The 72,089-nt window shown below is 40.5% G+C and overlaps 1 protein-coding gene, 1 long non-coding RNA gene and 1 pseudogene across 2 annotated transcripts in view; 2 read left to right on the top strand and 1 right to left on the bottom strand.

Moving 5' to 3' along the window:
- Nucleotides 1-5,046: 5,046 nt before the first annotated feature.
- On the bottom strand, nt 5,047-53,885 carry LOC133071219 (uncharacterized). The gene is made up of 5 exons (XR_009696385.1): nt 53,395-53,885; nt 51,641-51,705; nt 8,500-8,585; nt 7,165-7,291; nt 5,047-6,433 (listed from the first exon to the last, which is right to left on the bottom strand). It is a non-coding gene; the product is annotated as an uncharacterized LOC133071219 (long non-coding RNA).
- Nucleotides 23,343-23,447, top strand: LOC133071474 (small nucleolar RNA SNORA70; annotated as a pseudogene).
- A 17,797-nt stretch (nt 53,886-71,682) lies between the features above and the next one.
- Nucleotides 71,683-72,089, top strand: part of GAS1 (growth arrest specific 1) — a 2,494-nt gene continuing 2,087 nt past the window's right edge. Inside the window, exon 1 of the mRNA XM_061163709.1 lies at nt 71,683-72,089. This exon is cut by the window's right edge and continues 2,087 nt beyond it. Coding sequence (XP_061019692.1) covers nt 71,822-72,089 — 268 coding nt within the window. The 5' untranslated portion in view covers nt 71,683-71,821.

The following is a 72,089-nucleotide window of genomic DNA, read 5'->3' on the forward strand; positions in this document are numbered from 1 at the left end:
ATGCAGAGTTCCAAAGAATAGCAAGTACAGATAAGACAGCCTTCCTAAGTGAACAATGCAAAGAAATAGAGGAAAACAATAGAATGGGAAAGACTATAGATCTCTTCAAGAAAATTGGAGATATCAAGGGAACATTTCATGCAAAGATGGGCTCAGTAAAGAATAGAAATGGCAAGGACTTAACAGAAGCAGAAGATATTAAGAAGAGGTGGCAAGAATATATAGAACTATACGAGAAAGATCCTAATGACCCGGATAACCATGGGGATGGTGTGGTGACTCTGGTCACCTAGAGCCAGACATCCTGGAGTGTGAAGTCAGTGGACCTTAGGAAACATTACAACAAATAAAGCTAATGGAGGTGATGGAATTCCAGCTAAGCTATTTCAAATCCTAAAGGATGACTCTGTTAAAGTTCTGCACTCAATATGCCAACAAATTTGGAAAACTCAGCAGTGGCCACAGGACTGGAAAAAGTCAGCTTTCATTCCAATCCCATTCTTTGAGAATGTTCAAACTAACATACAATTGCACTCATTTCACATGCTAACAAGTTTATGCTCAAAATCCTTCAAGTAGTACATGAACCAAGGACTTCCAGATGTACAAGCTGGGTTGCAAAGAGGCAGAGGAACTAGAGATAAAATTGCCAACATTCATAGGATCATGGAGAAAGCAACGGAGTTCCAGAAAAATATCTACCTCTGCTTCATTGACTACTCTAAAGCCTTTGACTGTATGGATCACAACAAACTGTGGAAAATTCTTAAAGAAATGGGAATACCAGACCACCTTACTTATTTCCTGAGAAACCTGCATGCAGATCAAGAAGCAACAGTTAGAACCTTACATGAAACAACGGACTGTTGCAAAATGGAAAAGGAGTACAACAAGGCTGTACATTGTCACCCTGCTTATTTAGTTTACATGCAGAATGCATTATGCAAAATGCAAAGCTTGATGAATCACAAGCTAGCATCAAGATTGCCAGAAGAAATATCAACAACCTCAGATAAGCAGATGGTACCACTCTAATGGTAGAAAGTGAAGAAGAACTAAAGAACTTCTTGATGAGAGTGAAAGAGGAGACTGAAAAAGCTGGCTTGAAACTCAGCATTCAATAAGTAAGATTCATGGCATCCAGTCCCATCACTTCATGGCAAATAGAAGTGGAAAAAGTGGAAGCAGTCACAGATTTTTTTTGAAAATCATTGTGGAATGTGACTGCAGCCATGAAATTAAAAGATGCTTCCTTCTTGGAAGGAAAGCTATGAGAAGCATAGACTGTATTGAAAAACAGAAATATCACTTTGCTGACACAAGGTCCATATAATCAAATCTATGATTTTTCTTGTAGTTGTGTACGGATGTGAGAGTTGGACCATGAAGAAGGCTGACTGCCAAAGAATTGATGCTTTTGAACTGTGTTGCTGAAGAAGACTCTTGAGTGTCCCTTGGAATGCAAGATCAAACCAGTCAATCCTAAAGGAAATAAACCCTGAATATTCATTGGAAGGACTGGTGCTGAAGCTGACGTTCCAATACTTTGACCACCTGATGAGAAGAGCCGATTCATTGGAAAAGATCCTGATCCTGGGAAAGACTGAAGGCAAAAGGAGAAGGGGCCAGCAGAGGATGAGATAGTTAGATGGCATCACTGAGTCAAAGGACATGAATTCAAGCAAATTCTAGGAGATAGTGGAGGACAGAGGAGCCTGTCCATGAGGTCACAAAGTCAGACCTGACTTAGTGATATAACAACAAAAATAACAAATGACGTTTACAAGACACTGGTCCCTGTCTTCCAGAAGTTTACCATTGAGTCTCTGAAACAGAGAAACACAAACTCACTGGAAGGCAGCCCCCTCTTTCACATTGCTGAGCCGGCGAGTCCTTGGAAAACCTTGTTTTTCTCCTGTCTTCCCCTCACACCTGCCTCCCATCCATTAGCAAGCCCTGTTAGCTCCACCTGGATAACAGGGTCAGTCTGACCATTTCCCATTGCTTCCTCTGCCACCAATCTGGTCTAAGCAGCTGCATCATAAGCACTCTGACTGCTTCTTATCTGGTCTCCCTTCTCCTAAGCTTGCCAACTTCAATCCAGCCTCAATACTGCAGCCAGGGTGATCCCTGGAAGTCAGGTCAAGTCCCCCTCTAAAATTCTGCAATGGCTCCCATTTGAAAGGAAGAGTCAAGATCTCCATGGTGGCCCAGGAGCCCCTACATAATCTCTAAGCCCTCCCCATGCACGCTCTGACGTCACCCTCCATAGCAACACCCCTCCCCCCTCTCTCTCCAGTTTCACTGCCGTCCTGCGACCAGCCCCTTCTCCCTTTCTCCTCCCTTCTCAGGACTCTTGCACCATTTATTCTGCCTGCCTGGATCACCCCCTTCTTTTGACTAACCTGCTCCCCTTTGCAAGTCTTTACCTAAAAGTCACCCTCTTAATGAGATTGACCCAGATCCCCACTCCCCTTGCCCCATCTAAAGTTGCTGTTTTCTCCTCATCTCCCCTCTGCTATTCTGTTTTTTCCATAGAACCTATCATACTATATATTTTACTTATGTATTATGTTTATTCTACACTGACTAGAATTTAAGCTCCATAGTGACAGTTTTGTTTGTTTTATTTTCTGATGTAATCCAGAAAGGTTAGAATGAATGAATGAATGAATGACTAAAATGGTCATTAACAAAGACTGTTTATTAAATCTTGAAGCATAGATTAGTGTTTAAAAATTAACAAAATGGGGATCTCATGTTTTCTTAAATAAATGTATATCAACAAGGTACAAGAGGACTTAATTTGGGGATCATTTCGGCCCTTTCAGGCTGAATTCAGACAGTTCAAGGACAAATGTGTGCAATTTAAAGACTGAGCTCTTCAAAATAAAAGACAACACTCAACTTTCTGACCTTCTCCTGAACTTTGGCATTTGTTTATCCAAGCAATCAATCGGCTCTTAAGTATTTTGAGTTCCACTTCAGTAATTCATAAATGCTTTTGATTACTGTGGTGATTATTTAAGGACAAGAAAATAAAATGCCAAAAAAAAAAAGAAAATTAAATAGGTATTAAGTACTTTTGAACAGTGGATTCACATGCTGTCAGATCTAATGCATGTCAAGTCATGCATTTTCCAGCTGTTTTAAGTCTCAGAGCAGAGCTAACTCTGTCCTGAAAACTGTTCTTACAAAGAAGATAATGAGCACCAATTGGGAATACTCAGGTTGGCTCCAAACTGGCTAATCTCAGAGCTGCTGCTCCAGGAAAGATTTTTCCCATAATTACAGGAGATTGCAACCATGGAAAAATAAAAGGCAGGAGAAGTGGAGAAATAGATATTCTGGAAATATAATCTTGGTTAAAGAGAGAGAAACAACTGTCACAGCAGGAAACAAAGTTATCATGTCTCATCCACAAACACAGTTCAGTCCTGCTAGTCTATTCTGTAAATATCTGAAAATGATAATAGCTCACATCTTTAATTTGAATTAAATTATCTTTTGTGATTTCTGACAACCTTGATTTGTTTGGGATTTTTGTACATAAGCACATACTTAAAGTATTTTACTGTGTTCAGGTTTTGGGTGCCTATTTTAACATTATTTATTTTTAGTGGTTTTTAAAATACATGCTTGTTGTAGAGAATTTTGCAAAGAGTAAAAGGAGATCACCTGAAATTTCACTATACAGTTAACTTTTCCACCTTATTTCTCTTCAGTCTTTTTTTCTGTGCCTGTTTAGTAACTCCAGCTATCCAATCAAACTGTTAAGAGGTTGTCTCTCTCCTCTTTCCAGAGAACTCCAAACCTTCTTGACATGAGCAAGAGGTCAGGCCCCTTTCATTGTCCCTTGAGGGACAGAAAACCAGGAATTTAAACCATTGACTAAAAGGCTCCTTTTGGGGGACTGTTGCTTTTGTTGTAGCCAGATTCAGGAAGTCTGGAGCCAGGCCAGTGTAATGCAGAGACCCTGCAGGGAGAGAAGTGGGGGCCTCAATCAGGTAAGTGTGTCTGATGTTCTAGACCATCCACCAGCAAAGGAAACATGCATCTCTCTACCATGGTCACTGCCATTCTGTTGGAAGCTTCTCTGGAGGAGAGCTCAGAAGCAAAGGAAGCCTCCTTCATTGGTATTACTCAGGCCATGCAATTGCCGCCTGGAGTCCCCTAAAGTCATGTCAACCTTTCCATTGACACCCACACCCCTACCCCCACCCCACGAGATACACTGTGTTTCTGTAGAGGCTCATCCATATGCAGCAGCGTTTGGTCAGGAAGAAGCAAATATCAGCCACACACTGTGTCTGCTACCGGCCTTTCTCATCCACGATTTTACAACTCTGCTACTGGGCTCAGTCTCAAACATCCAATCTAAACACAGTCTTGCTTGCTCCAAACAGCTTATCAGTGGAACCCTGCAGTGGGAGTGACAGAGGGCTGCCCCACCACATCCCTAAAAATCATGCGGTGAGATATTACAACACTGGAAATAAAGAAGGATGCCTTCCCCACTTGCCTTGTAAATATCACTGACTCCTAGTTTTGAGAGAACTATAGAGACAATTCATCTCTTCTGCTCTCTGTCTATTTATCTGAGATGATTCACCCCAAATTGCTGAAATCCAGTTACTATAAATTGTTTTTCACTTATTAAAAACAGTATCAAAGATCATATTATAATTGAAGGCAGTTTTTAAAAGAACCAAAAAAGCAGGCAATGAACACCATTGTCAGCAACAATGGTTCGTTATCAAATGCAGTTTTAGCTATGGGTTATTCGTGATGGTGTGGTGTCTACTTGGTGACTGTGCACTGGAGCAGAAAAACATTTTGAACATCAACAAATTATACTTACAAAAACCACTGAACAAAAATACTTGAGTGTTTTGAAATATATACTATATATATATATATATATATATATATATATATAGAGAGAGAGAGAGAGAGAGAGAGAGAGAGAGAGATTCATTTTGAAAACTACTTGCTAAAGAGTATACTTTCTACCCTTAAATAGGTTACAACTGAACATGGGCATTATTGACACAAAAAAAGAGAATATTTCTACAGAGAACATCTAAGCCATGGATGCAAACAACAACCAATACCTATGAATAAATAATAAACACACAAATAAAGTATGCACACAGTTTATGTACAACATTTGATTTCATATCTGGAGGCTCTATAGAAGAAAAACAATAAGGAGAAAAAAAGCTTTTATTATTCAGGGAAATCATGGTGCTTCAAGAAACATGTGAAAGAAGGAGCGGAAGTGCTGGACAAAGCATTGCTGGGATCAAATTCCTGACATGAGAGAGGGTGGGTGCAGACTTGGTCTTGTGAGTGAAAAACCACATGGAAGTCTAATGCAGACACCAGATGGCCTGAGGTGGGGAGAGTGAGTTCATGGGTTCTAGGGAGAGAAAGGACATTTGCAGGATACTTACAGCCCATCTTATTTCTAGATTATTGAGGAAAACAAAAGCCAAGTCTCAATCGATATTTACTCTTTATAGAGATCCTTCAAGTTATACTGCCTCAGACTAATTCTCCCAGAAGGAATAAATGCAAATTTGCTGCCCAGTAAAGTTAACTGTATTCCCATCAGTGACTTCCTTGCTTTGAGAGGAATAATTATCTTGGGAGTTAAAGAGCACAGCACCGTGGTATGTGAGACATTAGTAATTTTGCGGAAAACTTGAGTTTTCACAATAGGGATAGGCAGCGTCAGGAGGGACCTTTTAAAATAGTTGGGAGCAAAGCTGGGAATTCCAAATCAAATTTTACTATGCTAAACTTATGAATCTTTCTTCTCAGTGTTAATTGCTCTCTATCTTTGATCACCACTGAAGATGTTCATCCCATTATCATAAAACGTTCTTGAAAATTATTCCTGGCGACATCACTCCTCCTCCATGGCTCTACCCATTCCCTTTCCCTCTTCATGAGAGTCCAACCAGCATGGTGACCTGCAATGGGGTTTATTGGCCCTCCAGAGGGCTCTGCAGGAAGGGCACAATTCCACTGATACACACTAGCTCCATCAAACTTCTGGAACTTTTCCCAAAATGTCTCCACTATAGGCATCTGGAGCACATTGACTTTCTCTCTTCAAATGTTTAAGTTTTCTTCTGCTTGATGACTTCTTTCTCCTCCTCATTTCCTGTCTTAGGTCAAGATAAATGAATTTTTCACTGGGAAAGCCATTTGGATCTCTGAGGCTTTAACTCCTAATTCATGTTATCTAGTCCATTGCCTTTAGGTTTTCGCCAGCTCATTTTACCCTTGTCTTGACTGTTGTCTTCTGCAGTTCTGTATCCGCACAAGGTAGGAGTCTTCTGAAAGCCCCTCCTATGTGAATAGCTGCCTTGTTGTACCTCTTCGATATTCACTCCACAGATAGAGGATCAAACGGTAGGAATTTCTGACCAAGCAAAGAGCAGAATAGATTATATGGGAATTAATTATGTACTTATTTATTTTATTCTATAGAACATGCTTTCTGATATTAAGCCACTCTGCCCCATCATCCATGCAAAGGAAGGATCTTTCAAAGGCACTGTAGGAAAGTTTTTAATCCTCGGTCCTGGTTTAGATATAAGAATATGACAGAGTGATCTGAGCAATCAGTTTCCAATATGATATGGTCTGTGGGTTTGAAGAGGTCTTGTTTATCTCTCCTAGTCCTTAGAATAGTGTCAATAAAGATTTATCCTTTTGGATTAACTTTATCATGATAATATATTTGAAACCTAAAACTGGGTTTCGAATGACACACAGGGACAGAATAGATTATGTGCAAACAGATGAAATTCTCAAAGAAATGTATGTCCTTATTCTGTAAGTATGAACAAATTACTTGAAGTGGTATTCCTCAAAATGCTATCAGTCATTCTTACCTTTCTGTGAATTAATCTTATTATGAAATTACTTTACTACTTTCAACTACCCACAATAAAGGGAAGAGCATTTTTTTAAAATGAAGATAATCATGAAATATGGAGTTTTGTCCCCCAGTAGACTTACCTTGGCAGAGAATATAGACACCTGGGTAGATAATGGTTAGGAAGTCAGGAGGAAGGCTCTACCAAAATAGGCAAACAGTGCCTTCACTCCTGTAGAAGAAAACCTCCAAAAAGCAGGAGAGCTAATCACCTTGTTGTTTCTTCCCAAAGGAAGTGCTCAGGGTATAGCCTTGTATCCACTTCATCCATAGTCTTGGTCAAGAGCATCAACTTCTGAAGAGTACTTCCTGTTTCAAGTTACTATTGCAGACAAAAAGCTGAAAACAAATAACATGGAAACAAATAAAAGGGGCCACTGACTCAGGGATCAAAACACTAGCCAGCTCCCCCAAGAAACCAATGGTAGGTTAATAGACTTCTTAAAAATCACTTCTTTATGGGGTTTATTTATTTATTTATTTATTTATTTTTATGGGGTTTATTTAATAAAGATGAAAACACAGTACACTTTTGCAAGGCATTTTTCTTCAATTGTGTTGTTTACTGTGTTGCATAAGTGGCAAACTCTTTTATACTCTTGCCAAAAAGAAAAGTAGGGGGAGGACTAAGAAAGAATGTTCTCCAGAGGAGAATCCAAAAGGAAAGTATTGGCAAAGTGTTCTGAAATAATGGCAGATAGTTCTGCTGGTCCCATATTGGACTTTATCTTGAAAAGATCATGTATTAAATTATATAGGGCTCTTAAAAATTCAAAGAACTCTTACTTTGACAAAACATTTTTCTATCATCTGGTTAGAATTCTTGGACCAGTTAGCTCAGATCTGCTATTTCCTCCCCATGTGTTTTGCAAACCATGGGAAGAGGGGGTCATTTTTTTTTTTTTTTTTTTTTTTTGCAGGAGTCAGGAATGAGACGCAATTATGGGGGCCTGTGTACAGGATGGATGATATTGTCCCCCAAGCCAGCCAACATAGAAGACCACTTGTCTGCATCCAGGCACTGCTGATTGAATTTGACCTGATGTATCTTACAAAGGGCCTTATCGGCCAGCTGTCCTCCTCTGTTTATTTAGAAAGAAACCATTGTGTGATGTGGTTATTCTAACAAGGACTGCAGAGCAAGTACTGCTTTTGACATGATGAATCTTCAGAGTGCACGTGTGTATGCACATGCATGTGCACACACACACACACACACACACACACACACACACACACAGTCCCAGAGGCTCTCCTGCCTGGTATGTATGGAAAAGCCTCAGATTGGAGCTTATATATCTGAAGTTCCAGCAGACAGATTTGCAGTCAGCCAGAGGATTTGCTATCCTCAGTCTTAACCAACAATATTTTGGGGGGGCAGTTTATATTCAGAAATCCTGTGTATTGGAATGCTGGAATAACAGCAATTTTTGGTAATTTGCCTGGGTTTGCATTTGTATTTTCTTTGGCCTAATCTGCTTAATTAAGACCTGAACTCTGGCTGGCTGCCAGCATTCACAGAGCATGTAGGCACCAGATTGACTTACCTCTATTTCTGTTGACTGAAAAATGACATTCCTCTTGCTTTGTGAGCCTCTCGCCCTGGGGAAAGGCATATATTGAATCCACTTGCCTGAAAATAAAACTTTAAGTAAATAAAGATACAAAGTGAATGTACCCATTTTCCCATTTATTCCTCATCCTCTAAAAATCAAGATGTGTTAATAAGGACTCCATCTCAAAGGGAAACCAGTAGTGAGCACAAATTAGTTCTTACTGAACAGATGAGGGTTCACTCGGAAAGAAACATTCAGGCATATGCTGACATGTCTGCTGAGCAGTCCCCATGTTCAAGCACCGATGGGAAGTCTAGACAAAGGTCCCCCAATCTTGCTTAATTCCAGAAAGGGACAAAGACGTGTTAACAGCAAGCTCTCACATGAGCCAGCATGGAAGAAAGTCTGTTTTGGAGATGCAAGCAATGTGCCCAGAAAGGGACTTTGTTTTGTTCTGGGAGGTGGGGTTCCTGTAGAGGCCTCATCTGAACTGAAACTCTTTCCCATCAGTAGCAGTCACATACATAAGCCCTGACATGGAACAGCACAAAATGAAACACACTTTCCTTCCCAGTGAATTGGAACATCCATATGTGTATGTATGCCTGTACATATGTGTTTATAGGTGTGTATGTGTGTGTGTGCTTGTGTATTAGTCACTCAGTCATGTCCAACTTTTTGTGACCCATTGGACTGTAGTCCGCCAGGCTCCTCTGTCCATGGAATTCTCCAAAAAGAATACTGGAGTGGGTAGCCATTCCCTTCTCCAGAGGATCTTCCCAACCCAGGGATTGAAATCTGGTCTCCTGCATTGCAGGTGTATTCTTTACCATCTGAGCCACAGTGATAAATTAAGGAGAAGAAAAATAGTTGATAATTTTTTCTGATATATATATTACTGTGTCTTCCCAGACGGTGAAGTGGTAAAGAATCTGCCTGCCAATCCAGGAGACACAGAAGATGTGTATTTGATTATTAGGTTAAGAAGATCCCTTGGAGTGGGAAATGGCAACCTACTTCAGTATTCTTGCCTGGAAAATTCCATGGACAGAAAAGCCTGGTGGGCTACAGTTCATGGGGTTGCAAAGAGTCAGACATGACCGAGCTTGTATGAATGCACAAATATTGCCTTAACTATTTTTCTATATTCTAAATTCAGTTCAGTTCAGTTCCATTGCTCAGTCATGTCCGACTCTTTGCAACCCCGTGGACTGCAGCACGCCAGGCCTCCCTGTCCATCACCAACTCCCGGAGTTTACCCAAACTCAAGTCCATTGAGTTGATGATGCCATCCAGCCATCTGATGGCATCTGGCGTCCCCTTCTCCTCCCACCTTCAATCTTTCCCAGCATGAGGGTCCTTTCCAATGAGTCAGTTCTTCGCATCAGGTGGCCAAAGTATTGGAGTTTCAGCTTCAACATCAGTCCTTCCCATGAACACACAGGACTGATTTCCTTTAGGGTGCACTGGCTGGATCTCCTTGCAGTCCAAAGAACTCTCAAGAGTCTTCTCCAATACCACAGTTCAAAAGCATCAATTCTTCAGCACTCAGCTTTCTTTATAGTCCAGTTCTCACAACCATAAATGGCTACTGGAAAAGCCATAGCTTTGACTAAACAGACCTTTGCTGGCAAAGTAATGTCTCTGCTTTTTAATATGCTATCTAGGTAGGTCATAACTTTCCTTCCAAGGAGTAAGAGTCTTTTAATTTCATGGCTGCAATCACCATCTGCAGTGATTTTGGAGCCCCCCAAAATAAAGTCTGACACTGTTTCCACTGTTTCTCCATCTATTTGCCATGAAGTGATGGGACTGGATGCCATGATCTTAGTTTTCTGAATGTTGAGCTTTAAGCCAACTTTTTCACTCTCCTCTTTCACTTTCATCAAGAGGCTCTTTAGTTCTTCTTCACTTTCTGCCATAAGGGTGGTGTCATCTGCATATCTGAAGTTGTTGATATTTCTCCTGGCAATCTTGATTCCAGCTTGTGCTTCATTCAGCCCAGCATTTCTCATGATGTACTCTGCATGTAAGTTAAATAAGCAGGGCGACAATATACAACCTTGACGTACTCCTTTTCTTATTTGGAACCAGTCTGTTGTTCCATGTCCAGTTCTAACTGTTGTTTCCTGATCTACATACAGATTTCTCAAGAGGCAGGTCAGGTGGTCTGGTATTCCCATCTCTTTCAGAACTTTCCACAGTTTATTGTGATCCACACAATCAAAGGCTTTGGCATAGTCAGTAAAGCAGAAATAGATGTTTTTCTGGAATTCTCTTGCTTTTTCAATGATCCAGCAGATGTTGGCAATTTGATCTCTGGCTCCTCTGCCTTTTCTAAATCCAGTTTGAACATCTGGAAGTTCACTATTCATGTATTGCTGAAGCCTGGCTTGGAGAATTTTGAACATTACTTTACTAGCGTGTGAGATGAGTGCAATTGTGCAGTAGTTTGAGCCTTCACTGGCATTACCTTTCTTTGGGATTCGAATGAAAACTGACCTTTTCCAGTACTGGGGCCACTGCTGCTGGGTTTTCCAAATTTGCTGGCATATTGAGTGCAGCTCTTTCACAGCATCCTCATTTAGGATTTGAAATAGCTCGACTGGAATTCCATCACATCCACTAGCTTTGTTCATAGTGATGCTTCCTAAAGCAAACTTGACTTCACATTCCAGGATGTCTGGTTCTAGGTGAGTGATCACACCATCATGATTATCTGGGTCATGAAGATCTTTTTTGTACATTTCTTCTGTGTGTTCTTGCCACCTCTTCTTAATATCTTCTGCTTCTGCTAGGTCCATACCATTTCTGTCCTTTTGAGCCCATCTTTGCATGAAATATTCTCTTGGTATCTCTAATTTTCTTGAAGAGATCAGTAGTCTTTCCCATTCTGTTGTTTTCCTCTATTTCTTTGCAGTGATCACTGAGGAGGTTTTCTTATCTCTCCTTGCTATTCTTTGGAACTCTGCATTTAACTGTACATATATCACATATATGGTGGTGCTAGTGGTGCTAAGTCGCTTCAGTCATGTCTGACTTTTTGGAACCCTATGGAATGTAGCCTGCCAGGCTCCTCTATCCCTGGGATTCTCCAGGAAAGAATACTACAGTGGGTTACCATGCCCTTCCCCAGGGGATCTTCCCAACCCAGGGATCGAATCTGCATCTCTTATGTCTCCTATATTGGCAGGTGGGTTCTTTACCATTGGTACCACCTGGGAAGTGGGAGCCTGGCGGGCTATAGTCCATGGGGTTTCAAACAGCTGGACATGACTAAGTAACTAAGCATACACACACATATATATATACACTATAAGTTTACACAAACATATATAAGCATATATATACGCCATTATTGGCTAAGTTCCTATCTTTTTACATATCTAAATTAACTATTTTATTCAAGAATAATTGACAAACAATAGTATGTTAGCTCTAGGTGCATATAAAGTGAGTCAGTATTTCTTTACATCACAAAGTGATCATACACGGCAGTTACATGGCAAGCTCAGTGCAATCAATCATAATGGAGTCTAACTTTTCTTGTTCAAATCCTGGCTCACCCCATCCACCATGTCTAATTGTGAAGTTACTTAAAAGTATTAATATTCTCCTCTATAAAATAAGGATGATGACCATACCCGTGTCATGGGATTGTTACAAATCTTTAGTGAGACAATATATACAAGACACTTAGCATATTCTTTGGTACAAAGTGAGCATTCAATAATGTCATAGATCACTATATACAAATGAAATAAATACACACCATGCAACTTAGACAATAGAATTGGTTTCCTTATAATTAGTTTACTGTATTTCACTAACTGTATAATAATTGAATTATTAAAATACCATAGACTAAGCAATAGGCCAACACTTTCTTTTCTACTTGTATTGATTTTTCTTTCCAGATCAGCCATAATTCAAGTCATGTCCATGTAAATGCAAGGGCATTTGTAAAGGTCAATAAAGGTGGTGACTCCCAGTTGTTATAACTCATCAAGACAGACTTAACATCAATGAGAACTGTATTTTGAGATTCCTGTTATCCATCGTGCCTCTGTGTGATGAATCACCACAGATAGGTCCTCATAACTATAAAAGGCATTCATGTAAATGCAACAAAAACAGGTCATTGCGAGATATTTTGGTTTGTAACTCTTCCTCACAAGATTTTATGACCTTTCTAAAGATGGCCACATTTATCACAGCCTCTCCCACAGCAAATGGCAGCACATTTGGTTTATTTAGAACGGTTGCTGGGCTTCCCAGGTGGCACAGTGGTAAAAAAATGTACCTACCAATGCAGGAGATGCAAGAGACACAGGTTCCATTCCTGGGTCAAGAAGATTCCCCTAAAGTAGGAAATAGCAACCCACTCCAGTATTCTTGCCTAGAAAACTCCATGGACAGAGCCTGGCAGGTTACAGTTCATGGGGTTGCCAAGAATGGGACATGACTGAGCAACTGAGCACACATACAGAGGACTGTTGGCATGAATAGGGAAGAAACAAGCACCTCCTTATTTCTGAATGTAGGGCATATGACATGTGACTTGATCAATTTGATTTAACAGCACAAAACTTCGTGGCCTTTGCCTGATTACAAATCTTCAAAGACTATCTCTAACCAAAGAGTCACATTCAAAATTTTAATCCATGTAAGAAATGGAAGATATATGCAGTTTTTCTGTAAGAAAGTATGTTAGGTTCTGAGAAACACAAATAGTAGCTACTCAATACTTGTGTAAGGGAACAGTGTCTGTGCCACAGGGCTTAGGAATGTTATCTTATAGAAATTTGTGAGAAAATATCCAGAACTTTAGAAAAAATAAAAAGCATAGACACTTAGGCCAGTGATGATAGGGACCATCTTCTTGAGAAGTGCTCAAAAAGAAATTGAAGTATTCATTTAATAAAATTTCCATTCAATACTAGTTTCAAGACATTCCCATTTACATAATGAAGATTTTCTTGATCACCCTGGCCACTGATGAACCAGTTCTCCACCTTCTAAATTTCTAGAGCAATGGCTGTTTGTGTGCACCTCCTGCCATAGGACATAGAGTATAGAGTTCATTATATTTTCTGTGAAAATTCACCAGCTCCCAGTCTTGATTCTAAGCTGAGTCCAACCCTGAGCTCTACTCCCCTGTGACTGATCATGATTTAAGTAACACCTTGCCATCACACAATTCCTTGCCAAGTGAATACTTCATCCACAGTAAGATGCTTGCAGATTAGAATCCTTGATATGTGGAGTTTTCATGTTTCTTCACTTCTTCAGGAGACACTGGACTTTATTGCTATGCAAGAAATTCCCTCACTGTAGGTGAGTCTACATATGCTGTATGCCAGACAAGAGCCACTTGAGTTACTTGAGCTGAGTTACCATCTGCCCAGGGGTTAATCTGGGTGGGAGTGTTTCCAGTTTATGTTGTATGTCTGTGTAAAGATACTGGGCCAATCAGAAAGTAGATAATAAAAATAAGTGAAATTAGTAACATAAATATATAAATAACATATTATGAATAAACAAATATACCATAAGGAGATTTCAGAAAGACAAATGTGGGTTATTTGAAAATACTAAGAAAATTAACAAACCTCTGGTAAGATTAAACAAGAAGTTTGTTTAAAAAAAAAAAGAAGATTTTTCATACTTCCATTCCCAGCCTAGATGGAGTATAAGGAATAGGATCTACAAAACCACCTGAAAAAAAACAAACACAATAGAAAAAATATTTGAAACAATGGTTTTCAACACTTTGGACATCAGAGACAAAAGACCATGACCCCTAAGAGGCACAGAAAAAATAAGATAAGGCCTAGGATTGTTTCATATTTATACCTTGCGAGAGATTCTAAGCCACAGTATGGGAATGGAGAGATCAGGCAGGTCCCCGAATCGAAGAGCTGAAGATAAACATTTGGATAGGGTAAGGTGGCTGGAGTTCACAGGGCAGCATACAAAGAGGGTAGCTGCATAGACAGAGAACTCCAGAGACAGCTAGAGGTTTTCCTTTATGTATGCAATATAGTGAGCAGGGCATATATGTGAGGAGACTACTCAAGTCTGGGGAAAGATCTTCCCCAAAGACTCAGATACAACAGTACCTGGCATGCACACAAGATGGTCAGCAGTGTCTGTTACCATCAGGAAAACAATACAATTCATCTAACATTGAATAGAATATTCAGAAATGGGGATAATTAGCACTAGACTAAACACTACCCTGGTCCCAACTGATAAATACTAAAATCAATCTGCCTCCAAGTAACTCAACAGCATCCTATAGAAAAAAATAAAGAATATTTAGAAGAATGCAAGAACATCCAGCATGTTTGGCATCCAATCAAAAACTACCAGGCATACGAAGAAGCAAGAAAATGCAAGCCACAATGATGAGAAAAAAATCAATCAAAAGATTATACATTGCAGAAGGAAAGAACAGTTGACGTGAGAACATAGCAAGAGACATCATCTAAAGTCGGATACAAAGGGGAAAGTTTCTCAAAACGAAAACAAGAAACAGAGCTTCACTAAGCTGTGAGACTACATCAAGTGACCTAATATGCACAAAATTAAAGTCTTCAAAAGGAAGGGTGCTGGAGAAGACTCTTGAGAGTCCCTTGGACAGCAAGGAGATCAAATCATTTAATCCTAAAGGAAATCAACCCTGAATATTCACTGAAAGGATTGATGATGAAGCTCCAGTACTTCAACCACCTGAGGCAAACAGCCAACTCATTGGAAGAGACCCTAATGTTGGGAAAGATTGAAGCCAAAAGGAGAAGGGGGAGGAGAGGATGAGTGGTTAGATAGCGTCACTGGGTCAATGGACATGAATTTGAGCAAACTCCGGGAGATAGTAGAGGACAAAGGAGACTGGAGTGCTGCAATCCATGGGGTCAGAAAAAGCTGGACATGACTTAGTGACAGAACAACAACAACAGAGACCCTAGCCAACATGTTGACTTCTTAAGTAGACCATCAGGAGTAAGAGATCCACAGTTAAAAAAGTAGAGAATATGGGAATCACACCCAAACTTCACCCAGTACCTGGCACAAAGTATATGTTAGTGCCTGGCATTATTATTCTATTATTATTCTTATTCCCAGCCATCCTAAATCTTAGTAGCAATTCTCCTCAAAAAATTCTTCCAGCTGTACACTCTGCTTCATCTCTGTAGATGGGACCAGTGTTTTCTCTGTGAAAGGATTGTCCCCAGGTCATCACCAGGACCTTTAGAACATGTTTGAATGGTATCTGAACTGGGCTCAGTTTGTGGCTTCACCATGTAGTAAACATGTCACCTTGGACAAATTACTTAAATTCTCTGGCTTCAGTTTCTTCATCTGTAAAATAAAAATGGTATTTATCTCAGGGTTGTAATGAGGATTAAATTAGATAGTATGTGTAAAATGCTTAGAACAGTGCTTACCACATGGCAAACTATAAATTTTTGTTATCATTACCATCAACAATTTAAGATTATTCTATTAACATCCAAAACTTTAATATTGCTTCTTGTCATTGTAGAGACTGTCTCCCTTAGAGCTGAAAAATTATATGATACAGTTATTTCTTATCTATTATATAACTGGATTTCTAAAATCCAAAGATATAACCTAGTGTAGTTGATTTGCATTTCATTTTCATGTGTTTTACTTTTCTCACTGCCCCCTTCATTTCTTATTTTTCTATTATTGCTCACTACAAGTATGATAAAAATTAACCACATCTGTTATTTATCTTTTCATCCTGGGGCAAGGCAAATGTGTATAGTTCCCTCAGCATAACAGGAACCATATGGAGCCCATGGAATTATATGTATTATCAGTTTACAAATTCAAACTTTTCCAAAGATTGTCCACTAGCAGCCCAGGGTTCTTGGGTGCAAGAGTTTGCACTGCGATGTTTATACTCCGCAAACATGTTGGTATAAAACATGCTTGCAGCTGGCGCCTCATCAGAATGATGGGGCTTAAAAGTGGTTTCCAGTGGTTCTCAGACTCTGCTATACATTAGAATTGCTTCAGGGGCTTTAAAATTCCCTGTTCTCAGGCCACACCTCATACCAGTTAAATTAAAATATGTTGGGTAGAACAGATTGGCAATGGCATCAGTATTTTTTTTTTCTTTTTAATTTTTAAGTTGATTCCAACCTGCAAGCAATTTTGAGAAGCAGCAAGAGCTTTTTTTAAAAAAAAAAAGAAAGACTAAATTATTTGGTCACTATAAGGGGAAAGATCAAAACACACTTTAGCTTAATGCCATTTGTTGCCATCCTCCTTAGGTGATGCACATGTCAGGGTAAAAATTTTATCTCAAATCCCAATTAGTATCCCTGAAGAGCAGCACCTCATGAATATCCTTCTCAAACAGCGAGCACTGATTGACTAGGCCCAGAGGATACAATCTTGCTCTATTAAAAATAAGAGAGAAAGAGAGAGACGAAGAGAAGAAACTTAATCCATTTGTCCAATTTTCAAGTCAATTGCTCTTCACTCAACAAGTTACATCCGGGGCTTAACACAAGTTCTGTGTCTGTTATGCTTAATCACATACAGCTGGCCTTCAGACGGAGATCAGAAGGTGACATACAAGGTACGTTCCAGGCACCAGCTGGCTCCAATTCAGTGTCCTGGAAAGAGCTATGCTGAACAGTGGGTCACTTTTCAGAGGATGGCCCACTGGACGCCTCTTAGAAGACAATCTGCTTTGATCTTGAAGGGCATGTTCACTCTCATGAAAATCTCTGGGTCCCACAGTCCCTACAATGAGCTCAGTGTCTACAGAATCCTTTCCCAAGTCGTCGTCTTGTTGCAGAGAAACAATGAGGCACTTGAATTTTCTATGAAAAGCTGTGTTGCCATCAAGAACTGGATCCCTCATCTTGATTTCTTTTTTTTTAAATAGAAATAAAATTTCAAACAATAACTCTCCTTTGATATGTAAAGATGTCTTGCTCCGTAGAACTGACCTCTGATTGGTTTGGGTTAGAGATTTTAGTGATTACAGATTATCTGTAAAATGAGAGACTAGGCTCTGAAATGATATAATCTCTGAGACTACTTCTGATTCTTAAGTTTAAGGTTATCTGATTCTGACCATCTAGAGGTAGCTTCGTATAGTTAAAATTAGACAGAGGTTAAAGTACCAATTTTACTATTTATTTTAGGCAAATTACTTATTTTTTCTGGACCTAAACTTTTGCACTTCTGAAAGGTGATTTTCATTATACTTGCCCACTCCCCCCAGATCTAGAGTCAGATGGCTAAAAGCACGTATCTGAGAATCAAACAGCACACTCTGTATCCCAGCCAAGCAGACTCAGCTATGTCATTTTGAATAAGTTATTTAACATCCCCATGCTTTACTTCCTTTCCTTATAAAATTGGAATGTTTACAATTGATATTTCATAAGGTGATCACAGGGGTTAAATATGCTAATGTGTGTTAAACCTAGCACAAAATCTGACAAATAATAAACAATTAAACATAAAAGCCATTGCTATCATCATCATATCATCAGTGTAAAATGACACTGTATGAATAGCATAATTATAGATACAGAAGACATGTACATTCTCATCCCCCTTGTCCTCCCTTATTTCCAAGAATCCTCAGTTCTGAAAGCTTTCTTAACACCTGAGACCACAACTGTCAGAGCCTCAGTCTCAGTTGAGGAAAGAGGGACAAACAGAAAAGAAACTCTTCATATTTCTGTTTCTAATTCCTTTCTTATTTCTTCCTATTTCTCAGAAACTCTGTATTAGCAAAATGACTTAGGGAAAATCTAATCTTTTCCTTTCTTTACTTAAACCACTCAATGCCTAATAAAACATTCCTCAGTTTTCCAGAGGTAAAATATAAATTTCCTCTGCAGGGATGAACAAATGGAAATAAATTACCAGATTTTTAATTAACATATAGTTGATTTACAAAATTATATTAGTTTCAGGTGTGATTTGATATTTTTAGAGATTATACTCCATTTAAAGTTGTTACAGAATAATGACTATATTTCCCTAGCTGTACAATATACCCTGGTTGGTTATTTATTCTACATAGTAGCTTGTATCTCTTAATTCCATACTCTGATCTCCTCCATTCCCATTTCCCTCTTCCTACTGGTAACCACTCGTTTGCTCTCTATATCTGTAAATCAGTTTGTGTTTTGTTATATACATTCATTTGTTTTATTTTTTAGATTCCAAATATAATTGAAAACATTAAGTATTTACTGTTTTCAGTCTGACCTATTTCACTAAGCATAATACCCTCTAGGTCCATTTACATTGTTGCAAATGGCAGAAGTTCATCTATTATGATGATGAAGTAACACTCTAAGAGAGTTTTACCAAGAGAAGGCACTGGTCATAGCAAACATCCTCTTCCAAGAACACAAGAGATGACTATACACATAGACATCACCAGATGGTCAATACCAAAATCAGATTTACTATATTCTTTGCAGTTGAAGATGGAGAAGCTCTAGACAGTCAGCAAAAACAAGAGTGGGAGCTAACAGTGGTTCAGGTGCTTTTGCAAAATTAAGACTCAAATTGAAGAAAGTAGGGGGAAAGACTAGGCCATTCAGGTATGATCTAAATCAAACATATTATGATTATACAGTGTAGGTGACCAAGAGATTCAAGGGATTGGATCTGGTAGACAAATTGCCTGAAGAACTATGGACAGAAGTTTGTAACATTGTACAGGAAGTGATGACCAAAACCATCCCCAAGAAAAAGAATGCAAGAAGGCAAAGTGGTTGTCTGAGGAGGCCTTACAAATACCTGAGAATAGAATAGAAGTGAACGGCAAAGGAGAAAGGGAAAGATATATCCATCTGAATGCAGAGTTCCAAAGAATAGCAAGGAGAGATAAGAAAGCCTTCCTCAGTGATCAGTACAAAGAAATAGAGGAAAACAATAGAATGGGAAACACTAGAGATCTCCTCAAGAAAATTGGAGATACCAAGAGAACATTGCATGCAAAGATGGGCTCAATAAAGGACATAAACCACAAGGATCTGATAGAGGAAGAAGAGATCAAGGAGAGGTGGCAAGAAGACACAGAAGAATTGTACAAAAAAGAAATTAATGACCCAGATGACCACAATGATGTGGTCACTCTCCTAGAACCATCCTAGAATGTGAGGTCAAGTGGGCTTTAGGGAGCATTACTATGAACAAATAAAGAGGAGGTGATGGAATTCCAGCTGAACTATTTCAAATCCTAAAAGATGATTCTGTTAAAGTGTTGCACTCAATATACCAGCAAATTTGGAAAACTCAGCAGTGGCCACAGGACTGGAAAAGTTCAATTTTCTTTCCAATCCCAAAGAAGGGCAATGTCAAAAACTGTTCAAACTACTGTACAATTGCGCTCATTTCCCATGCTAGCTAGGTAGTGCTCAAAATCCTTCAAGTTAGGCTTCAACAATATGTGAACCAACAAATTCCAGATGTACAAGCTGGATTTAGAAAAGGCAGAGGAACCAGAGGTCAAATTGTGAACATTCAATGGATCATAGAAAAAGAAAGGGAATTCCAAAAAAAATAAAATCTACTTCTGCTGCATTGACTATATTAAAACCTTTGACTGTGGATCACAAAAAACTGTGGGAAATTCTTAAAGATATGGGAATACCAGACCACCTTACCTGTCTCCTGAGAAATCTGTATGCAGGTCGAGAAGCAACAGTTAGAACCAGACCTGGAGTAACTGATTGGTTCAAAATTGGAAAAGGAGTACAACAAGGCTGTATATTGTTCCCCTGCTAATTTGATTTATATACAGAGTACATCATGTGAAGTGCCTGGCTGGATGAAGCACAAGTTGGAATCAATATTGCCAGGAGAAATATCAACAACCTCAGATATGCAAATAACACCACCCTTATGGCAGAAAGCAAAGAAGAACCAAAGAGCTTCTTGATGAGAGTGAAAGAGGAGAGTGAAAAAGCTGCCTTAAAACTCAACATTCAAAAAACTAAGATCATGGCATCCGGTCCCATGACTTTATGGCAAATAAGTGGGGAAAAAGTGGAAACAGTGACAGATTTTATTTTCTCAGGCTCCAAAATTACTGCAGATGGTGACCACAGCCACGAAATCAAAAGAGGCTTGTTCCTTGGAAAGAAAGCTATGACAAACCGAAACAGCATATAAAAAATCAGAGATATCACTTTGCCTACAAAGGTCCATACAGTCAAAGCTTTGGCTTTTCTAATAGCTATGTACGGATGTGAGAGTTGGACCATACAGAAGACTGAGCACTAAGGCTTTTGAACTGTGGTGCTGGAGAAGACTCTTGAGAGTCCCTTGGACAGCAAGGAGATCAAACCAGTCAACCCTAAAAGAAATTAACACTGAATATTCATTGGAAGGGCTGATGCTGAAGCTGAAGCTCAGGTACATTGGCGCCTGATGCGAAGAGCCAACTCATTGAAAAAGGCCCTGATGTTGGGAAAGACTGGGGGCGACAGAGGATGGGCTGGTTGGATGGCATCACTGACTCAACGGACATGAGTTTGAGCAAACTCAGAGGCATAGTGAATGACAGGGAAGCCTGGCATGTTGCGGTTAATGGGGTCGCAAAGATTTGGACATGATTTAGCAACTGAAGAAGAGCAACAACAACATTCTATTGTTTCTGTGATTCTTCCACATCTTCTTTCTCATCTGTTAATGAGTACTCAGGTTGCTTCTATACATGGGCTATGGTAATGCTGCTATGAACACTGGAGTGCATGTAACATTTTCAAATTAGGGTTTTCATTTTCTTCAGATATATATCCAGCAGTGGAATTTCTGTGTCATTGCTGTAGTTCTTTTAGTTTTTGAGGAACCTCCAAAATGTTTTGTGGCTGCACCACATAATGGTTGCACCAGTTCACAACACCATCAGTGTACTAGGGTTTCCTTTTCTCCACATTCTCGCCAACATTGCTATATGTAGCCTTTTTTGAGGTTAGTAATCATTTTGACATTGTAGCTTTGATTTTACATTTCTCTGATGATTGTTGTTGTTCAGTCACTTAGTCATGTCTGACTCTTTGCGAAAGTTTTATTTATCATTCGTAAGTGAAAGTAACTGAAAGTCATCTTCAGGAATGAAAGGCTTCAGAAAACATTTAATACGTATACTCTTTCTTTAAAAATTGCTCAAAGAATGCTGCAACATATTCAAGAATGGAGAAGCGATAATATTTTCTTCAAATACTAGTGAACAATGAAATTAAAAAATCCACAATTTAGACTAGAAAGTTAATGCATGTGAGGCATAACACGAATGTCAACAGTATGTCTAAAAATAGAAAACTATTGCTGTATTGTAAAAAAAAATGGCAATCTTTACCTTAATTCCTAAACAATATCAGTTAAAATGAGAAAGAAGAAGTCTAGAGAGGAAAGAAAAGTATATCAAATGTGTAGTCTTTCAGAGAGGAAAGTAAGAGCTCTTATTTTGGTTTTCACACTTTTTTGAGATAAAATTTACATAACTTGAAATTATCCATATTGAAGCAACAATGTAGTGACATTTGGTACATTCACAGTATTGTGCAGCTACCACCTCTTAGTTCCAAAGCATCTTCATCATCTCAAAAGGGGAATGGGAGCAACTGATTAATGGCTATGAAGTTTCCTATGTGTATGGAGTTGCCTATTCTGGATATTTCACATAAATGGAATAATATCACACTTTAACTTTTGAAGCTTGTTTTGAAATTTGAAATATAAAAGACGCACCTAAAACAATATGATTTATAAGTTAACAATGAAGAGATGGACCAAAATGTCCTAGGCAGAGAAATTCTGTTTTGTTCTCTTAAGCTACCAAATTGCCTATGTAACATTTGCTAGACTACCAGGGAACCATCATCTGTTAAGTAGTTTTATTTGGGGAAACCATAGGAAGAATTAAAATTAGCCTCTCATTTCTATGTCTACCTGATGTCCAAAAACCTGGACCGACTGAAAAATCTGATAATTACTTCATGGAAAATTATGGCACCACTCAAGTCAAGGTTTATGCAAAAGAATAGCATCAGATATGACTAAAAGAATTTCTTGGTCTTGGATGTCTGGTTAGGAAAACTGCCTTACAAGGGATATCAAAAGTATCCAAGTTCCCTGTCTCTTTCACATGCTAAACAAGTAAGTTCAGACATCTCCCCTTTTCGTTGAGTGTTTATAGTGTTTCTGTGGTCTAATGTAGACAATCACAATAATTTGTACACATAGAAAACCTTTTATTCATGAAATTTCAAGTACTTGAGCAGAACAAGCAATCCCAGGTCCCTGAAGTCCCAATTACATTGGAGGTTTGCAGTTTTTCAGGGGTTTTGGGCCTATTCAGATACCTTTCTGCCTCCATCCTTTTTTTTTTTTCCTCTCACATTAGAAAATATGCTATAGGACCATGTACCCCACATATTTGCTTCTGAGAAGTCTTTTTCTACAAAGGAAATGTCCACAGGGGGTCACCTCTTGTTTGAAGCCTTTTCTTATCCTTCCTCCCTCCCCTGCCCCAACATGACTCAGCACTGGCAGCAGAATTAATTACTTTTTGCATTTCAATCTGCATTTTGGGCTTCCGTGGTGGCTCAGACAGTAAATAATCTGCCTGCAATGCAGGAGACCCGGGTTCACTGTTTATACCTCTACCATGGTTTAATAAGGTCTATGAGCTTCATGATTTAAGAAGTCCTAGATGTGAATTCTAGCTCCTTCCACTAACTAGTTGTGTATATTTGGGTCTCCGTGTGCTCATCTCTAAATTGGACACAACAGCCAGAATGATCAGAAAGAATCTTTATGCAAATCAGAGCAGATAGGCTGCAAACAGCAGCCTCCTTAGGTAAGTGTATGCGGCCTCTTGCCTGTACAGGTCGCTGTAAGGGACCTTGGAAACAGCCCTTTATAGTGAACATTCATGATTGGCCTGCTGTCCTCAGCCTAGGCTCCAGACAGGTATGCGAGGTAGCTTTGGAGAGTCCCAGGGCACAGTGGCCAGGGTCTACATTGGCCAAGTTATAAGGCCCATTTGCACCAAACCGCAGAACAAGGAGCATGTGATTGAGGCCCTCTGCAAGGCCAAGTTCCCTGGTCACCAGAAGATGCACATCTCCAAGAAGTGGGGATTTACTAAGTTTAAGGTGGATGAGTTTGAAAACATGGTTGCAGAAACGTGTCTCATCCCAGATGGCTATGGGGTCAAATACATCCTTAATTGTGGCCCTCTGAACAAATAGTGGGCCCTGAACTCATAAGAGCCTTACCTTCCTTACACCCACCGATAAATCCTACTTTCCTGTCAAAAACAAAAAAAGAAACAGTGCAGATAAAGAACTTAAGACAAACCTGGTGCATAGGAAATGCTCAGTCACAGGTAGCAATGAGTAGCAGTGATCCCAGTAGTCATCCTGGTTTCAACATCACTGTATAACTACAATTTGGGCCATATCAATAGATTTTTTTCCATATACTTGCTCACATGTCTTTCCTACTAGGTTGTCTAATCCCAGAATGACAGGCCCCTGGCTCGTTTGACCTTGTTTTCCCAGTACCAAGCACAGGAGCTTCATAAAAGTTGATTGAATTTGTGAATGAATTACTTTTGCCCACGATTACCATTTTTAGTCTTTTTTTTTTTTTTTTTTAACTTTCTAGACATGTTGACTTATAATCCTCAAACTGTCAACAAATGGCAGTTTAGACTTATTTTCAACTGTCCTTCCCTTGCAAGCTATTTATCCAGTCAGTAACACTTACAGATTTGAAATCCCCCTCTGGCTAAAAAGATAAGCCAAATGAGCTCATTGGGAGGAGAAAAGAAGTGCTTGGAAGAAGAGCTTTACTTATGATTAAGTAAACTCACCCAATCCTTAGAAATGAGAAGGGTTTGTTTAATATTGTTTCTTCTTATCTGACTTACAACACTTCAAATTCAGTTAATTTTAAAATTTTATTTGTGCCTATTGATAATATCTCATGGAATCTCAAGGTGATGGGCTGGAGACCCTTAATAGGTTTGATGGAATGTATGAATTTTGTCTGTTACACTAACACATGCTTAAAGGAAGCTTCCATTTGTCGAGGACCCCAGGGCTCCCCTAGAAAGCCTATATATTAACAACTATAACAAATGTAAGCTATATGATTGCCAGTTGTTTACTAAGTGACAGACACTTTCTAGATGATTTACCTATGTTGCTCATAATTCTCAGATTAGTTTTGAGAAGCAGACATCAGAGAATCAGTAACACTTTTAGTTGCAGATGAGAAAATATTTGACTTAGTTTAAGCATTAATGATCCCATACAACAACAAATATGAAGATGGATGGCCAAAGACTCATTCAGCAATTCCATAATGTTACCAAGAGTCCTTCAAGCTCTTTCCAGCAATTCCTCCCACCATTTTCAGCACACTGGTTTCATCCTTGTGACCTCATGGATTCAAGATGGCTGCCAGTTCTCCAGGCATCACGCCCACCAGTGACCACCCCAAGTGGGAAAGAAGGAACAAATTCCTGTTTCCTCTTGAGGCTCTGACTTAAGAATTTCCTTACTACTTCTTTAGGTAGAAGTTTAAGTTATTTTTGCTCATCCTAAAAGCACTCACTGGTGAAGTATGGGGTTTTCATTGCTGTCTTCTATCAGAATTTATCTACTGGGACTGCATCTTCCCTGAGTTTGAGAGATCTCTGCCAGTTATCTGAACCCAAAATCTAGGTTCCATTGAAACCAATCCCAAATGGAATAGAAGAGTGGAGACTTCTGACAAAATGTGATCCACTGGAGGAGGAAATGACAAACCACTCCAGTATTCTTGCTGTGAAAACCCCATGAACTGGATAAAAAGGCAGTCTTCAACACCACCACCAAATTAAGAATATTTGAGGTTTGCAAAAAAATAAATAAATAAAAAATCCTTAGGACAAAGGCATTTCTGAAAAAGCAAATAAGGAGAAGAGTAAAGAGAAATAGCATTTTTTTTTTTTAAATAACTACTATAAGCCAGTAATTGTGTTATTTACTTTGTCTCAATAAGATTTAGAACAATTGATTTTTCAGAGAAGGGTCCAGCGAGGCTAGGTAATTAGCCCAAGATCACACAGTATTTCAATGTGATACAGTAATTTGAAACCAGGTATTCTAATTCCACAGCCCATGACCTTTGCACATAACTGCCCTGATCTTTTGTATAAACACACAAAATGAGATGTCTGGAATAAAAATGTATACCAGGAGGTAGAAAGTCTGAAATCAAGCAAAGGTTTGCTGGGGGAAGGGAAGTAGAGAGTAGGTGGTTGCCCAAGAAGCCCTTCATTCCTCTAATTGCCTGGGCTTATGCTTTCAGATTGCATCAGTTGTCTTACTGCCCACTGATTGGTCCCTCAGAATCATCTCTGCTTCTGACAGTTTCCCATAAATCTGCCCAGATCCAAATTCTTTCTTATTTAAAAGGAGCCACACATTTACAGCCACGTGAACAACTTGATGGCCATGGGATGTGTGGGTTCTGGTAGAATAACTGAGGTCACCTAACATTCTGTGTAATTACCTACCCTCATCTTCTCATCTGACAGTCTCCTTCTGAGATGTCATCTGGATTTGAAAGTGGAAATTAATTTTGAGCTGAGGTATGTTACAAATGAATTCTGCAAAGCTCTTACTGCCATTTGTAATTCTCTGCATGGGAATTCTCTAATACTAGGGATAATATAAGTGATAAAAAGTTCCGAAGAGCAAGCATCAAAGTATCTTTTAAGAAGTTTCAATGGGGATTAAGAATGAGGAGAGACCCATTACTTGTCAAAGCTGTGTAGATAAGTAAAGCTTCAGAGGCAGGCAACTTTGGTTTGCCAGCTCTGCCACTCACTGGCTTAATTAAGATCATCGACTTATTTATCTGACTTCCTTAATTGTCTAAACGAGACTGACAAAATTGACCTCTCAAGTGTTTGTGACCATAAGTGAGGCAAAATTCAGCACACTGCCTGGAACACGACAGGCCCACACAGTTGTCCCCTTCCCAGTTTCCCTTCTGAATTGGCACATTTCTGCCCACTCAGACCAGGACTAAAAAGCCAGCCTGCCCCAAGGCTGAGAATCAGATGAAGAAAAATCAGTAAAACCAAAGCCCCTTTCAGCATTTGGTAGTCATCAATTAGGAGCCCCTCAAGTCATAGGTCAGAGTTTGACATTATGGCTAAGGGAAGCCAGTTGGCCTAGAAGTGGGAAAACTGTCTAGCAATTAGGAAAATTTATAGATATTTCTCAAAACTCCTTGAGTCCTGAGCTGGGGAAAAGTGTAGTGGTATGTGTTTTATCAAAGGCTCAAATAAACCCAAGTCCTATCAGAATCACTGCTTAAGAGATGTAAGAAGACAGGGAGAGAATGAAAAGCAATGAAAAGACAACGAAAAGAAATATTTCGCAAGTTTTATTAGCTGGGATAGCGGGCAGTCACGCACTCTATTTTTCTGTCTGCTCAGGCAAGCCTCTGCACACCAGAGGGAGAGTCATCCTCCCCTTGTTTGTTTTATCCACAGCCTCCAAAGGAAAAGATTTTAGAGATCTTGCTTTTTCACAGACGTGTATACTGTCTCACTCTGTAATCCAGAAAGCAGATGTTTTCAACTCCCCCTTGGAAATGAGAAGTGAATGCCATTTCTTTTTTCTTTTCTTTCTCTCTTTCTTCATACAGAAATTTTTGCACAATTTAAATATACTCTATGCAGAGAGTATTTCAATTCAGAGCTTCATTTTGGCTTTTTCTTTCTTTGCATAGATTTCCAATTTAGTGTGGATACTGTAATGCTTTAGCACAAATAGAAAAAAAGAAAAAAGTTCTTTTCCAGGACAGAATTGTTTGCATTTTGCCTTGACGGTGCCACCTGATCCCCCTGGGAAGGGTTGGATTTCTGTATATCCATCACACCCACAGAGGCCATGTCAAAGCCCAGCCCAACCTCTCCTTTGCACATGTATGGCTGGTTATTCACTACATGTAGGCTGAAGATGAGAACCTGAGGTGGAAAAAGTGGATTCCTGCCCAGCCACTCAGGACACTGACCCTTTTGTGGGCCAACTCTCCTCTCTTGTTCCTGTAACTGTGACATTCCATCACTGTTCAGAGCTGTTTCAAGTGTGAGCTTGTAAGGTATCACTTCTCCAAAAATTCTATCCCATAACCACTAGCTTTCAGATATGAGGAAAAAGATAAGTGTGTAATAAAGCCAAACATAACAATTAATGCATCAGGATTCCTAAGTGCATTTTGCAATAGCAGATTGTGTTGCAGCTGATGTCAGAGCTGACGTGTTGTTAATCCAATAAAAGTGCACAGGGATTTCTCTAAACCTTGGCTGGGCACACATGAAAATGCTATCAGACCATTTGACATTTTGTTTGAGTTCATTGTCTATCATCTTGAAAGTACTCCAGCTTGATTTATACATATATCCTTTAGAAAATTTTTCCCTTATCTGTTGAAGTCAGTTTTCTATAAATTCTTCAAGGAGCAAAGGTTTAGCTGATCAGAATGAGAATCATAAGTAGGTCTGGAAATTCCCTGTGAGGCACCAATGCCAGTGTTTCTTGGTATTGCTTAGGCTAAGAACTTGGATGGAATGAAGGGATGAACCAAACTATTGGGATTCTTTGTCTCTGAAATCAGTGAAGGCATTCTTTGCTATCATATATGACAAAAGCATTGAAAGTGGCTAGATTCCCTCTGGTACCTTTCCCTAATCAAGCCAGTTCTGAAATGAGTATTGCACACAAGCAGAGTCCCAGGGATTGCACACTGGTCCCTCGGGGCCATGTGTTATGGTGACCGGGAGAGGGTGTGAGACGGTAGAGCAGAGCGTATGGAGCTGACAGTGTGAATGTGCTGTCTGAAGGGCAGCCATGACTCCACTCCCATGGGATTCAAGTGTGGCAACATTTTCTGATTAATTTTTTCCAAGAAAAGTCAGAAATCCTGATGCTTAAGTGGCAAGGTTAGGGGAAACACTGAAACCATTTGCGCCATACCCAGGCAAGATAGTAGCCACTTGCATGAGGTGTCTTAACCACAGGAGGTCCTGGTTAAGGATCATGGGACTAACAAGCTACCACGAGCCAACAGAATTCAGGAAATGTCAAAAGGAGACTGGAGACGCTAATCCATGCATCCTACTGACCTCCCAGAATCCTCCTTGATGGAATCTGTCTTGGCTGAGCAATGCATGAACCAGCAGGAAGGACCTTGTGTTAGAATGATTGTCCATAAATCTCAAGACTGTGAGCCAAGTGGCAGAGGAGTCCTCCTGGGTTCCCTTAGCCTGTTACTCTCCACCCAGGCACCCCTTCTCGATAAAGTCACCTGCTGTGTCAGTACGCGTGTCTCCTCAGACAATTCATTTCTGAGTGTTAGACAAGAGCCCACTCTCTTGCCCTAGAAGGAGTCCCTCTTTCTGCAAGAAAACCTTTAAATGTTGGAAACCAATTCACATTTAAAAAAAAATTCTATGTATGAATAAAAGCATCTGAGTGCTGACCTCAGCTTGTATGATATCAGTTTTAACCTCTGCAGTGATTAGGACTTGGGCTTTTGTCCCATACAGCCCAGCAGTCTGGGGCTCCACAGCTTGGGAGTGACAATGACCTTTCCCCCACGACTTCCCGGAGTCCATCAGTCAGCCTTCTGCATGGAGCATGAGCCAATCAGAGGGCTGCTTTCCCACAATGCATCTTGCTGGACGTCCACCACAGACAACAGGACATTGACTAATCATATAATGGTTTGTTTCCTGTGAGTGTTGTAGCAAGTTACCACAAACTGAGTATGTTGAGACAACACAAATGAAGTCTGACACGGTTCTCACTGGGCTAAATTCAAGACAGGGCTGTGTCCCTTTCTGGAGGCTCTTGAGGAGAATGTGTTTCCCTGCCTCTTCCAGTTGCTTGAGGCCCCCACGTTCTTTGACTCATGGCCCTTTCATCCATCCTCAAAACCAACAATGACGAGCGGAGTCCTCAGGTCATATCACTCTGAGTTTGCTTGCCTCGTCACATCTTCTCTGACTCTTAACCCTTGGCCTTGGGCCCACCTTGCGTGCATGCATGCTCAGTTGCTCCATCATGCCTGCCTCTTTGCGACTCCATGGGCTGTAGCCTGCCAAGCTCCTCTGTCCATGGGATTATCTAGGCAAGAATACTGGAGTGAGTTACTATTTCCTCCTCCGGGAGATCTTCCTGACCCAGAGGTCAAACCTGTGTTTCCTATGGGTCCTGCATTGGCAGGTGCATTCTTTACCACTGAACCATAATCTTCCTATTTTAAGGTCAACTGACTGGCAATTTTAATGCCCTGAAGGATAAATATGGAGCCAAATGTTCTCAATGTCTGCTTTAAATGTTTGGTTTTTCAGAATGTGTACAACAGCCCTACTCAGCTTTCACAACTCCTATACAGTGAGTCCCCTACATCTGAACAAATTGAGTGATTTCTGTTCTAACGGCAGTCGTAAGTCCAATTTGTTTATTAACACAACAAAGTTAGCCTAGGTATTCAACTAGCACAATCAGCTATATAGTACTGTGCTGTAATAGGTTTACAATACTTTTCATACAAATAGTACAGAAAAAGCAAACAAAAAATAAAACATTTTTCATCTTACAGTACAGTACTTTAAAAAGTATAGTAGTACAATACAATAGCTGGCACACAGGGACTGGGATCGAGTGAACAGGCAAGAAGAGTTACTGCCTGGAAGAGGGAGAGGAGGAGGGAGATGGTAGAACTTAATGATCCTCAGCAATGAGAGACGGAGGGCAAGTTGCAATTTCACTTACTCCTGTTGTCGATGGAACGCAAGTTCTAATCTTTGAACATTCTCAACGTGAGGGTTAGTTCCCCGATGGTTCAGCGATAAAGAATCTGCCTGCAATGCAGGAGACAGAGGAGATACAGTTTCATCCCTGGGTCAGGAAGATTCCCTGGAAGAAGAAATGGCAACCCACTCCTGTCTTTTGGCCAGAAAACCCCACAGAGGATTTTGGCAGGCTACAGTCCATAGGGTTGAAAAAGAGTTGGACTAGACACAACAACTGAAACCACACACTCACACCTACACACGTTGGCATGAAGGGGACTTACTGTAACCCACAGGGCATTTCAGGATGACATTTATTCAGTTACTTTGCATTTGAATCACAGGAAATTTTCTTCAATTGTATTTGTTTTCCCTAATCTTTTGAGGCTCATACCTCACCACTTAGCCACTTGCTTTCTCCTTTGCATGAAAAAGACAAAAGTTTCAGGTAGTAAATGCCATTTCCTGTCTGCTCACTTTAAATTCCTAAAACCAATAAAAGACTTAGTTTTAATATTTTTGCCTTTTTAAAAAAAATAATTTACTAAACCTTTATTGAATGACTTCACTATGTGTAACACTGTTAGGTCTGGTATGGGCAGACTAAGAGTATAATCCAAAATGAATAAAATGCCCTCCAGTCTTCAATTCCCTTATCAAATATATCAGTTGAGTGGTAGAGGTGACAAACCAGGAAGACTGGCTATTGGGAGAACAGAGAGTGCTCCACAGGAGACACAAACGAGACTGAGTTTCAAAGTGCCAAATGGAATGTTGCTCTTATTAACTGATTTTCTGCCTTACAATACCAAATTCAGTGCTAATATGGAAAGGAGAGAATATTTCAAGTTGAGTGGCAAGTTGAAGCAGGATGGGAGGTCAGAGTCAGCACTGCAGATGAGGACAAGGGGACAACCAAGGATGGGGCTCCCTTAGATTTCATCTCATTTTGCCCTGCTTTTGGCCAATGCATGCATGCATTTCAGTGGTCCTCAAAACTTTTAGCATGATCCTGTGTGCATGTGTGCATGCTAGGTCACTTCAGTCCGGCTTTTTGCAACCTTATGGATCATAGCCTGCCAGGCTCCTTTGTCCATGGAGATTCTCCAGGCAAGAATACTAGAGTGGGTTGCCATGCCCTTCTCCAGGGGATCTGCACCGAGGGATCAAACCCATGTCTCTAATGTCTCCTGCATTGGCAGGCAGGTTCTTTACCACTATTGCCACCTGAGAAGCCCCTATCATGGTCCTAAATAAAATACAACTTGCAAAGTTCAAGAGACAAATATAGCCTATCAAAATAAAACCACAAAATTATTACTGTTGGTTGTCACTTTGCAAATAGCTTATTGTATTAAAATTATTCAAAAAGAAGTCTGTCTTCTCCTCTAGGAGAGACTTTGAGAAAGAAATTGATTCTGATTTAACTTGTGTTTCCAAACTTGAGTCACACTAAGCAACTTAGCACCTGTTTAATATGGACATGATTTGAATTCTACTCTGTACCCCTTTGCTTAATATCATAAAAACACGTTACTAGGTAAGACTTGGCTCCCATGAATTCCACCACCTTGACTTCTGCCTGTGATTGTGTGATTATGTATAAAATTAAACTTGATAATCAGTGGACCTTAAGATAAAGGAGAGTATCCTGGATTACCCAGGTAAACCCAAGGTAATCTGGCCCCTAAGGGCAGAGGGGAAGACAGAAATGTTAGGGGAAGCACACTGATTGAAACCGCCCACCCTGGCCAGGCACCATAGTAACCATTTGCATGAGTTGTTTTATGACAGGAGATCCTGATAAGGAATATGGAACTAATAAGCCACCACCAACCGGAAGAGTTCGGGAAAGGTCAAAAGGAAACACCGCGTGTCTATCCACTTCCCAGAATCCCTCTTGCTAGCATCCATCTTGGCTGAGCGATGCGTGCGCCACCAGGAAAGACTCTGAATTAGAATGATTGGCCAAAGACTACCCGGAAACGAATCCCATCACCATAAAACCCAAGACTGAGAGCCACGCGGCAGAGCAGTTCTCCTGGGTTCCCTTACCTACTGCTCTCCACCCGGGTGCCCTTTCCCAATAAAATCTCTTGCTTTGTCAGCATGTGTCTCCTCGGACAATTCATTTCAGAGTGTTAGACAAGAGCCCAGTTTCGGGCCCTGGAAGGAGTCCCCCTTCCTGCAACAGAAAGATAAAGCAAAAGAGACAGAGGAAGAAGAAATGGGTAGCCTGAGAAGATTGATGCCATTCCTGGTTCTGAAGTTTAGGGATCATGTGTAAGAAATGGAGAGAGGCTTTTAGAATCTAAAGGTAGCCCCAGCCAGCAGGCAGGAAGGAAATGGGGACCTCAGTCCTACCACCACATAGTACTGATCTTTGTCAATGATGTACATGAGCTTAAAAGTAGATTCCTCTCCAAAGCTTCCAAAAGAAACACAACCCTGCTAACATTTCGATTTTAGTCCAGTGAGATCAGTGTCAGACTTCTGATTTACAGAACTTGAAGGTAATAAATTTGTCTTATTTTAAGTCACTAAGTTTATGGTACTTTTTAATGGCAGCAATAAATAACTAAAGCAAACACCAGTTGTAGCTTCCTCAAAATCCTCTCATAACCATTACACTCTTGGTCTTTCCAAAGAGAATTGCTCTTTCCCTTATCTTAGCAATGGAGCAGCTATTGCTCTTTCCCCTCATCCTGCACTCATAACATGAGATTCATAATAATATTAGCCCTGTTTCCTTGTCAACATCTTATCTGAAGCAGTTGATTTTAAGTTCCTTGAAAGTAGGGAACAGGTATTAGCCATCTTTATCTCTTGTTTCATAAGGCTTAGGAGAAGTTGTTTATTTCTACCAAAGAGATATCTGAAACTCATTTGAGGGAGAGGGGGAAATAGGCCCAATCAGAGGAGATGCTTTTCAGTCTGGGATCTACAGTGGCAAGTCTGACAGTCAAGTGGGAGTGCTGAGCTCCAATCCACTTAACCCAAAGGAGAACAACCACTATAGGAATGTAGAACAACAACTATAGGAAGTTAGACAGCTGGATTCAGGGGGTGAAGATAAGAACAAACATGTTGGGAGCAGTGCAAGAGAGATTACCTAAAATATCTGCTGGTGGGAGATTCACCTATTGAGCCCTCTGGGATGTGATTGGCCTGACTTGAAGGATCCAGGGCAGTGTGGGTGATACGTGTTCAGAGAATGATGCTTCCCTAGCTGACAAGTGATATACATCTCTGGACCACTATTGAGATACAGCTTCCAGACAAGGTATGATCTCTGGAGTTCTAGAGATTTAACTCCACCTACAAAGAATTCTCTTAGAGAAGGGCATGGCAACCCACTCTGGTATTCTTGCCTGGACAGAGGACAGAGGAGCCTGGAGGGCTACAGCCCATGTGATCGCAAAAAGTCAGACACAACTAAGCAACTTAGCACACACACAAAGAATTCTGACTTCCCTGGTGGCTTAGATGGTAAAGTACCTGCCTACAGTGCAGGAGAACTGGGTTCAATCCCTGGGTCGGGAAGATCTACTGGAGAAGGAAATGGCAACCCACTCCAGTATTCTTGCCTGAAAAATCCCACGGACCAGAGAAGCCTGGTAGGATACAGTCCACGGGGTCGCAAAGAGTCGGACACGACTGAGCGACTTCACTTCACTTCACAAAGAATTCTAGGGCCAGATTTATAGTGGGCCTTGCATTACCTTACTTTCCATGATCTAAGTCTAAAACTTCAAAAAATAATGTGTCCTACCCCCTTCAACCCCCCCCAACTTCCTCACTCACCCTACCACCACCACCACCACCACACATGAACACTTGATTTTACCTTGGAAAATTCTATTGTAGTGCCCACCTTCCTTTTGGATCTCAGCTAATTCCAAGACACCTTCTGGTTCTCTCTCAGAAATGCAGATCGCCACCTAATCAAACTTTTCATCTCACCAGTTCCAAGTTAGCCTCTCCAGCCAAGTTACCCATGGAAACGTATTTTAAACTCTTTTTAGCAGAGGAAAATATTTGGATTTTTGCCTACTTTGCAAAGGCTGAGAATCAAATTACAGGCCCAGAGCTTCTGATATTTTAATATTATGTGTCTGTATTATTTAAACATACATGGAAAATAGTATTTTTCCCTGACAAACTAAAGCTTGCTGGCACCAACACTGCACTGGCGACTGTGACCATTGTGTGGGTCGTGTCACCGGGATGCAGTCAGAGGCCTCGGTGAAATAGTCTGAGTCCACGGAGTGGAGCCAGATTGGGACATGGAATGTGGGCCTTCCTTTTGCTTTTCTGGAAAGGGATAATTACTGACTATACAGATTTTCCATTAATTATGCAAATGTTGCATCCTGTGTCTCAGTGCAGGTCATGGTAGGCTCTCAGATACTGAAATGTTATTCTCCTTATATTGGTGGAGATTCTTTTCAATTAAAGGACTTTTCCTTCCTCTAATGTTTTGTTTTTAATTTTAAAAAACATTCTTAGCTCATGTATCTAAGCCATGTAAGCACATGTGTTTTGTGATGTTCCATATTTCAAAAGGAAAAGAGTGAGATCCTTTGAACATATTTTCCAAGCATCTCAACTGAGCAATAACCTATTTTATCTTCCATGTCTGTGAATAGTTTGCAAATGAAGGAGTCTGTTACCCCTAAATTTCTTATAGCGTCATTAGCATAGACTTCACTTGGGAGTTGGTTAACATTTGAACAGCGGCTGAACTGGTTTACAGTTCCACAGTTCAGAGAGGAAAAGTTAGCTAAATAAATTAATAATGTTAAAAAAAAAAAAGAAAAAATCAGAGCCTTTTTAAAACCAGTTAAGAAAACAAGCTATTCACAATCACTTTAGATGAATCATTAACATTCTAAATTCTAATAACAAATCCATTCATTTGCTTCATTAAGCCAGTCATTTCAATTTTCCCTGCTAGGAAGCTCCTTATTAACATAGTTCAAGTTACTATGTTTACCTGAGTTAAGTAAAATTATATATCTTAAATATTTCACCTCACTAATGATGCTTGACTCCATCTTTTTTCTATTTTTGTTGTTTAGTTGCTCAGTCACGTCCAACTCTTTGCGATCCCATGGGCTGCAGCACACCAGGATTCCTTGTCCCTCACTATCTCCTGGAATTTTCTTTTTTAATTTGAAGTATAATTGACATATAACATTATATCAGTTGCAGGTGTATAACACAATGATTCAATATTTGTGCATGCTGAAATGATCACCACAATAAGTCTAGTTACCATCTGCCACTATACAAAGTTAGAATTTTGTGTATGTGTGAATAACGAAAACTTTTAAGATACACTCTTTCAGTTATTTTCAAATATGCACTGCAATATTATCATAATGTACACTATGCTATACATTACATCCCCATGACTTACGTATTTTATAACTGGAAGTTTGTACCTCTTTACCTCCTTTACCCATTTTGTTCCCCACCAAAACCTGCCCCTCTGGCAAGCATCAATCCATTCTACAAGTCTGACTTTGTTCTGTTTGTTTGGTTTGGTTTTTAGATTCTACATAAGTGAAGTCATACAGTATTTGTCTTTCTCTGCTTTATTTCCTTAGCATAATATTCTAGGTCCATCCATCCATGTTTCCATAAGTGGCAAGGCTTCATTTTTTATGGCTTGGTAATATTCCATTGTGTGTATATAATATTTTATATGTATATAAACATAGGGGTGTATATATGTTTATGCAAAACATAAACATATTAGTGTTTTTCTTTTCTTTGGATTCCACCCAGAAGAGGAATTGCTGGATTGCCTGGTAGTTCTCCTTTTAACTTTTTTGAGGAACCTCCATACTGTTTCCCATAGTGACTGTACCAGTATGCATTCCCACTAACAATGCACAAGTGTTCCCTTTTCTCCACATCCTCACCAACACTTGTTATTTCTTACCTTGTCAATCTTAGTCATTCTAACACTTGTGCGGTGATGTCTCTCTGTGATTTTGAATTGCATATCCATGGTGATTAGTGATGTTGAACATTTTTAAATGACCTATTGACCATCTGTATGTCATCTTTGAAAAATGTCTATTCAGGTTCTCTGCCCATTTTGTAATCAAATTGTTTTGTTTTCACTTTGAATTTTATGAGTTCTTTATATATTTTAGATAATAACCACTTATCAGATAAAGGATTTACAAATATTTTCTTCCATTCAGCAGGTTTTCTTTTTATTTTGTTGATAGTTTGCTGTGCAGAAGGTTTTTGGTTTGATGTAGTTCCATTTACTTATTTTTGCCTTTGCTTCTGGAATCAGATATGAAGAATCTTTGCCAAGAACAATGTCAAGGAGTTTGCTGCTAATATTTTCTTTCAGGAGTTTTATGATTTCTGGTTTTATATTTAAGTTCTTAATCCATTTTGAGTTAATTTTGCAAATGGCATAGGATAGTAGTCCAGTTGGATTCTTTTGCCTGGTCTGTCATGGTTTGCAGAACATAATCTATTGAAGAGACTCTTTTCCCAACTTTGTATTCTTGGCTCCTTTGGCTATGTATTTGGCCATATAAGTGGGGATTTATTTGTGTCCTCTCTATTCTTTTCCATGGAGCTATATGTCTGTTTTTATGAAAATACCATACTGTTTCAATTACTATAGATTTATAATATAGTCTAAAATCAGGAAGCAATGATGCCTCCAGCTTTGTTAATCTCTCTCAATGTTGATTTGGCTAATTGGAGTCTTCTGTGGTTCTATTCAAAATTTGGCATCTGTTTCTCTGAGAAATACCATTGGATTTTGATCAGCATTGCACTGAATGTGCAGATTGCTTTGGGTAATATGGACATTGTAACAATATTGATTCTTCCAATCCATGTTCATGGAATATCTTTCTATTTATTTGTGTGTTCTTCAATCTTTTATAATTTTCAATGTACAGGTTAAATTTATTCCCATATATTTTAGTCTTTTTGATAAAATTGTAAATGGGATTTCTTTCTTAATTTCTCTCTCTGAGTTTGCTGGAAGTGAATATGAGAGATCTTTGTATATTGATTTTGTACCCTGAAACTGTATTTAATTTGCTTATTAGTTCAAACAATGTTTTGGTATAGTCTTTAGGGATTCCTATGTATAAAATCCCATAGTCCACAGAAAGTTTCACTTTGGCTTTTTTTTTCTCCCAATCTTGATGGAAACTTTTTCTTTCTTTATTGCTCTGGCTAGGACCTCTAGTACTATGTTGAAAAAAGTGGTGACAGTAGGTATACTGGTCTTGTTTCAAATCTTAAGAGGAAAACTTTCAGTTTTTCATTGTTGAATATGAACTGTGGACTTATCATATATGGCCTTTAATATGCTGAGGTACAGTTTCTCTGTTCCTACTTTGTTGAGAGTTTCTATCCTGAATGGATGTTGAATTTTCTTAAATGATTTTTCTGCATCTATTGAGATGATCATAAGATTTTTTATTCTTCATTTTCTTAATGCTTCTTACATTGAGAAACTTATGGATGTAAAATCATTCTTCTACCCCTGGAATAAATCCCACTTGATCATGGTGTACAACTCTTTTAATGTATTGATGAATTCGGCTTGCTAGATGGACCTTTGTTGACAAAGTAATGTCTCTGTTTTTTATATGCTTCTAGGTTGGTCATAACTTTCCTTCCAAGGAATAAGCATCTTTTAAATTCATGGCTGCAATCACCATAGTGTTGAGAACTTTCGCATCTAAGTTCATCAGAGCTATTGGCCTGAGATTTTCTTTTTTTTGTGGTGTCCTTGTCTGGTTATGGTATAAGGTAATGCTGCTTGGAAAAGGTCAGTTTTCATTCCAATCCCAAGAAAGGCAATGCCAAAGAATGCTCAAACTACCACACAATCGCACTCATCTCACATGCTAGCAAAGTAATGGTCAAAATTCTCCAAGCCAGGCTTCAACTTTACATGAACCATGAATTTCCAGATGTTCAAGCTGGTTTTAGAAAAGGCAGAGGAACCAGAGATCAAATTGTCAACATCTGCTGGATCATCAAAAAAGCAAGAAAATTCCAGAAAAACATCTACTTCTGCTTTCTTGATTATTCCAAGGCCTTTGACAGTATGGATCACAATAAACTGTGGAAAATTCTAAAAGAGATGAGAATAGCACACCACCTGACCTGCCTCTTGAGAAACCTATATGCAGGTCAGGAAGCAACAGTTAGAACTGGACATGGAACAACAGACTGGTTCCAAATAGGAAAAGGAGTACCTCAAGGCTGTGTATTGTCACCCTGCTTATTTAACTTATATGCAGAGTACATCATGAGAAACGCTGGGCTGGAAGAAACACAAGCTGGAATCAAGATTGCCAAGAGAAATAACAATAACCTTAGGTATGCAGATGACAGCACTCTTATGGCAGAAAGCGAAGAAGAAAGAAAGAGCCTCTTGATGAAAGTGAAAGAGGAGAGTGAAAAAGTTGGCTTAAAGCTCAACATTCAGAAAACTATGATCATGACATCTGGTCCCATCACTTCATGGCAAATAGATGGGGAAACAGCGGAAGCAGTGTCAGACTTTATTTTGGGGGGCTCCAAAATTAGATGGTGATTGCAGCCATGAATTTAAAAGATGCTTATTCCTTGGAAGGAAAGTTATGACCAACCTAGAAGCATATAAAAAACAGAGACATTACTTTGTCAACAAAGGTCCATCTAGTCAAAGTTATGGTTTTTTCAGTAGGCATGTATGGATGTGAGAGCTGTACTATAAAGAAAGTTAAGCACCAAAGAATTGATGCTTTTGAACTGTGGTGTTGGAGAAGACTCTTGAGAGTCCCTTGGACTGCAAGGAGATCCAACCAGTCCATCCTAAAGGAGATCAGTCCTGGGTGTTCACTGGAAGGACTGATGCTAAAGCTGAAACTCCAAAACTTTAGCCACCTGATGGGAAGAGCTGACTCATTTGAAAAGACCCTGATGCTGGGAAAGACTGAGGGCAGGAGGAGAAGGGGACGACAGAGGATGAGATGGCTGGATGGCATCACCGACTCAATGGACATGAGTTTGGGTAAACTCTGGGAGTTTGTGATGGACAGGGAGGCCTGGCGTGCTGCGGTTCATGGGGTCGCAAATAGTCAGACACAACTGAGCGACTGAACTGAACTGAACTGAATGCTGACTTAGTAAAATAAGTCTGGAAACATTCCCTCTTCCTCAATATTTTGGAAGAATTTGAGAAGGATAGGTATTCAATCTTTTGAATATTTGGTAGATTTACCAGTGAAGCCATCCAGTCCTAGACTTATCTTTTTGGCGGGAGATTTTTGATTACTGATTCAATCTCCTCACTAGTAATCAACCTATTCAAATCTTCTATTTTTTTTTTTTTTAATAATTCAGTCATGGAAGACTGTATGTTTTTCAAAATGTATCCATGTCTTGTAGGTTGTCCAATATGTTGCTCTCTAATTGTTCATAGTAGTCTTTTATGGTCATTTGTATTTTTGTGGTATCATTTGTAATTTCTCTTTTATTTCTGATTTTATTTGAGGTCTCTCTCTTTTTTTCCTGGTGAATCTAGCTAAAGGTTTATCAGTTTTGTTTATCTTTTCAGTGAGCCATCTCTTAACTTCATTGGTCTTTTCTATTGTCTTTTTAGCCTCTATTTTAATAATTTTTACTGTTGCTTTCCTTAAGTATTGCAAAGCTTGAATCCTTGCTTAATTCACCTGTACCCCAAGTCCTCACTGACAGTTGAGTTGTGTTTCATAGAATGGCTGTCAAGAAGGGCAGTAGTAAAATTAACTAGCAAAACCTTTCTATGCATGCAGTTCAACCAAAGTTCTCATCAAGTAAGGCCTTACTTGCTTCTTCATAAGTAGAGGAAAGTATTCCTATTTTTTGCCCATGTGCTCCATGCCAGGCTGTTCTAAGCACTTTAAATGTATTACCTTATTTTGTCCACCTGTAACAAAAGTACAGGTCCTGATAATTTCTTTCTCTATTTAGAAAACCAGGGATTTAGTCTAAGAACCATGTGATTCCAAATATTATAAATATATGTAAGGGAATCGGTTCCTTAAATCTAAAAAAAATCCCATAGAATACATTTTTAAAAGAAAAGCAGAAACATTTCACAAACCCAGCACTTTAGTGGAACTGAACTTATTGTTCAATTTAGGGAAACCTGGATGGCTATAGTCCACGGAGTCGCAAGAGTTGGACACAACTGAGCAACTGACACTTTCATTATCTTACAACTAGTACTATAAGCAATAGTTGTAGTAAATAGTCTTGAGGAAAATGATAATGGAGTTGAAAATCCTTGTAAACTAAATATTTTGGAGATAGCTCACATGGAGATTAAGAGAGGGGGTTGTTTCTCCTTTCTCTTTTAAGTGTTCTCCAGGGAGAGTCATTTTCTGATGAGTCCCTGTAGTGGGTGGGATGGTGGGTCATTGCTGTGTAAGACCAGCTGGGTTGGTGGTAACAGTGGGAGAACAGCATTGCTAGAATCTTCTTTAAAAAATCAGTTACCTCCAGCCTCTCCCCACGCCATTCCACTCTTCTGAGTAACAAAGATAATACTCCAGCACATTCCAGAGTCATTCTCTCTGCCTGGAGAAGTCACCTCAACTTTCACCTCAAGTGTCCCAAAGCATTGTTCTCCAGAAGGACTTTCCTGCCTCCTTGACCATGACTTCTCTTGTTTCTGTTCTATTCCCCATCTCCATGTCTGCCTCATCAGGACAGCTGCCTCCATGCATTGGAATCCTTGTTCAGCACATTTCCTTCTCACTAGATGTCAAATCTTCTAAGGGTACACTCTGTCTTTACAGCTTGGCATACCCATGGCTTTACTAAGTCATTTTGCATGTTTTGGGAATGAATGACACTCACATGAACCCATTATGAGGTCTATAAACCTATGTTTAAGCAATAAAAGTGAAAGACAAAAGGGCACAAATGTTACCCTCAGGGACTTGATTATTAATTGGCTGGAGAGCTTTGTGTTTCAGGGCCTCCGGTTCCTCATCCATAAAATGTGAGAGTTGAAATAATCAACTCTCGGTAATATTGCCAATAGCTAGAAATAGCTAGAGTCACAGGCTGATCCTCCATCTGCATTCAGTCCAGTTTTTCTTATATCACAGGTCCTACAAAGGGAATCTTTGTAGCCTAGCTTTGACTTTGTAGCCAAAATCTTAGCAATGTAAATTTCAGGAAGGTCATTGAGCCCTAAATCTCAATTTCAACATTTCTCATTGATTTTGTTTGAAAGAAATGACCACCATGAACATTGCAATTCAGATATGAAATCAACAACCTCAGATATGCAGAAGATACCACTCTAATGGTAGAAAATAAGAGGGACAAAAAAGCCTTTTGATGAAGGTAAAAGAGGAGACTAAACACGTTGGCTTGAAACTCAGCATTTAAAAAACTAAGATCATGGCATCCAGTCCCATCACTTCATGGCAAAAAGAAGGGGAAAAAGTAGAAGCAGTGACAGATTTTCTTTTCTTGGGCTCCAAAAATCACTACAGTGACTGCAGTCATGAAATTAAAAGACTGCTTGCTCCTTGGAAGGAAAGCTATGACAAACCTAAACAGCATATTAAAAAAGATATCTCTTTGTTGACAAAGGTACATATAGTCAAAACTATGGTTTTTTCAATAGTCATGTATGTGAGAGTTGGACCATAAAAAAGGCTGAGTGCTGAAGAATTGATGCTGTCAAATTGCAGCAGTGGAGAAGACTGTTGAGAGTCTCTTGGACTGCAAGGAGGTGACATCAGTCAATCCTAAAGGAAATGAACTCAATATTCATTGGAAGGACTGTTGTTGAAGTGAAAGCTTCAATGCTTTGGCTACCTGATGCTAAGAGCTGACTTATTGGAAAAGACCCTGATGCTGGGAAAGACTGAGGGCAGGAGGAGAAGAGGGCAACAGAGGATGAGATGGTTGGATGGCATCACTGATTCCGTGTACGTGAATTTGAGCAAACTCTGGAAGATAGTGGAGAACAGAGGAGCCTAGAGTGCTGCAGTCCATGTGGTCACAAAGAGCCAGACATGACTTAGTGCCTGAAAAACAACAATAATAACATGTAATGCCGTATGATAATGAAGACATAGATTGCACGATACTGAAAGTAATGAAAGGAACTTTCTATCACAAACTGTGGTCCTCTGTGCTCCAAAATACTCTTGAGATATAAAATGATATTGGTGAATAAATATCCACATATCCACAGAATACAATGTTTTTTTTCAGAATATAACTTTCAAGATTTAAATTTTGTTTTAGCAAAGGAAATAATATGTGATCTTAAGGAGAGTCAATCAGTTCTGTTCAGTCGCTCAGTCGTGTCCGACTATTTGCGACCCCATGAATCGCAGCACGCCAGGCCTCCCTGTCCATCACAAACTCCCGGAGTTTACTCAAACTCATGCCCATCGAGTCGGTGATGCCATCCAGCCATCTCATCCTCTGTCATCCCCTTCTCCTCCTGCCCCCAATCCCTCCCAGCATCAGGGTCTTTTCCAATGAGTCAACTCTTCGCATGTGGTGGCCAAAGTATTGGAGTTTCAGTTTCAGCATCAGTCCTTCCAATGAACACCCAGGTCTGATCTCCTTCAGGATGGACTGGCTGGATCTCCTTGCAGACCAAGGGACTCTCAAGAGTCTTCTCCAACACCACAGTTCAAAAGCATCAATTTTTCGGCACTCAACTTTCTTCACAGTCCAACTTTCACATCCGTACATGACCACTGGAAAAACCATAGCCTTGACTAGATGGACCTTTGTTGGCAAAGTAATGTCTCTGCTTTTTAATATGCTATCTAGGTTGGTCATAACTTTCCTTCCAAGGAGTAAGTGTCTTTTAATTTCATGGCTGCAGTCACCATCTGCAGTGATTTTGGAGCCCAAAAAAATAAAGGCTGACACTGTTTACACTGTTTCCCCATCTATTTCCCATGAGGTGATGGGACCAGATGCCATGATCTTAGTTTTCTGAATGTTGAGCTTTAAGCCAACTTTTTCACTCTCCTCTTTCACTTTCATCAAGAGGCTTTTAAGTTCCTCTTCACTTTCTGCCATAAGGGTGGTGTCATCTGCATATCTAAGAAGAGTCAATAGTTATTGACAATTAGATTAACATGTTATGTGACAGGTAAAAGAATAAGTGAATTCCACTTACAAATCTAAACACAAAGAGCAACAACAACAACAACAAAAGTGAATTGTAAAAGCAAATGCATTGGATTCAGAGAGAATTTCTTTAGTCCAATTTTACCTTGCAAATAGCAGGAAGAAAAATGTTACTTCAGAGCATATTCAAAGGAAAGTCTTCCTTCCATGTAAAATCAAACCATCTTACGAATTAGAAGATATTGTAACTATCCCAACTTCAGGCAGATGGAGAGAATTTGTACAGTACACAGCTGTCCTTACATTGCCCTTTTGTTACTATAAAGTACAGTAAAGAGCCTGATCCCTGCAGGAATGAGATATGGCCTTTTTTTGTTGAAGAGAGTTGCACTTTCATGATTTCCTACAAAACAGCTGCAAAAATACCTACAGTAGGGCATCTGGAATTCTTAAAAGTGACTTGAGGATTTGTAGCTAATGAAACATTGTGAAATAACACTCACCATGTTGTAAAAAATACCCTTAACCATTTATTAGCATTCTTTAAGACAAAAATAAAAGGTGCCCTAAGCACATTAGCCCAGCTTGATTAGAAGAAAATGCTAAAGTGACAAAGAAATTGTGTAAATAGATGCCTTGCCAGAAACAGACCTTGACATCATAAGACATTTCAATCTCTTTTAACAGTTATGAAGAACAGTGTGGTAAAATACCACCGTGATGGCTGCAGCTTAAACTGTTTGATCAGATTCTGGAGCATCATCAGTAATAACTTACATGTTCTTTAAAAATGTGGTTTCCTGTTGAGACCAAGCACTGTTCCCAGAAAAAAAAAATGGAATTCTTTTAAAGATGTTTTTCATTTTTACCTCTCACAAAATAGGACTATCAAAGTGAAAGCAATGGCCTTTCCATGAGAACTTGGGTCAAATAAACCATGTATTGTTCCATCTTAAAATGAAACATCTGGCTGACTTAAGAAGAAAACGAGCTTAATTATTTCTGAGTATCTAGCAGAGAGAGGTTAACTTCAAAATCTATATGTCTTTCCAAGATGGACATGGAAGAAAAAAAAAAAAAAACAACTATGAAGTTATTTTTGACTCAGGAAAGTAGATCTGGAGGTAATTTAGTGAACACAAATTACCGCTGACAAGGGAAGAAATAATTTATTCTCCTGGTGAGTCTTTTTATATGAGTGGGCAGCATGGAGCTGTCAGCAGGGAAAAGGCATTTGGATGGATTTAAAAATAATTTAAACCAAGTCCAATATCCTATAAGATATCTAGGACATCATATGAAGTTGTGGGATTTCTTGGAGAAGTTTTATTTCTAAATCGGAGCTTGAAGGTGAAATTATGAGATATAAATTCAGGTGGAGGAGAGCTTGGAGATAATGTATTTCTTAGCAAATTCTTCTCTTTAGCCTCACTTTTGTTTTTTTTTTTCCTTTTTCCTGGGTCCTCAATCTAATAGTCTCTGCTCACCAGAGTGTTTATAGATGTCTACTTGGAAGTCCTTCCTCAGGTCCACATGCTCCTACCAATGGCTCCATCCTGCTGTGAGCCTTGGCTTCCTTCACTTATATCAGCACCAGGTATAATCCGCTTGGAAGGGTGTTGTCATTTCTCTGTTTGAACCATGGCACATGGTTGGGCTAGGATACTGACTGGATACATGTCCCTGCTTTCCCTCATTTTCCTATTTCCTCTTCTCCACTTTGGGCACCACTTAAGACTGAAGGTGGAGAAGGCAATGGCACCCAACTCCAGTACTCTTGCCTGGAAAATCCCATGGACGGAGGAGCCTGGTAGACTGCAGTCCATGGGGTCGCTAAGAGTCAGACACGACTGAGCGACTTCCCTTTCACTTTTCACTTTCGTGCATTGGAGAAGGAAATGGTAACCCACTCCAGTGTTCTTGCCTGGAGAATCCAAGGGACGGGGGAGCCTGGTGGGCTGCCATCTATGGGGTCGCACAGAGTTGGACATGACTGAAGCGACTTAGCAGTAAGACTGAAGGGGTGATCAGACTTTCCTGAAGGCATAAAGGAAGCAGATGCAAGATAAGTACATCCTAGAAGAGAAAAATTATAACTGTACTCCAAATCCATTTTCTCCCATAGTTTGAAGAGAAAGCACACATAATTGGAAGGAAAAGCATCTTCACAAAGTATATCCTTGGGGACATACTCAACCTTGGCCCCCTGACTTGCACCTCTCTCAATGATTTCTTCTCCTAATCTCCATGGTGTTAAACTCCACACACTTTTGGGAAAACCCATCTTCCTTACAGGCCCCTCGTAGGGTCTGTCCTCTTTTCCACCCAGCAATGTATTTCCTCCAATTCAGAATGCTCTCTGGCAGGAAGGGTGCACTAGGAGCGACATTTTAAGTCTTGTAGAATATAGCTCTCTAGCCATCTGGCCCTCTTCACTTGATGGAGGCATGCTGAGTTGAACACTCATACTGACATGTATCACAAGGACATATCTTAAGCCTCAGAGAGAGTATCACCTAAACTTACAAGAAATAAGAGGAATGATGATCAGACTGCCTTTCTCACAATAGACTTTCACTTGCCACATCGAGTACTATGACTTCCACCCCTGAATCCCAACTGCCTCCTCCGTTGTCCTCTCTACCATCTGCAGAAATGACCATATAGCTTTGGTCAATTCACTCCTCTAACTCTACACATTTTTATCACCCAATTTGATATTGCCAAATAATTCAAATTCTTATCCAAGAATCATCTAAGGTGGTCCCTTTCCAGGATAAGAGAGTTACAGTAATATCAGGAACTATTTTGTTGAAGATTCCATATCCAGTCATCATTCGTCTAATTAGAGAAGTTAAAAATTTGAAAATTGACCAGAACTCATAGGAAGTACTGGATCTCTGTTCTAAAGACCAAATGCATGTGGTGCTTCAATAACCCTCCAAGCAACAGCCACGCTTCTGCAAATTGAAGTGATTGGCCTCGTTGTTTAGAATATTCTGAGACTCAGGCAAGTCCCGTCTTCAGCGCTGCAACTCTTTCTTTCTTGGGAAAGGTGTGTTTGTGAGAGTATTAGCAGTAATAGAAGGCGTAGTAACAGTGATGGTAGATGTGTGGGCTGGGGCGGGGTGGGGGTGGGTATACACAGGAAAGAGCCACCAAATGCTTTTCATGGCAAAATGGTATAGGAAAGGAAAATTTCGTGTGGAACCAAGAATGACTATAGAAGATCTCTTGATTCATTACCTACTGTATAGAAACCTTTCAGTACTTTTAGCCCTTTGTCTTCCCAAGAATCAGTTGTACAAGTTATTTGCTCAGTAATCCCACAAAATTAGGGAATCATAAAACTCACTCATACTAACTACATTTTCTCACTGTAACTTCTTGGGTTCATGCTCCTGCATCTGTTTTTTAAACCGGTGTGGGCAGGGCAGAGCTTCAGCCCAGGTGGAGGGAGTGGAGCCTGGAATGAGCTGCTGGAGGTCTCATTTCAATCACGATATGGAGGCAATTACCTGCGCAGATGTGACCCACTCGGTTTACACCAGGTCACTGAGAAATGAGTCTGCATTGGTAGGGCTCTTGTTTTCAAGGCTATGTAAATATACCATGTAGGAAAAATGGATAGTTAACCTTTACTTTAAGAATAAACCAATAATAAATTCATAAATTAGAGTTCATTTTGAATCATATTATATAACTAAACAAAGACATTTAACTCTATTTCAAAACCTGATATGAGTAGCTCAAAATATTGACTAAGATGAATGCAAAATAACCAGGTGACTTTAATATTCTGTTGGCCTTTGGGTACTCTTTTTTCTTTCAAGGATAAGAACATCACTTCCCAGCCAAGATTTTGAGTTGTTTTGATAGTTCGCTGATCATTCCCAGAACGGTGAAGGAGTTCTCAGTTTTAAATCCTCTGAAAAAAATACAGGTACTCGTAATCCAATATTTGATTATTTTAATGGGGCATCGGAGGTTTAGGCAGAGTCATGAAATCCAAACAAACAACTGAATGTTGCAACCCACTTAATAAAATTAGTTCCAGGACACACAAATCACTCAGTTGGAAGAGAATCTTCAAGAAGAGGCTATAATTAAAGTAAGAGGGTTTCTCATCAAGACAGAGCCTTAGGACTTTGGCTCTGAGGTATATAAGCTTTGCACATTCTTTGAACCTGTCTTCACTGCTTGAAAAGAGAGAGAGAGGGGGAGATGGAGCTAGAGCCAGAGAAAGAACAGAAAGGAGGGAGAGAATTTTAAGGAAACTATGACGCATAAGGGATAAAAAGAAAAAAACATCTGCTGGATAATTAGCAAATTCCTTCACAAAGAGTACATTTAAAAGTTTAAAGTTTTCAACACCAACTAGACCACATTGTTTCCAAAATAATGCTTACTATTATTTTCTATTCTAAATTCAGTCAATTCAGAAAATTCTTTAAAGAGGAAAGTAGGGGAAGGAGTGGAAAGAAGGGGCCTCTTCAGTAACTACCAATTGAAATCTCAATCTGTTGTGAAGTTTTGGTATCTTGTGTCACCCAAGATGGGGAAAGAGCCTTAAATATCATTTCCAAGCTGGCTCAATATTTGTTTGTCCTCAATTTGAACCAAATTAATTTGATATCCAAATGTGCTACTTTTTAACCAAGTGTTGGGCTAAAGTGCAGTCACTCAGTCCTGTCTGACTCCGCAATCCTTAGGACTGCAGCCAGCCAGGCTCCTCTGTCCATGGGATTTCTCAGGCAAGAATACTGGAGTGGGTTGCCATTTCTTCCTCCAGTGGATCTTCCCAACCCAGGGAACAAACTCGAACCTCCTGTGTCTCCTGCACTGAAGGTGGATTCTTCACCTGCTGAGTCATTTGGGAAGCCCAACAAAGCAAGTAAACTATATATTTCAACTCCTTCAGCTGCTGAAGTTGGAAGGGGTGAATTGTATTTTTAGCTGAGCAAATATAAAAGGGAGCTGGAAATGGTTTGGGTCCCATATCCAGTGGGGAAAATGGAGAACTGGCGGCCAATTAGTCTACAAAATTGGCTGAATTTCAAGAAGAAAAATGGTGGTGAGAAAGGTTTTCATATTTAACATTTTAAGAATAAAAAGTATACTTTAAGTACAGAAGGATAAGGATAGGTAAGATAAGGAAGTGAAGCTTACTTCCTACCTGAGCAAGGAGATGAAAACAAATTCAAAGTCCTTCAACCTATCCTCACAGGGCCAGGGCAACAAGGAGGGCTGTAGTCCCCACTGCTAAGGCAATAGGAGAAGCAGGAAATGGAGGGACGCAGGAAGCGTTCAGGCAACAGCATCTGGAATGGCTGTGAGCTTACCCATTACAGTTTCTTGACTATTTGTTACTCTGAACTTCCACCCCTCCTCTTTCTTTCTCTTCCACTCCTTCCTTCTTTTCATGCTCTTCTCTACTGCATTGGGCTTCCCTGGTGGCTCAGAGGTTAAAGCGTCTGCCTGCAATGAGGGAGACCTGGGTTCGATCCCTGGGTCGGGAAGATAGCCTGGAGAAGGAAATGGCAATCCACTCCAGTATCCTTGCCTGGAGAATCCCATGGACGGAGGAGCCTGGTGGGCTACATTAGTCCAAGGGGTCACAAAGAGTCGGACACAACTGAGCGACTTCACTTTCACTTTCACTTTCTCTCCTGCATTGGGTCTGCTACATCTTCTAGCCTCTTCCTCTCTGAGGCTAACACAAGGAGGAGGTCTGAATAAAAGCAAGATTCTGGCAGTATCAGGGAAGAGTGGTAAAAGGTACTTGTTACTCCAAGCTCTAACTTCCACCTCCTTGAGAAATCAGGTGATTTTAGTCAGTGAAAATCCATGATTTCTTGGCATCCCTCAAAATATCATGGTTTATAATATAAGAATTTGCATGCATGTTCTTTGGTAAATAAAATGCACAAAATTAATCAGTCAACACAGTTTATTTGGGATTACCCTAACCACTAGCTTATTTGCTCACTTAAATGTCATGAACAATTACAAAGGGCTCTTCTCATGCCTCCCTTATTCTGTCTCTTCCAATCCTTACTAGTAAATTTATCTGGTGGGTGGACCTCACAGGCTTCATAGATCAATGACTAATGCTATGGAAGTTCTTAATGGCCCATTGGGTTCAATCCTCATGTATTTGTATTGAGGGTGGGAGGAAACATGTGTACCACCCTCCTTTCTGAATATGATCCTAACTTTTCCTGCAAGATAATCAGTATAAATTACAGTTTGAATGAACTTGCTCACATTTTCTGAGAATACATGCCAGGAGGCAATCTGATGACACCATCATAGAAAAAGCCCTGACTTTGACACAGTTCAAACAGGAACATTCATAAGTGTTTCCATCTCCAAGTATCTTATTATATGCAGGCAGAAAATTGACTGAGTCAATTCCACTGACCTGAAAAAAAACTTTTTGCTGATCTGAAATTTTTAGACCCTGACTGTGCAGCAATCGGTAAATTGTTACCTATGTAACTGCTTTGTGCATGAGTAAGAACCCACAGAACATTTGTAGAACTGAAAGATCCCCATTCTAGATCTTACTAAAATCTTATATCAAAGGCAATTCATACACATATAAAACAAATTCTGAATAAAAATTATATCTGTCTGGGTCCAACCAGGAAAACAAACCTCTATAAAATAGAGGAAATTTAATTCCTTCTACAGATGATAAATGGAGATGGGGATGGCAACCCACTCCTGTGTTCTTGCCTGGAGAATCCTATGGACAGAGGAGCATGGCAGACTATGGTCCATGGGATAACAAAGAGTCAAACACGACTGAGCAACTAACACTTTTATACTTTCATAGATGATAGAAGCTGAGAAGTAGAGCCCACAATAGTGGTATAACCCAGAGACTGGCAAGAGCCAAGACCCTCTCTGAGGCTGGAGGAATAGAGAGAAAGATCACTGTTATCTTAAAATCCAAAGTCAAGGTCAGAGGAGCAAATGGCCCAGATCTGGCACCCTGGCAGAGTGTTAGCTTAGTTAATATGAACACTGAGTGCAAAATAAATTCAGGAAAAAGTATTGCTCCTGACACATTATACCATGAGTGCTCAATATATATTTATAGGTCCCACACATACATCAGGATGACTCAAAGAAGCCATCAAGATTTTATGCAAAATTGGGAACAGGGACATTTGAGATAGCATCCAATAATTATTTTCTTTTCAGTTATTTCTTTCCATTGCTGCCTAAACAACAAAAAGAGTTGCCTGATACATGTGAATTTATTGGGATCATTACCCTGAATCCAAGATAACTAACTACTTAGTTTTCATTCTCTTTATGAAAGCAAAGCTTGGCAGGCCTGGAAAACCCGCAGTCTACAGGTCGCCCATTTCTCTCCAAGCCTTTTGCCCAGCCTTCTCACCAGTCTGCGAGCCTATGGTGTCTGGCTTGTGGCTAGACCACAATTCTGAGGCAGTTGGCAAGTGGGGGCGGTGCCAGGCTGACTTCACCGTGATGGTATCAAAGTTGGGGTTGGATTGCCAGTCTCAACAAGCTGATATCAAAGTCAGCCCCCTCCTCCAACCTGCTTGGTTTGTCTGCTGGAATAATTGGCCAACATTAAGCTAGAGACTATAAAGACCACAGGATTATTTAAGACCCCAGTAAACCAGTTTCCCAATACCAACTGTTCAAAGTAAGCATTGTGTATCATGTCATGTACAATGAGGTAGATTTTAGATTCATCTAGACCTAGCTCCAAATCCCAATCCTTTTGCTTACTCACTGTACAGCACTGAGCATCTCAACCTTTCATCGATAAAATAGGAAGGATGAGGTAGGAATAAGGGCACGTTGCACATGTAAGCTCAGTTCTCCATGTAACATACACTTTATGTTCAACCAATGACATGTACTGTAAATGTGAATGTTTAGTAAAAGCTGTTCGTTGATAACAGTGATAATCCATGAAGGATATAGTTTTGCAAGGTAGAATACTGGGCAAGCCACTAAAGCAGTTACAGTGCAAGTAGCCAAATATTGCATATGGATGTGTAGTTGATGTGTGCTCTCTCCATTTGAGACAAAAATGTTCTCTAGGCTGCTTACCTGAAACTTGAGGTCCTACTTCCCACACTCATGATGGTGATTCTGATCCATAAAGTCAACAGCCCCTGCAAAGGAATGTTCCAAACTGAGCCAACAAATAGGAATTCAGAAGAAACACCACTACCCCTGACTTCATTGTGACTGGGAAAAACCAGCTCTGAATCATTTTCACTTTGTATATGTAGATTGTTCTGTACTGTAAATGGGAACAGAAGCACTAATATTTGTGGTAGGAAAACGGTGGAGACTAGGAGTTTCAATGGAGAGGACCGTCTGCAGAAGCCATCCACACTCTATCTGTTCTCTCCCCTCCCTCGTCTTCCCTTTGCCCCTCTGCTCCTCCTGGCATTTCTTCTCTCTCCTGTCTGCCCTCTCACCCACAGGGACTGCTCGCCGTAAGATGAGAAACGTTTCATTATTCAGAGCGAAGCATTCAACAGGCCATCTAAAAATGTGATACATCTCCAAATAATCATATTAACTATTTTGTTATTTCAAATTTAAGAAATCTGCACATGAGAACTGTCCAAAAACTAGGCAACTGCTTTTCTTTCAGGGGGAATGTTGACATATTCAGCAAATAATTTCCAAAACACTATGTGATGTTTGAAGTTGTTTTTCTAACTAAGACAGTGTGTGTGGCTTGAAAAACACATTTGTGTGGTATGTTTTCGTAAATTGGCTTGCCAGGTGACCAGAAATAAAAAGCATGTCCTTAAAATTCCCTCCTCCAAGGTCTATCTTCCCCAGTCAAGGGGTTCAGTGCATTCCAGCTTTACATTTTTTGCTCTAACGCCCTGTGTGGCCTTGCTCAGTTTAGATTTGAACCCAGTTCAAAAAAGCACAAGTCCAGGAAAAGATTGTGCAAGACTTTTGTGTTTACACTGCACTGTACATTCTTAACAATACTGGCTATTTAATCCATAAACATCGATTTAAATTTTATGAGATTACCAATAAGCGTCTCAGAAAATATTACAAATTTAAAAGCAAAAATAGAGAAAATACTAAATAAAGCAATGTTTTCCCAGAAGTTTATGTAAGATAATGAACACAACTGCATTGATCAAGTCAGCAAGGCAAACATTGGTCGGGTGACTGCTCTGTGGCTGGGTGCTCAGAGGAACATAAAAGTGAGCAGGATTTCCCAGACCTTTATCACATCATACTGTAATTATGATTAAAAATCAAATTATGATTAAAAAATTATCAATTCATTAGAAAATCATTGTGCAGTCTCTCTCTATCTGAGCTTGTAAGGACATTGATCTTGGGGGGGGTACAATACTACTTACAAACTGCTTCATTCTGCTCCAAATTTTCTTATGAAGTTTTAAAGATGAATGAGAGAAGAACATTTTTATTAAATAATTCTTCAAATTTCCTATATTTATCAGTGGAAATTTTATCACAATAATGATAAAAGCTAACACTGAGGAAGGTCAACTTACGATGTGGCTGGCACTGGTCTAGTTTTAAGCATTTTTACATACAATCATTTCTTTGGTTCTCAGAATAGCCTTTGAGCTGGGGTTCAAGTTTCTATCACTATGTAACTAACTAGCTTAAATTTAGTGGCATTAAAGAATAATCATTTTTCTATGTTCATAGATTCTGTGGGTCAAGAAATCAGATGGGGCACAAGAATTCAGATAGGGAGGACTAGGTTTCCGTTCCACAGTATCTGAGATCTGGGTGGGGAAAACTTAAGCGGCTGGAGGGGGCATGACCAGAGAGCTGGGGGCTGGAATTACCTGATGCTGTTTCCTATACATCGGACAGCTGGCCTGGGATGACTGGAAGACTGACTCAGGTGGAACTATGGACTGGGACCCGTATTCGTGTAATGTCTCCTTGGAGCTTGAGAGTCCTTACAACACAGCAGACTTAATCTTCTTACTTGGCAGCTCTGGACACCAGTGAGCAAGGCAGAAGATAGACATCAATGGGTTGGCTGACCTTGAGTCAGATGTTTATATTTGTGGCCAGTAAGAATAGGACTATGTTTTCAAACTTGGACATCTGGGCTCACAAGTCTGGGTATTTCCCAGTGAAAGGAACTATTTTACAGTAAAATTCAACCTAGTGGAAATTTCTGCAGTTGCAAGTTGCAAAGAAGAAAGTTTATGTTTTCCTTATAAACACTTACTAAGAATAAACTTTATATATGATGATAAGTAAAAATTAAATAAACAGGAATCAAATACATAGGAATGAAAGCATTGAGGCTGAAAAGAAGAAAGACAATTGAAATGCAAAGGAAAGGAAAGAAAAGGTGCAAATCAAGAGGAAAAGAACAGAATTCACCAAATGAAATGTTTCCCTGAGTCTGTGTGTGAGTATGAGATCAGTGGATCAGTAAGAAAAAAAATGAATCAGGGTTTTAGAGAAACAAAAATTCAAAATGGAGAAAAAGAGGGGGTGGGATATTAGTTGGATTATAGCCAGTTTTCCAGCTCCAAACATCTGGAGCCAAGACAAGGAAAGGTGAGGCGCTGTCCTTTGCTGCAACACTTGCCTCCACGGGGGCTGGTTACTCAGGATATTTACATTAAATTAACGTGGCTGGCTATGGCTGTGTTCAGCACTTGGATACGCGGTTAAATAATCAGTGTGGTTTGGCTGCTGGTTTCTTTACTGTGGTTGAATAATTGGTGTTGTCTTGGTTGCTGGCTACTTAAAAAATGTATATGTGCACTTGTTTCTCTTTTTTCTTTCTCTTGAGCAATTTTGACAAGCCCTTGGCAGAAAAGTGGCTGACCAGCTTTCAAACCAGTGCTTTTTCTCCTTGTCATTTATGCTTCCCCCAGATGCTTTTTAAGGACTTGAGAGTCTTAAAAACTTTTCTTCCCGGGATCTAGACGATGTGCTCTGTGTTAGGAAAGAATTCAGCTTGCTTCTTTTTGTTTGTAGCAAAGAGATAAGGCTGAGTCTAAGGGCAGCTGTGGTTTACCAGAAATGGATGCCTCTTTTCTAGGTATGATTCACTAGATCCTCAGATCTACCATAAGAATGGGGAAAGACAATTACAATGACCTTTGGATAAAACAACTCTGCGTTGGTGCTGTGCTTAGTCACTTAGTTGTGTCTGAGTCTTTGCGACCCACGGACTGTAGCCTGTCAGGCTCCCCTGTCCATGGAATTCTCCAAGCAAGAATACTGGAGCAGATTGCCATGCCCTCCTCCAGGGGATCTTCCTGACCTGTGAATCGAACCCACTACTCTTACATCTCCTGCATCGGCAAGGGGGTTCTTTACCATTAGTGTCACCTGGGAACCCCAAAACAACCCTATATGCAGGTCCCATGTTAGTCATTTGCTAGATCTTTAAAACCTAGAACAGTACTTGATACATAGTAGGTGCTCGATATTTGGTAAATAAAGGATAATAACTGTGAAAATAAAGTTTGCTTCATTCAGTCTTTTTGTTGATTTGCTTAACAATTGTCAAATTACCACAAGCTGTTCTGCCCTGGGAAACCCACTCCTCCCCAGATGGCTCTGTCTTCCCTAATATTCCAAGACCCAACACTGACTTCAGGCAAATGATGATCAGGGTGAATAATCCTCCTTCAGCAGCAAACTGGGACAGGAGTGTCAAGAGACAGCACAAGTCAGGGACAAGCCTCCACCTGCCAACAAACTCCAGTGATATATGCATATAAGTCATGAATGAAGGCAAAGTCTTTAACTGCTACTCAGAAACCACAGGTTCTCAGGGTCCCAGAGGATAAGGAACCCAAAGGTCCAAGTCTGAAGCCACATACAGAGAGGAAACTAGTGCTTCAGAGTGGGAAGTAAGAAAGAAAGAGCGTTTTTTCAAATACGTCTCATCAGTATTAGGATAAATTCACCTCTACTAGAAGTCTAGAACATGAATTTTATGTCAATCATTGTGGTTACTCAGATTCAGGATAATCTGAGTAAAATTGATCGGAAAGTATCAAGTTTCTTAAGATTGATTCAGATCTATCTCAGGGCAGAGGTGAGGGTGAATACCTAAGATTTTAAAGGAATTTGGGGAGGATTCTTTAGAATTCACTGATCTTGCCATTTTAGTAAGGAGTTTTATTTCCCTTAATAAAAGGCACTCTTCAACACCTTTTTTGAGAACTACTAAGACCAAGTATAGAGAAACTCCCAGGAAAGGCAAACCTCTCATCTCCTACGCTGTGCTGGGTACTATGGAAACAAGGTGGGGTGGTGGCCAAGGCGACAGGCTTAGCAGATCACTTTCTGGGCATTCTCACTTATTCGGTGTTGTTGGATCACTTAACTGTCTTCAACTTAAATGCCATCAATCTTTACCTTATTAATTTTCTGAAGACATAAACAATAATGTTTGTCTTACACATAATAAGAGAAATTAAAATTAAAGCTACAAGGAGGTATAACTTTCATCTATCAGATTGGCAAAGATCCGAAAGTTTAATGACATGTTGTGTTGGTGATGATGCAAGCAGACAACACTCCCGTGCGCTGCCACAACTTCTTTGGAGAATGGGTGACCCATTGAAATAGCACATAACCGGCTGAAACTCGTTTTGCCTCCTTAAACAGGTTGATGAATTAATCAAAACTTGAGTTATTTTAGAGAAAGCACTGCCCGTGTATAGGTTGGAAAGCCATGTCTCCAGTATGACCTCAGAACTAAGAACCCCTAGTCCACCTAACTCAAATAGAAATGCCACCAGAGCCCTTTGTGAAGCAAGAAATTGGTCAATATGGAAAATCTGACTTCCAACATCAGTCCATACATCAGTCCATAGCTTATATGAACTGATTCAAGACTAGCCAATCAGCCTCCAAGTTTGGAACTCCCCCAACCTTTTAAATTTCACCCTGAACCGTGGATCATGGAGACAGATTTGAGTCCTGCTTCCTGTCTCTTTGCTGGTCAATCTCACAATAAAACTCATTTTCTCAAAAACTGGTGTCATGGTATTGGCTTCTGTGTACATAGGGGCAGTGAACTTGCTTTGTAATACTATCATAAATAGAACAGTTGATCTATCACAGTTTAAAATGTCGCTCCTCTTTGATGTAGTAATGTCACTTCCTAAAATATATCCTCTGGCTGTATTAAAGTACTTGTGAGAAGACAAATGTGCAAGGTTACTCACTGCTGCATTGAAACCACAAAAGATGAACTTTGTTCATCAGTAAAGGACTGGCTAAATAATGTATGGAACATCAAAAAATGGGATACTATGCACTCATCAAAAGGATAAGCAAGTAATAGGTCAGTGCTTGGAACAGTGTCCAAAATGTATTATTAAGGGAAAAAAAGGCAAAGATTATTATTTAAAAAGATTTGTTTTATATACATATGTAATATCTCTGGGGACACATATAAAACTTTGATAGCAGTGGTTGAGGGAGGTGAGTCTGTGGGTGCAAAGGTGAGTGGAGGCTTTCTGGACACGTGAATGTTTTTATACCTTGTATGTTTTGCACTATATACATATATTTTCTATTCAAAACTGCATTTGAATAATAATAAAAATAAACTGGCAAAGAAAACATGGTGAAAGGAGTTTTGGTAATTAAATGTATATCTATGCATGAAATGAAGCTCTATAGCATAAAGTCACCAATCACAAGCACCCCTAATCAAAACACTATTGGAACAGAGTGCTGATCCAGGTAAGAACTCAATAAATATATCTGAGGTGGGTAACTGAATTATATGAAAGAGTCTATCAATATAAATGGTTAATCATTTAGGGATATGTGTACAAATTTTGGATTCAGATGGCATGTATGGCCTCACACTATTTTTTCAACAGAAGAAAAAAGAAATACTGGACTTTCCTGGTGGTCTAGTGGTTAAGAATCCTGCCAATGCAGGGGAAACATGTTCGAGCCTTGGTCTGGGAAGGTTCCGTATACCATAGGGCAACTAAGTCCATGTGCTGAAACTACCGAGCCTGTGCTCTCTCTAGAGCCCAGCAACCACAACTACTGAAGCCCGCAATCCCTGGGGACTGTGCTCTGCCACAGAAAATGCCACCACAAGAAGCCCATGCACCGCAACAAGAGAGTAGCCCCTCATTGTAACTAGAGAAAGCCTGCGTGCAGCAACAAAGACCCATTGCAGCTAAAAATAAACAAATTTTTTTAAAAAAAGAAAAGAAATACTAAATGTTGAAACTTTAAATAATAAAGCTATAGATGAAAAGATTCAACTTAACATCCATGATTCAATTTAACATCAGTTTTAAGTTAAAACAGAAAGTTTCCAAGGGGTTGTCAGTATAGTCAAACTATTCTGTATAATAATAGTATGATATAGACTGGTCAATATACATTATACATTTGTCAAAACCCATAGAAAGTATAACACAAAGAGTGAACCCTAAGGTAAACTATAGGCTTTAGTTAATAATAAGTGTTGATATTTGTTTATTGATTGTACCAAATGTACCATACTAATAAAACATGTAAATAAAAGGGGGAACAACCCAGGGAGAAGAGGGCAGGAGATATGTGGGAACTTGAAACTTTCCAATCAATTTTTCTGTAAACCTAGCAGTGCTTATAAAAATAAAGTCTATTAATAATAACAATAAGAGAACAAAGTAGAACATAGGAAGATTCTTTTTAAAAATGCTTCAGCTTTCTGACATATATAATTAAGCATTCCATGAATACCTGTTGGCTTCAACTGAATCAAAGTCAGTAAAAAAGGAGCAGATAAGTATGAAAGCAGCTTTAAAATGTAGGATGACTATCAACTTATTTGTGATAAATTTGATACAGTCCTGGGATTCACATTTCAAAAGAGCCTTAGACAGTTTGTCAACAATCAGTCAATAAGATCATAGATTTTTTCCCCCAAGATACTTTATGATAATTACATATATTTAGCAATAAAAATAGAAGCAATTCTAATGCCTCTCTCCCAAATTCTTTGAGAAACATTAACCACACACTCATAAATTTTACGTTAACTTGTTGATATATAATTTTGTTGTTGACAAGGTTTTCTTGACGGGGGAGGATGGAATGTGGAGAGGAAGCCTATTGCCTTTGTTTAGACTTTTACAAGGAAAAAAAGTAAAATCTTAAAATAACTGAGAAGCTCTCTCACAAATTATGTTTTAATGTTTAGAGAACAGTTTATCCATATTTATGACACATTTACAAAAAAGTTTCTTCTTGATATCAATAGTGAAAAACAAGATTTTAAAACAAGGCTTGGCACAGCTTTCAAATATCCCACCATGTCCACTAAAGAATTGACTCTAATTATTGAAGAGCTTAAGATGTCATGTCCAAATGTGCATAAGGTGATATCTTGGAAAAATTACTCTTTGTAGAAAACTATACTGACTGCACATTCAGAACTCAACTCAACATTCAGAAAACTGAGATCATGGAATCCGGTCCCATCACTTCACGGCAAATAGATGGGTAAACAATGGAAACAGTGAGAAACTTTATTTTGGGGGCTCCAAAATCACTGCAGATGGTGACTGCAGCCAGGAAATTAAAAGACACTTGTTCCTTGGAAGAAAAGCTATGACCAACCGAGAAAGCATATTAAAAAGCAAAGACATTACTTTCCCAACAAAGGTCTGTTTAGTCAAAGCTATGGTTTTTCCAGTAGTCATGTATGGGTGTGAGAGTTGGACTGTGAAGAAAGTTGAGTGCCGAAAAATTGATGCTTTTGAACTGTGGTGTTGGAGAAGACTTTTGAGAGTCCCTTGGACTGCAAGGAGATCCAACCAGTCCATCCTAAAGGTAATCAGTCCTGAATATTCATTGGAAGGACTGATGCTGAAGCTGAAACTCCAATACTTGGGCCACCTGATGCGAAGAACTGACTCATTGGAAAACACCCTGATGCTGGGAAAGATTGAAGGCAGGAGGAGAAGGGGACAATTGAGGATGAGATGGCTGGATGGCATCACCGACTTGATGGACATGAGTTTGAGTAGGCTCCAGGAGTTGGTGATGGACAGGGAAACCTGGCACGCTGCAGTCCATAGGGTCGCAAAGAGTCGGACACAACTGAACTGACTGACTGCCTGGGAAGGTAAAGCAGATTATGCCTCAAATGGTCTATTTGGATTTTAAATTTCTGTTTCATTAATATCTCTCTTTCATAAACTTTGAAAGTTAAGTTTCGTGAGAATTGAAGTGCCTGCTGATTCAGTGGGATTTCCTCTTGTTGACACCCAGCCAGTATCTTGATCTCACAAAGCAATAGTGTGGGGTACACTTCCCACCCCCGGAGAACAGCTGCTCTTGTCTGCTCTATGGAGAATCAGAAAATCTGGGTCATTCTGCCACTTGGCATCTTGTAGCTGTTAATGACATTCTTTGAAGAATCAGAAGTTTGTTTCCTACATTTGTATTAATCTTCAGACAGTGGTGAGCCCTTAAGTTCCTACACCTAACAACTTGTTTGCCTCTAAAACAAGAGAAAACAGATAGCATCAACATATAGCACAGAACTTCTCCAACAATTTGTGGTGAAAGACTTGGTTATTTTTCCATCTATCACTTAAAAATAAATAAATAAAAATATATGAATAAAAATAAATACAGTTGCATGGTCTAAATCAGAATCTTAAGGTCCCAGTGTCTTTGTGAATATCTTCCTGAAGGGGTGGGGCAAAGTGAGCTCTATCCTCTCTTTACCAAGAGGGTTTTGTAAAGACAATGTGAAATGACAGAAGTTCATTCAAACTTTATTGCAACAAATTGATTGTTTCTATTCAGGGTTGGAAGAGTCACTTCATAAGTACAAGCATCACCGATGTCAGGTTCCCCAGCATACTGTACTGCCAGTAGACATTTATCTGCTCAAGGTGAGTGCTTTTGGTTTCCATATACTCTAGCTTGGAAAAGTTCCTATCTGCAGAGAAGATGCCATATCACCCAAGTGAAATGATACCTACAAAATGGAAGCCCCCAATTTTTATTGGTCAACTCAACACACATAAAATTATCCTTCCAAATTATCATAAAAGAATCCAAATGCTTGTTTCTACCTTCTCACAGGGCTTGTGGACCAGGGCCGACTTATGGAACACATTGGTGGAGCCCTGGTACAAGGGAAACTTCTCTTCTAATGACACCCTTGGTTTTCCTTCAGGGAGCCTACTCTCTCTCACTCCTAAGGAACTTTGTCTAGAACTTTTGGGGAAAAAGCAATTATTTCTAATGAGATTGCTAGGATAAACACAGCATTCTTTCTTATGTAGGTTTTTGTTCGGAGAAGGGGTATAGGGTAAGATTCTCAGAATTGGGCTGGGCCGAGTGGTTGTATTTTACATTTATTTTACATTTTAAAGGTGTAGCTAGATCTGCTTGCAAAGAGAATTTGCATTTCCATCAGAGGTATCCTAAGGAGAACGACTGTCACAGGGCTTCCACAGTGTTTAGCCTGTCTCCTGGCTGTTAAAGTAATATCTCATTGTTTTCTCACTTCCTTTAATCTAACTACTAATTAATTTAAATATCTTTTCACTTGTTTGTTGACATTTGGATTTGCACTTCTATTTGTCTAGAACTGTCTATTTACATCTTTCCCCTCTTTTCTCTTAGATTATCTTTTGCTTGTAAGAGCTCTTTATTTATTAAAAAATTGGCCTTTTGTCATCTCTGTCATAAACATTCTTTGCAGATCTGTGGTATGTCTATTGACTTTGTCTCTCGTTATCTTTTCTATACACAACTTCTTAATTTTTTATATAGTCAAATATGTATGTTTTTGTTTCATGTCTTCTGATTTTCCAGTCTTGGTTATAAGATCTTACTAAATTCTAGGATATATATCATAGCCTAAATTTTCACATTTGGTTTTTATTTTACTTTTTATATTTAAGCTTCTATTCAATTTTTTTTTATTTTTACATTTCCTCTTAAATGGATGGCCAGTTTTCCAAGCATCATTTATTTAAGGGACCATACTTTTTCCACTGATTAAATCATAACCTTTGTGAAATAAATATATGACAAAGGTTATGGTCTAATTAGCACCATATTGCTTTAATTATTAAGGAGGTATCACATGTTATGATCCCTCTCATTTGAGTTTTGTAATTATTTTAGGTATTTGTAATCAACTTTCCTATATGAATTTTAATATAATTTCATCCAGTTCTAAGAAAAACCCTGTTGAGATTTCAACTGGAATTGCATCAAATTTATATATTATTTAGAAAAATTACCATTTTATTTTGTGACTACTTTATCTATATATTCAGATCTTATTTTCATTCTCATTGTAATGTAACTACTCATGCGTCCACATCTTCCTTATAAAATTTATTCCTAAATATTTTATATCTTTTGCACAAATATGCATGAATGTATTTTTCCAAACTATTATAATTGTAGTGATGGTGATGACCTTGGGCATTTTCCCAAAGAGTTGCTGTTTTGTGTTTAGTTGCTCATATCTGACTCTCTGTGACACCATAGACTGTAGCCCACCAGGCTCCTCTGTTCGTGGGGATGCTCTAGGCAAGCATACTGGAAAGGGTTGCCATGCCATCTTCCAAGGGACCTTCCCAACCCAGGGATCGAACCCAAATCTCCCACATTGCAGGCAGATTCTTTACTGCCTGAGACACCAAGGAAGCCCAAAGAAGTACTGGAAGTCTTTAAGTGGAGTAGTGATTTGGTCGGACTTAGCAGCAGCATGGAAGATTACTTTAGAGTAGTGATTCCAAAATGCTGACTGAAGTCACAAAAACTTCTGAAGTCTCCCTTGTATTATAACTTTCTGGTAAAATAAGAAAAAAATAGAACAATGTATTAAATTTTTAAAAAACCTAAATGCATTCAATTTAAAAGCTTCTATTCTCAAGTTATTCCCACACTGCTTTGGGGGTTTCAAAGTTGTCTTTATTTAATAAAACACTAATGTTAATAATTGGTAGTAAGGATTTTTTTATTTGTTACTATTTGACAGAATTCAAAAGTTGGTTTCTTTTTTTCAAAGACAATCCAATTTTTTAAAAAGTGAACTGATCTATGAAATTCCCACATCTGGGGACCACTTGCAGGATTATTTGACCAGAAATAAACCTTTGTAATTTTTTTCTCAAAATACACACTCCTGGGCCCTTAGGGAAGAATTCAAGTATAATGGAACTTATATGGGTATATGTATTTTTAAGAAACCTCCCAAGTGATTCCGAGACACTTCCCTGGTTAAGAACCTCTGATTTAGAGAAAGAGTCGGGAAACACCTAGTGGTCAGCAATGGTGAAAACCTCTAAGAAGCCAGGGTAATGGGAATATAGAAAGGTTGGATGAGAGAGACTTTTTCTTAAATGAAATCAGTAAGACTTGGGATGGTCCTTGAGGGGGTTTTAAGAAAAGATGGAGTTTTGGAGAAGGCCCCACATCTTCAGCTATGGGAATAACCCAATTTTATTGTGCATGAATGGGGTTCCCATCCATATGAGATTCCCATCCTATTTTGTTCCCAAGAATTCATTCTTCTTAAGAAAGCAATGGAGAGAGACAAAGAAGACTTTTAGGAAGAAAGGGGTAGACATTCAGGATGTAAGGTAGCATACAGAATTCTAGAGTAGATGTTGTTGGTTTGTACTGGATGTCTGCTACCAAGTTTTCACAGTCTCTACTTATAAAAACAAAAATAAATTAAAACAGGTGAGTGGGCATCTATGACTTAAGGCTTCAGCTAAGTAGTACGCATCCTAGACACTCCCCAATGACATATTGCTAAGTCCCTGAAAGGGCAGAGATCTGCTTCTCATGGCCTTCTCTCTGCCATATTGCTAAGCACCAACAGGTAGGTGATGCTTAACATTGAACCTTTTTTTCTTACACCAAACCACACAGCACTCTGGGAATATCATTTTATATTTCAAGACTTCAGAACTGATTCTTTTAACTTCTCAGGGCCTCTGTTCTCTTTTCTATAGTATAAGTGGTTTAGAAGTTCTGAAGTTGGCTAATTTAGAAGACAAGCAATAAGTTTCTGATTTTCACACATTAAGCCCATCAAATATTTTGACTACCTTTGATGGGCCATCAATTGGATGTGGGATGTAAAGAAAAGGGAAGAATCCAGGTAAATCTTTGACCCAAGTAATTGAGTATGATAGCAAGTGTATATATGATTAACTACTGGTGAATAACAAACTACCTCAAAATTTAGTGGCTTGAAATAACATCTTGGGTTTTTTCTTATGATTCTTTGGGTTGACCAGGGTAAGCTGTGCTGTCCATTCATGGGGCAAGGTCGGAACTAGGATGAGGTGAATGAAGCGTCTAGTGTACAGGATGTAAAGGTCACTCTCTAAGTCCCTGCAGCATCACTATGAAAGCAAACACTTCCTTAAATTTTATATCTGGCTGCTTCACCTCCCCTCATCCCAGTCCTGACCTTGGGTTGGGGTTTCTCTTATATGCTTTCCATCACATGGCAGCTGCAGCTACAGTCATCTAAAAATTCCACAGGGCTAGATATCCAAGATGGCCTTTTCACTCACACATCTTGTACCTTCTCACTCACATGGCTGAAAAAGCTGGGAGCTCCCCAGCCATCTCTTTGTCTCGCCACGCATCTTCTCCACCTGGCAAGCCTGGCCTTCCTCACAGCATGGTGGTCTGAAAGCATTCAGAATTCCTAAACAGTAACTGGCTTCTCCAGAGCAAGCATTCTGAGAGGCCCAGGTAGAAGCTGCAAAGTTTTTTGTGCCCTCACTGGATGGTCCTAGAATGTCAGTCACCAATATTACATGACATTGGTCAAAGTCATTAATGTCTGCCCAAGATTTAAGGGAAAAGAAATTAGACTCTGCCTCTTGATATAAGTAGCACAGATATTAAAGGATGGACGACATTGATGGAGATGAATGTTGGAGAATACAAGCCACTGAAAGACCAGGCAACAAACATGTTTTGGGGATGGGAAAACAGAAGTGCTCCTGGAGCAAGCTAAGTTTGTGATGCTCATTAAGCAACCAAGTGAATAAATATACATGGAAAGCAGAGAAAGACTGGGATTGAAATGATCAAATCAAGGGATGTAACTCAGCATCTAGGCACTGGATGAGATTACCTATAAGAAGTGAGATTCGAGAGAGAAGGAGCCCCCAGCCAGTACAATGGGGAACAGGAGAATGCAGCGTCTCAGAAGTCAAACAAAAAAGTACTTTGAAGAGAAGGGTTATTGTCCTGTCATGTGGTACTGAAAAGTCAGACAGAATGAGGACTGAGCAGTGATCATTGGGTAGAGCAAGATTTCAGTCATCCTTGATGAGAAAAATACTGGGATGAATCTTGATTATAGTGAATTGAGGAGACAGCAGAGAAAGTGAGTAAAGGCAACTTTTACAAGAAGTTTTAATAGAAATGGAGTAGTTACTGAGTGGGGAGTTGTGGTCGAGGAAGAGTTTGTTTTGTTTTATGATAGAATGAAGTATAGCCTATTGCAAGTGGATGGGCATGATACAGTAGAAAGTGAATTAAGAAAGCAGCAGAAGTAACTACAAAGAGCATTTTGAACAGGTGACAACACTGAGCCAGACTGGAAAGACACGAGTTGGTAGCAAGTGAGATGACACTCCAGTTAGAGATCCAGCATTGGAAACTTCCAGGTGACACAGTTATGGCAATGGTTAGGCCTAGGGTACTGTTCAGAGTTGTTGCATGAATGTGAGGGAGTCAAGGAACTCAGAGGTCAAGTTTGTCATGAAGAGTAGACTGGAGAGAAACCAGTGAGTCAGAGGCTGACACCATGAGGAAATGTACCCCTGAGAAAATTAAGCCTGAATGCCCAAATGCACCAGCAATGGTTTTATACCCTATCCACTGAGCTGAGATGGAGCTATGTTCCCAGAATTCCTCTCCCCACGTGGTTCCCTGTTGGTGTCAGCCATGAGGGGAATTTTGCACCAGATTTGGAAGAAGGAAGTGAAGCAGCAGCACCACATTCTTTGTAGTCTCTGTGGCAGCTGGCACCCTTCCTCTCTGATTTAAACCTCCCCTTGGTTGGGATGGGTCAGCACCTGACCTGAGCTTCCCAAGCTCCCTCCACTCTCTTACTTCGGCTTCTCTGAGTCCTGGACAAAGTGTGTATCAGCTCCAGGTTTGAAGGCACCAGCTTTCCCTACAAGTTACCCCCTGAGTTACCAAGCCTGGAAGTGATGAGGAAGATGCTAGTTCCAGTTCACCCTGACTGGTTCCAGCTTTCCTCACAAGTTGAAGTCCCAGTTTTCCTTTCCAACCACCAATCTGGCCAACCCCAGTGAATTCAGGCTGAACAGCAGACAGAAACAACAGGCCACACCGCCCACCGCCCACCGCCCAGCTACCACCCCTGTGGGAACTCCCCTCTCCATAATAAATCCATCTGTCTTGCTCACACATCCTGCCCTGGTCAAGCTCTGGCTGACATAGCGTCCACTGTGATGGGCCAACTTCTCCTCTGTGCCCAGGGTGGTACCATTGCAGAACCAGGTTCATCTGCCTGACATGCGGCAAGGCAAATGCTGACATGCCAAGGTTTACAGCAAAGTGTGTATTCACAAGGCAGTCAAATGAGGAGACCCAAGAACACTTCTCATGTGCCTCTCCGAAGGTGAAGGGTTCAGGGTACTTAAGGGATAAAGCTGAGGTGTGGGGAGCATGGGGAAAGGGCATTGGAGGTAAGAAAAGGGGGAGGAATCATCATTCTACCCAGGCACATCTAAGCTACAGGTGTCTTCATGAGACAAATGTTTATAAAATGGCACATTATTATGTTCTTAGGGTAGAGTTTTCAGTTCTCTGATGTCAAGAGGTCACCAGGCAGACAACCGAGCATGCTCAGTTGATGCTTGGGGGGTCTTAACTGGCTACAGATCCAACTGTGCACAGCTGACTCCAAGTTCCTATAAAACAACTTGGGCAAACATCTTATTGTTTAGGTTACATGACGCTTGAGAGCTTCCCAGGTGGTGCTAGTTGTAAAGAACCCGACTGCCAATGCAAGAGATGTAAAAGACACTGGTTCAGTCCCTGAGTCAGGAAGACCACCTGGAGAAAGACATGGTAACCCCCCCCAGTATTCTTTCCTGGAGAATCCCACGGACAGAGGAGCCTGTCAAACTACAGTTCATAGGGTCTCACAGAGTCGGACAAGTCTGAAGCGCCTAAGAATGGCACATGACACTTGGAGGACATGTAAGTTTTCTGTAGCAAAAATTAAATCAAGCTTGGTCAGTGAAGGCAGGTTACAGGTTTACTGATGACCCTCAGTTTCAGTACTGGTTATATACCATACTTGAGGAGGAAATAGCCACTCAACTCATTCTCTGTCTTCTGTGGTTTACAGGAGTAGTCCTGGTTGAGAAGAGCTGTGAGTGAAGTGAAAGTTATTCAGTTGTGTCTGACTCTTTGCGACCCTGTGGACTATACAGTCCATAGGATTCTCCAGGCCAGAATACTGAAGACGATAGCCTTTCCCTTCTCCAGGGGATCTTCCCAACCCAGGGATCAAACCCAGGTCTCCTGCATTGCAGACAGTTTCTTTACCAGCTGAGCCACAAGGGAAGCCCTAGAGGCACTGTTGATGGAGGAAAAGTCAGTGGGTGACTATTGGAGTAGCAGACAGTCACTTAAGGAAGCTGAAGGTTTCCAGGGAAAAGGGGAGAGAATAGTTTGGAAGTGGGAACAAGGGAGGAACAACAGTCCATCTACTCCATTTCCAGGGCTGGTGAGAAGTGGGTTATGGAAGAAAAATCAGCCAGAAATGAAGAACATTTTTGAGGAAGGCTGCCTCAAAAGGCTAGCTGGGATGTATTTTTCCAGCTTTGTTGAGATATAATTAATGTATAACATTGTATAAGTTGAAATTTTACAATTTGACAATTTAATAAACATGTGTATGGTGAAATGCATACCACAAAAAGGTTGGTTAACACATCCTTCACCTCACATAATCATCATTTGTTGTTATTGTTGTTAAGGTGAGAATATTAAAGTTCTACTCTCATAGCAACTTTCAAGTATACAACACAGTAGTGTTAACTACAGTCACCATGCTATACATTCATTACATCCCTGGAACTTACTCATCTCATAACTGAAAGTTTGTACCCCTTGACAAATCTCATTTCCCCCAACCCTCAGTCTCTGTCAACTACCATTCTACGCTGTTTCTGTGAACTTGGTTAAGACTCCACATATAGGTGAAACCAGACAATATTTATCTTTCTCTGTCTGACTTATTTCACTTAGCATAATGCCTTCAAGGGACATTCATGTTGATGCAAATGACAAGATTTCCTTCTTTTTTCTTTCTTTTCCTATGGCTAAATCATGTTCCATTTTATGTATGTGTATATATATATATATATAAAACCACATTTTACTGATCCTTTCTTAGCCTGTTGATATATACTAGTTTTCTATCTTGGCTACTGTGAAAAATGCTGCAATGATCATGGGAGTGCAGATACCTTTTCAAGATAGTGATTTCATCTCCTTTGGATAAAGTATTCTGAAGTGCAATTGCTGGATCATATGGTAGTTCTATTTTTAATTTTTTGAGGAACCTTCATTCTGGTTTCCATAGTGGTTGCACAAATTTATATTCCCAGTAACAGTGCATGAGGGTTCCCTCTCCTCTATATTCTCACCAGCATTTGTTATCTCTTTTTGAGGACAGCCATTCTAATAAGTGTCAGGTGATATATCATTGTGGTATGATTTGCATTTCCCCAATCATTAGTGACATTGAGCATCTTTTCATGTATTTGTTGGCCATTTGAATGTCTTTGGAAAAATATCTATTCGAGTTCTCTCTCCATTTTTTAATCAAATTGCTTATTTTTTTTGTTATTGAATGGTATGAGTTCCTGTTATATTTTGCATATTAATCCTTTATCAGATATGGGGTTTGCAAATATTTTCTCCTAGTCTATATGTTCCAGCTGGTTTTAATTAGAGTAAGAAGGTGGAGCTTCAGCTCAGAAAGCAGCTTGGGAATATGCAAGATTTTGCTAAGAACAAATTGAGATTCCAGTTGAAGTGGGATTTGAGGGGGTGGGGTTGGTGGGGGGAAAGCTCAAGATGGGAATCATGACTTAAGCTTAAGTCAGCTTAAGGGATGTACAGAGTGATATGGGGATTAGTGTGGGGGCGATGAGAGAGGGCTTGGAGGTCTGGTGGCTATCAATGAAAACCTGGGTGTAAGGCAAGGTGATACCCAGTCTCTGGGGCCGATGCAGGGTGGGGCTCATTCCTCCTTCTATCTCATCATCATAGCCTCCTTTTCAAAAGTTTGGTCTCTCCAGCTGCTGAGAGCCATGCAGGCCTGAAATGCCATGAGGCAGGGGTGCTGAGGTGACTCCCTTAAAGTTCTCAAAGCTCTTTGCCTTTCTGAAATCCCACTGAGCTCTATCAAGGCCAGGATGGGGGCTAGTGTTACAAAAAAACAACAAAACATGTGCACCTCTAGAAAGGGTGTTCTCAAACGTTGGTTCCCAACAGGATTTCCCTGAGAACTTGTTAGAAATGCAGTGTATTGCTCCCCACCCCCACCCCAGCATCAGGAACTCCAAGAGAGGACCCAGCAGCGTGGCTTTAAACTAGGCCACCAGGCGAGTCTCAAGCTCACTAAGGTTTGAGACCCACTATTCTAAAGGAACTCAACAAACCAAACGTCAGCTTAAAATGCAGCTGACTGCCGACCTTGTTCTTATGAGCCTAAAGCCACAGCGTATTAAACGTGAAAGGACTTTTTCAAGGATCCAATCTGGCCTTGTACCTTACATGTGAAAGGTCCAAGTCATAGAAAGGGACTGTGACTTGTCCAAGCCCTCCCGGCAGGACGGAGATTACAATTCCAAATAACCAAAAAAATAAAAAGAAAAACAAACAAAAAACACCCCAGAATCTGGGAAATGGTTGTTCCAAAGGGCCATCCAGTTGCAGACTTAATATATTTAAATATAGATTGCTATTGTTGTTTGTGCGTTCTCCGTTAATCAAGCCAGAGCAACGAGGTCTGTCTTACTTCACCCTGGCTTTTTAAAGTTTATTTGGTTTCGTTTTGTTTTGGGGAATTGCTGAAATGCAATTCCTAATGCAGACCCTGAGCCTCCGAGGAATGCAGCGGGCTCCGCAGGAACAGGAGGCTTTTCTGCAGCCTGATAAGTCTGCAGACGCTGTGTCTCTATTCTAAGTTCTGCCATTTCCAACTCACCGGGCCCCTGGGGAGAGACGGACAGCCGAACGCTGTGCGTACTGGACCGCGGCTGCCTCGGCTTCACCAGAGGAGATTTAGCCTGAAGTTGTGTGACAGATGGAGTTGATAGTCTCTCCACGGAAAGGGGAGGAAAAAAGCGCCAGTTTTTGACAGGCTGCAGACGCCCGGTGCCTCTGGTGGTCGAAGGCTGCGTTGCGCCGCAGTTAAGGTAGTTCGCAAACTCCCGCGCCTGGATCGCAGAGGCTGCTGTAGGCGGCGGTTTCCCTTAAACCCAGGGAGACTGAAACATACGCTTGAATAGAAACCTTGCAGGATGCCAAGTTATACCCTTCCTCTTCTGTTCTGACTGCGGCCAGAAGGTACTGCGCAACATCCCTAAATATTTTTAATGTATTGTTTCTTTCATCACCGTCCGTTAGAAACTTTCCTTCTTAAAAAAAAAATAATTTGACTTATTGGATTTCTGTCTTGAAAATGACAACAATGCCTGGCTCCAGGGCCATACCTGCCAGATCGGTAAATGGGGACCAGGGTGCTGGGTGGGGGCTGTAAAGGGTGGTAAATATCGATATCCCCCTAGCTAAAGCATTTGCCTCTTGTATGTGCCTGGATTTTTTTTTTTTAAGTTTCAGAGTTCCACATTAAATTCTCTGGGTTCTCTTCCCCCCTTCCCCCCCACCCCCGTGATGATCCGGCAAAGATGGGGAACTCGGAAAACAAACTGAATTTTGAATTCAGTCGAAAGCACAGATAAGGGCCAGGCAGAATTAATAAAAGTACCAAATAAATAAATAAAACAGAAGAAGAAGAAAGGAAAAAAAAAGAAGAACCAAACAAAAAGGACCGTGGCCAAGCCGGATGCAAACAGCTGCCCCTGCGCCCGGCCCGCTGGTTCCGTGCGCGGGCAAGGGCTCCACATCCGAGCCTCCTTAAGAGTAGGAGGAGCTCCCGGGCCTCTGTCAGGCTCCTTAAGCCGTTCCTTTCAAGCCCTGAATGCCTGAATGTGAGCTGCCCACCACCCTCCCCGCCCTCCCCCACTCCGCAACCCCACTCCAGCGGCTCGTAAAAAAAAAAAAAAGTTTCAACAACAACAGGCGGGACCAATAGCATCTCGAAAAGCCGGGAAAGGGGGCCGAGCAAAGGGCGAAGGAGAGTGGAGAAAGGAGAAAGCGGGCAGGCTCGGAGCGCGCGGGGCCGGGGCTCGGCGAGCCGGAGGAGCGTTGCTAATGTTTTTGTTTGTTTGCTTTTCCATGCATGCATAATGAGGGGGCACCGCGGCACCACGCGGGGGCTCCCGGCCCACTTTTGTATTTAAAGCCTCGCAGCGAGCGAGTCCGCAGCCGGGCTCAGCGGATCCGCTCCCCGGGCTCCTTGTCACCCGAGAAGCCGCCGCCGAGGGAAGCCCGGGAGCCGCCGCTCTCCCGCCGCGCCGAGTTTCCCGTTTTCACCGTGCCGCCCGGAAAGAGCTCCCCGGAGCCGAGGCCGGGGTCGCCGCGGGCGGAGGGGGAGGGGACGCGGGCGGCCGGGCCGCGGGAAGGCGGGCAGCGCCCGGACGCGAGCCAGGAAGCGGCGCGATGCAAGAACCCGCGGCGGCGGCGCGGCGCTGAGTCCGGGAGGAAGGAACTGCCGCGGCCGCACAACGGATCTGCAGGCGCAGAGCAAAATGCACCCGCGGCGCCGCGCGGTCCCGCAGCCCCGACGCGGCCCCGCGGCCCGCAACCTCCGAGGGCGGCAGTGAACGCCTCCCGCCACTGCCGGGGGCCGACCGGAGGGGCTCTCCACGGCCGTGCACTTCTAGGAAGCCCCCGCAGCCCAAGCGAGAGCCGACCTTCTGCAAGCAGCGGGGCAACAGCCGGCGGCGCGCATGGATTTATGAAAACACTCATGCAAGAAGTTGGCAGGACTGGGGCAAACTTTTCCGCCGGCTCTGCGTCCGCCGCTCCCCGCGCCTCGTCTCCTTTCCGCTCCTCGCCCGGCGGCCGCCGCTGCCCGCGATGGTCACAGGGCTGCTGGGCGGCGGCGGCGGGGCCCGCAGGGGAACCGTGCCGGGCTCCTGGCTGTGCCTGATGGCGCTGCTGCAGCTGCTGGGCTCGGCGCCGCGGGGCTCTGGGTTGGCGCACGGCCGCCGCCTCATCTGCTGGCAGGCGCTGCTGCAGTGCCAGGGGGAGCCGGAGTGCAGCTACGCCTACAACCAGTACGCCGAGGCGTGCGCGCCGGTGCTGGCGCAGCGCGGCGGGAGCGACGTGCCGGGGGCCGCCGCCG

This window comes from Dama dama, chromosome 16, assembly GCF_033118175.1.
Source record: "Dama dama isolate Ldn47 chromosome 16, ASM3311817v1, whole genome shotgun sequence".
Lineage (NCBI taxonomy): Eukaryota > Metazoa > Chordata > Mammalia > Artiodactyla > Cervidae > Dama > Dama dama.